Source organism: Amblyomma mixtum, chromosome 7 (genome assembly GCF_055824585.1).
Source record: "Amblyomma mixtum isolate Tamu chromosome 7, ASM5582458v1, whole genome shotgun sequence".
Classification (NCBI taxonomy): domain Eukaryota; kingdom Metazoa; phylum Arthropoda; class Arachnida; order Ixodida; family Ixodidae; genus Amblyomma; species Amblyomma mixtum.
The window spans coordinates 101,231,173-101,303,261 of NC_143018.1; the positions used below are offsets into that span (position 1 = coordinate 101,231,173).

The 72,089-nt window shown below is 47.4% G+C and overlaps 1 protein-coding gene across 1 annotated transcript; it reads left to right on the forward strand.

The window, feature by feature from the left end:
* The first annotated feature begins 7,610 nt into the window (after window positions 1-7,610).
* LOC149337021 (uncharacterized) lies at window positions 7,611-39,921 on the forward strand. Its single transcript, XM_089554304.1, has 8 exons — window positions 7,611-7,688; window positions 11,445-11,570; window positions 12,634-12,782; window positions 12,960-13,206; window positions 20,909-21,152; window positions 30,352-30,400; window positions 33,149-33,205; window positions 39,540-39,921. Exons 1-8 carry the CDS (start codon window positions 7,611-7,613, stop codon window positions 39,919-39,921), a joined length of 1,332 nt encoding a protein of 443 aa, XP_089410430.1.
* Window positions 39,922-72,089: the final 32,168 nt, after the last annotated feature.

Here is a 72,089-nt window from a genome sequence, read left to right on the forward strand (position 1 = left end):
CATTTGGCAGTTCACTCCATTCCTTGGGTATGCTTTCTCAACAAGGGCACTTGTCAGGGGCTTTAACGGCACTTGAATCACTGTTTTTTTTGTTTGAGTTGTTGCTTGGCATGGGTATATAATATCGGTTTGTTCCAATAGAGTTAACCTCCGAGTACGTCTCAAGTATTGTCTTTCGTTGTCCTTGTCAGTCACACTGTTTAAATCTGCAGTATTGCCACATCGCTTATATGAACACAAGCGTCCTCACTCAATCGCGCTAAGTGCATCCTGAGATGTTTGACACTCTCGCACCGCTCGGGAACTAAGGTCATGGTCCGTGCCTGGCCACCGGATTGCGCTACATACAGCAGCTTGCATTGGAGTTCTTCCTACACGGTGTTTGTGCACTCTGGGACAAACGCGAAGCCCTGTCTTGAGCACGAAAGGTGCGAAGCAAGTGATGTTTTTTACAAAGTGCAGATGAGAGCGCTGTAATCGCGGCGCATCCGGGCACACGGAGTGCGCTGTCACGTGGTATTTTTTAAACTCCGCGGGCTTTCGTTTTTCCCGAATAAAAAGGGCCACGCTAAGTCGATCTCGTTGGATGTGCCTGGGTTGGACAATATTTGTGGAGCTCCTCAACTTTCCTATTGACGCCTGAACGTTTAAAGCTATATTTAAAAAGTTAATTTATTTATCTAGACCAATTATTAAAACAGGATGAGCGAAAAAATGGTACTTTAACTTTCTGTAAACCCTAAAAACATCAACGCGATTTCAGTTGTGAGGAACAAATATATATATATATATATATATATATATATATATATATATATATATATATATATATATATATATGCATGCACGAAAACTCTTGAGGAATGAAGGGGGCGGTCTGCCTGTCTTCTATCGCGTTGAAGCTTACATAACCCTCCCACTCAAAAAAATGAGATGAGGGCGGAGAAAAGAGCAGAATGGATAAGCAGGGCTCAGTTATGTGCTGTTTTTGTGCCTATTTGTTGAAACGTCCTACCGAATGTACATGGCACTGATCGCTCTTTAGAGAAGACAATGTTGGTTCTGAGTAGCTATGTTGTTGTTAAGTCGGGATAAAACATGTCATCACAGTTTCTGCCCGAGTAAGGCGATTTCCTTCGCGTGTGAATGGATTCCCCCCGCGCTTGAGCGCCCCAGGTTGCGCCGTGGACTTAGTATGCCATATGGAACGCGAGAATTCTTTTATGCTTTCTACATTTTTCATTTTATTTGACGTTAATAGAAACCATGGCAGTGCCCTTTAAAATTCTAAACAGTGAAGCTTCCAAGGTGCTGCGGTAAAAAAGCCATTTTCGGCGAGATATGCATTCGTTTATTTGTGATTATTCTGTGCAAATACGGCTAAGAAGCTCTATAAAGGTTAAGCTCGGAAACAGCTGTATTGCGAGGTGTACCTCAAGAAAGAGCTTTAACGCTCGCACTTTTTATCTTGGCAAAGACTGCTCGTTAAGAGTCCTTGAAGAGAGATCACAGGCCATTCAGCTAGTAACTTTGTGTGAACATACGCATTTCCTTTACACAAGAGACCCCACAAGACGTTAGCATTCATAACCCACCACAATTATCACGACTGAAAATTATGCCCGATTTGTGGAATTTACTACACCTGTTGCAAAATGTGGATTCGTTATGTTGCCATCTATTTAAGGAGAGACCATGAATGGCCGAAGATAGACGTTGCTAGCTCGCCGATACGCCAGGTTAGTCGCATGCTCTTTCTTGCTGTGGTTTCTGACTTGCATTTTCTGTAGTTACGAGCACTAGGGTTATTTGGCTCCTCCCATTTATCGCGTATGACATATACGTGCGTGTTTGCTGGTGCACATTTGTGAAATATTTTCAAGAATATCCGAATGCCCGTCACTAACACCCGCAAAGCTCTTGTGTCGAGCCGTAGAATGCACCAACTGCCTGTAATTTCCACCTCCGTATCACAGTTTCGTGGTCTAGAAATTTTGCGCGGGCAGAGCTGAATGACCGTCCGTATTCGACTGTATGTGAGAATGCTTTCGCTGCAGTAGTGATGCCGCTGTGGCCATGCAGTTGAGCTATATAAGTAAAGCGAAAGGAAGGGTCGGCTGTGTAGCCAACACCAGGTCTAAATCTTAAAGATATGTTACACCCGCGTTAATAACCTGCTTGACAACATATTAGTTATTAGGCACCAAGTGACCTTACTCGCGCTGGGACGAAAACAAGCATCAAGTACTGTGACAAGAATAAATATTCTTGATACTTACCCGTCGCGCAGCCTGCGTGAACTACTTGATGTCCTGTGTCGATGTCTGCGGAGCGCGTTGCTGAAAGACGGCTTAAGTCCGTGTCTACGATGCCAGGGGACTTGAAATGACCTTTTATGTCTCTTTGTCTGACAATGCTTGAAGAATTCTTGTCGCGTCCTGGAATGACCCCAGTGCGCAAACATTTTATCGGATGTAACCTTTGACAAAATTGAGGGCAATGTCTTGAGGTCGACGGATCAGAGGGCGTGCAAACTCATGTGTACGATTCATAAGGACACTGTCTTGTTCGGAGCATTGAACAAATGGCACTCCTTTAATTGTATTGGCTGTTCTTTTCCCCGGCCAGAGAGATACGAACCACTCCTTTATCGGAACTGTGTCTAGCTTCAAAGAGCGGTTCTTGGTTCTGCGGGCGTTGGCATCCAGTGCTTAAAGACGCAGTAGCGATATCGAATCATTTCATTGCATCAGCAAGCCACCCCGCTGTGCGGGCCAAACAGTTGAAAGCCTGAACGGCATTGCTCCAAGCATATGTGCAATTTGGCTGGCAGGCGACTTAATATGAATACTGACAGTGGTGCAAGCCTAGGGGACAATGGCTACAAGAAGAGGAAATATGAACAGAATACAGGTTTTTCAGTGAACTACAATGGGGGAGAAGAGGGCTTTGAAGCAAATGTTTGTGGTGGGAGGACAGTTTGGCTAAATGGGAGATGCAGCGAGGACTGCAAGGCTTCAGTGGCCGAGAAGAAAGACCGGAAGACGGAAACTGTTGCTAACTCACGAGACTCTCAACGTCTGCTAAATAGGGACGACACGCGTGAATTGAGCATCCGCTCAGCAAATACGCCGAGTGAGCAACACTGCGACTGGCCAGCGCGCAGCTCATCGCCATGTTCACAAGTCCAACAGGTAGTAAAAATTTGCCTTTGAAATTCTTCTTTTGTTACTTCAAGCTGTTTTTTTTTTTGTTACTTCAAGCCGCAGCTACATAATGATATTATTTTGGGATCAAATGTCCAAAAGCGGTCATACATACATCGGTAAAATTTTTGCCAAAGGCTTCTCGAATTCTGAATGATTTCCCGTTTTGCACCACTCATTAACATGCGCAGTTAACAACTGTACAACTGTACGACGTACGCGTTATGAGGCCTTGCTAGTGCTGCCGAGCCCACAGTGTTGTGTCACAATTACCTTTGAATGTCTTGGTGTCATACGTCAACTGCTGACCTTGTCGGGTGACGTTGAAGTTAACCCGGGTCCCAACACCCGCGGCACTGCTCCGCAAGATACCTCTGGCATAATGGAGGCTTTGCAAGAACTGCGATCTGGCCAAGCATCTTTGTTGTCAGAAATGAAAACAATTCGTTTCACGTTAACTGAAAACGACAAAGCGCTGGGTGAAATAAAAACCAGACTAGCGAAGATTGAAGATGATTGCGCAACATTTGCCGCAATAAAAACCAATATCAGCGATGTTCGGGAACTTGCGGAGCACAATGCCGGTGAAATATCAAACATTATGTCTAAGCTGGTGGATTACGAAGACACGGCGCGCCGCTCGAATTTATTATTTTTTGGATTAAAAGACACCAACACTGAAACATGGGCTGAATCTGAAAACTTGACCACGAAGGTATGCAAAGAAAAACTAGATATAACAATCAGCCCCACAGACATTGAAAGAGCTCACAGACTAGGAAAATTTGAGGCCAACAAAAACAGACCAATCATTGTTAACTTTGCACACTACAAAACAAAAGAGAAAATCCTTTCCTCTGCTAGCAAACTAAAGAACAGTTCCTACAGTATTTCAGAAGATTACTCAAAAACTAGCCTCTCTGCCAGGAAACAGCTACTTGCATTTGGTAAATCACAAAGTGAAAAATACAAACTCCGCTACAATAAGTTAATCATCGGCAGCACTACCTACATTTATGACCATATTTCAAATGAAGTTGTTCCCCGCACCCCATAGCTACTACGTAATCCTCCCGAAAAGCCTAAGCTCCGCCCTTTGTGCATTCTTTACACTAATGTTCGCAGCCTTGTACCGAAGTTAGATTCCCTCGAAAGTCTTATACGCACTACGGAGATCAACATAATTGTACTAACCGAAACATGGCTAAATTCAACAGTAGCGGACTCCGAAATAACTTCCATGTTTCCTGATTTCAATATCTTTAGATGCAACAGAATTAATAGGCGAGGAGGAGGTGTACTAATAGGTGTTCATCATTCTTATCCTTGTTCCGAGATTAAACTTGATTCCCCTCTCGAACTCCTTTTCATTAAGTGTCATGCCTCGTTCCCTCCTGTTATCATTGGTGTTTGCTATCGACCCCCTGATCTAACTGGTTCCTTTTTTCTCACTAACACGAAGCACTCCGCGTGATAACTACGTCCTATCAGCACATTCCCATTCTTTTTTATGGTGACTTCAATTTTCCTGACATTACCTGGTCCGATATTCCCACCATTACATCAAAAAATAACATTGTAAGTGACTTTGTTAACACGTGCCTAACCTTTGGCTTGTCTCAAGTCGTATCTGAACCTACTAGGCAAACTGATCATTCCTCCAACATTCTCGATCTCATTCTCACTTCCCACCCTGATAAAGTTTCTACGCCACTTCATTTACCCGGACTTAGTGACCACTCCATTATACTAAGCATATTCTGATTCCAAGTCCCAAGCCTGAAGAAAACCAAGAAAACACTTACATTATACGACAAAGGTAACTACGCTGCCATGAACACAGAACTAGCCGATTTTGGGGCGTGGTTCATCCATGACTTTTCAAGCCGGTCAGTAGAAACTAACTGGTCTCTTTTCATACACAGAATGCATCAACTAATAGATAAGCACATCCCTACTATCACGATCACAGAAAAATCATCGTCACCGCGGTTTAACAACGATCTGAAGCGCCTTAATAACAAGAAGAAAAGGCTTTTCCGTACAGCCAGACGTGTGAACACTGACTGCTCATGGAAAAAGTACCATTGTGCTGAAAAAAACATTTCAATTTCTTGTAAACCGAACTAAACGTTCCTTTTTTTCATCAGTATTACCTTCTATGCTTCGCACTAATCCTATCAAGTTTTGGAAATCCACTAATCCTTCACGCAACACACCTATTACTTTACGTGATGAGGACCATAATCCCATTACGGAACATGATGTCTGTCGCGTTCTAAATTCTTTTTTCTGTTCAGTTTTTACTAACGAACTGGACGGCGAATTACCTCACTTCCCTGCCTTCGATTATCCAGCTATGCCAGACATTTTGTTCGATAGCAATGGTATTAGGAAAATAATTGAATCATTGAAAGAGTCATCGTCATCTGGCATTGACGGCTTGAACTCTAAAGTGCTAAAAAATACTAAAAACGTGGTTAGTGTCATTTTGTGCCATCTTTTTCAACAGTCATTATCATCAGGCGTGCTTCCGCAAGACTGGAAAATCGGTAAGATCGTTCCAGTCCCCAAGAAAGGTTCATCGTTTTTATGTAAAAATTCCCTTACGAGCATCTGTTCAAAACTAATGGAACATGTTATTTATTCTCACATCGTTAAATATTTAGTTTCGGTCAAGTTTTTTCATCCTAACCAACACGGCTTCCTAAAAGGACTTTCCTGTGACACCCAACTAGCCCTTTTTATTAATGATCTTAGTTCTCATCTTGACTTAAACATTCCCGTTGACACGCTCTTCCTTGACTTTGAAAAAGCTTTCGATAAGGTACCCCACAAAAGATTACTACTAAAACTTTCACGTCTTAACCTTAGCCACTTGGTGTTAAAATGGCTACAAAATTTTTTGACCAACAGAGAGCAATTTGTCTACGGTAACAAATCATCGTCACCTCTTTCCCCGTTACTTCAGGTGTACCACAAGGCACAGTGCTTGGACCCTTGCTTTTTCTAATCTACATTAACGATCTTCAATCGAACGTCAACTCCAACATCCGATTATTTGCCGACGATTGTGTAATCTACCCTCCTATTACCAGCAGAACTGACTCTGACACCCTCCAAACTGATCTAACCCAAATCGAAACTTGCTGCAAGCATTGGCTAATGTCCCTTAATATTACTAAAACAAGTATGATTTCTTTTCATCGCAGGCAATCCCATATTCCCTCAAAATATGTTCTTTTCGGTTCTGAAGTATCATCTGTTCTTTCCTGTAAGTATCTTGGCATCACCTTAACTCATACCCTAACATGGTCTTCGCATATCACGAACATCGCTAACGACGCTAACCGCACCCTTGTCTTCCTACGTCCAAATCTTCGTTTTGCTACCCCTTCTATCAAATTATTAGCTTATAAATAAAACATTCGTCCAACCTAAACTAGAATTCGCATCAGCAGTATGGCATCCTCAACAATCTAACCTTTCTATTATCCTTGAAAAAGTTCAAAACCGCGCTATCCGTTTTATTTATTGTGACTACTCCTACTATACTAGCGTGTCCTCTTTAAAATCCAGAGCATCCTTGCCTAACCTTGAAACTAGAAGAAAAATATCTAGACTATGCCTATTCCACAAGTTCTATCATTCACCTTTAGGATCATCTATCATATCAACAGCTCATCGTCCTTCTAGCCGCAACAATCACATCAAGACCGTATACCCACCCGCTGCAAGAACTACATCTCATTTCCGTTCTTTTTATGTCATATCATCTCGGGACTGGAACGATCTGACGCCGGAAGCCGTACTCATCGTCAACTGCATCGACTTCAAGAAAAAGATTGAGGCCATCCTTATGTAATCAGTAATCTTTATGTATCCTGTAATCTTTATGTACTTGTAATCTTTATATAATCTGCATGTAATCCGCCCATCCCTCATGTAATGCCCCCGAACCGCGGCCTTTGAGGTAATAAATAAGTAAATAAATAAATAAATAAACAAATAAATAAATACGACATCGTTGGTTACATGGCTGTTTCCGCTCTGACAAAGATCTCAGAATACCCGGAAATAGGATGGTACTCTGTTTAAAACAATACAAAGATCATTTCGCCTTCATAAAAAACTCACAACTCCACAGATGCACTGCCCGAACTCATGTGCAAGTTGCCAACACCATTTTCAGAGAATCGTGTCGATGCATCGATGACTGCTGTTGCTAGCAGCCATGGCAAACTGGGAAAAACGAGTCGCCACTAATATGAGATAACGCAAGGGAGAACAGGACACACAATGGTCTGTGTTCGGTTCCCCCTTTCATTATGTCGTTTTCGCGTTGTGTCCATGTTACCTTGAACAATTAACTCGCCCGTACTTCCTCTCTCGTTCACCAGTAATATGTCTCGAGGCTTGAAGCAAAAAGATAAGCAGAGAACAGTTTTGGTGCAGCTGCAGCGGAAACCGTCCTTCATCAGGGTGAGATGTCTAAACAGAAGGATCCGCAGATTCTGAGTACGAAATGAAGATGGAGAGGCGGAACTCTCTCTCTCTCGCTCTCCTTGAAAGAAGCAATCACGTGACTGAATGGACATAGAGAGCGAAAGAGAAGAGTGAAGAGTGCAAAGCAAGGTGAAAGAAAAAAAAAGGAGGCGAAGGTAAGGGGATACAGTGGAAGTGGAGAGGGGTGAAGCAACTGACCCCTCTTCCACCAACCAGTTGACTAACTGTGATAGGTTTGAAAGTCACTGACAAGACGTAATTAGCCGGCTAAGTTGTTAATCTTATCAACAATTTCGTGATGTCCACAGACGCTGGTAGTATTCTGCCGCAGAAGCCGTCTTCATACCTAAAATATGTATATTATATAGAATGCAGAGCGTCCCAGCTATCCTTAGCCAGGGTTTAAAAGTACGCAGATGCAGTCTAAGAAGACGCAACCTAATGCGCGTTGCTGGCTATTGTATGGAGCAAGTCGCAGTATATTTTGCATTATGATTTATCGCATAACTAGTCGCGATTGATTGACCAACTTTGCAGCACATGAAGTTTAGGAAAACATTCATATTAGACAGTTGTAGAAAGGTCCGCAGAGCGCGCGAATGAAGTTTCATACTTTACAACCACTACATATTCTTCCCCGCTCACTGCGGATGCCCGGTAAATACAAAAAAAAAATAAAACATGCCATGCCCGCTTGCGTGCCGCGATTCTAATACTCCCAAACATTCTGCGTACAAATGAACATGGCATTTAACCAGGTGCGCTACATATTAAAAGGCGACAAGGCAGGGACGCAGGCGCTGGCTGTGCGATTTAAGCCAGCACAAGTGATAAGCGCTGCGCCTGCTTATCGCTATCATGAACCGCCGCGAGATAAGCATATAGCTGGAGTAAATCGCACAGCCAATGCATGCATTGCTGCTCTGTGGCCTTTTAAGCGGCAGCTCACCGGTGTAAATTATGTTAATTTGTACGCGGAATGTTTGAGAGTATTGCAATCGTGGCGTGCACGTGGGCATGCCATTTATTTTTTTTTTGTATTTCGCGGGCATTCTATGAGCAGAATATTCTAGTACATAATAGACAATTCGAAACTATTCAATCGGGAGTTTTGCGGGTCGTTCTACATCTTTCCAATTGCAGTTTTTGAACAACTTGGTCACTTGCGAACTTGGTTAATTGATCTTGACTAATTATGCAATTAAGCAGAATACAAAAGCGCTGTGACTCGTTCCATACAACAGCCAGCCACATTCATTTGCCCACATCGTCTTAGAATGTCTCGGCATATTTTCAAACTGTGCCTAAAGTTAGATGAGACACCATGTATATTGTCGCGTTGTAGTGACGGCAGTCCAGTGGTCAGGAAGACACCAGCCAGTCTTAGAAACGAAGCTCTTTATTTGGGCTGACTTGCGCCCGCAAAAGAACTGGATCACTCAGCGGCGGCGTAAGCAACAAACGTGCTTGTCGGTCGTCGAACTACGAATGCCCACTGCTCGCGGCATCGTGAAGAAGAACTTTGCAGTGAACAAGACAACCTACCTCCTTGTACCTGCAAGTCTGCGCTAAGAACTTCTTCAGGCTTCACACAACGAGCCGACAGCTGGACATCTAAGGTTTTCTCGCACCCTCCGCCGAATTCAATACAAGTATTACAGGTTTCGACTGTCTGCCGATGTCTCACATTATGTGAAAACCTGCCGAGATTTTCAGCGGCTAAAGCCCCCTCCCATCTGACCAGCAGGATTTCTGAGTCCCATCGAGCCGCCCTCAAGGCCCTTTCAGCAGATCGGCATGGACTTGCTTGGCCCTTTCTTGAAGTCAACGTCTGGAAATAAGCGGATCATCACAACAACCGACTGCATGACCCAGAACGCCGATGCGAAAGCCCTACAAAAGCCCTACAAAATCCCTTTGTGGAGTGCATTCTTCTCCGACACGGCGCCCCCGATGTGCTCATCACAGACAGAGGAACAGCACTCACGACAAATGACGCAAGCCATCCTGCATTACAGCCAAACCAGCCACCGGAGGACAACTGCATACCACCCGCAGACCAATGGACTGACCGAGCGCCTGAACAAAACCATCGCCGATATGCTCGCCATATATGTCGATGCCGAACACAAGACCTGGGACGTCATCCTGCCTTACATCGTCTTCGCCCACAACACCGCAGTGCAGGAGACCACCCAGATGACGCCTTTTAGGCTCGTCCACGGTAGGGAGACCACGACCACGCTATACACCATGCTGCCCAACGTTAGCGAAGAAGATAACGTCGACGTCGCCGCCTACATTCAACGCGCAGAAGCAGCTCGAAGACTTGCCAGCAGACCAGCAGCGGCCAGAAAGACCAGCAGCGGACCGACGCTGGAGGGTACAACCTACGTAGACGCAACCAGGAATACGAGCCAGGAGACCGAGTCTGACTTTGGACGCCCAATCGCCGCTTCGAGATGATTGAAAAACTTTTTCGCCGCTATTGCGGTCCGTACAAAGTTTTTCGCCTGCTAGGTGAATTGGACTATTAAGTCGAACCCTGAAGAAATAGCTGCGTCCCAGCGACACCGCATAGGGCCAGAAGTTGCCCATGTCGTCTGTCTAAATCCCAATTATTCGTGATGAAGTACGCTATGTTTCAACACTCGGTGTTTATTTCTGCACAGTTTGTTTTATTTGTTTGTAGTCGCCTTATGTTTTAAAGCATCGGGTCGATACTTCTTTGAGAGAGGAGTAATGTCGCGAATCTTTGTAGTATTTGGTTATTCTGCAAAGCTGCCCGCACGCCGCTTTATCGCTTTGTTTGTGATGCAAAATGCACCTTGATTTAGTTGGATTGACCGGATCCAGGCGGATCGATCCGATTCTACGATGTTCCAGAATGTTCTAGTAACTTTTCACGCTTTATTTCGAAAGTTCGCTATCAGCTTTAAATTCAGGACAGCCGAGAGCGGTGGGCATTCGATTCGACGAGCACCGAGCACGCTTGTGGCTACGCCGCCGCCGACTCATTCCGTTCTTTGCAAACGAAAGTCAGCCTAAATAAAGAGTTTTGTTTAGAAGCCATTTTCTCCGTCTTTCTGATTTTCTGACTGCAGCCACCACTACGTGACAATACCGTCCGAAGAGTAGAAAGATGCTCTAGGGGCAGTATTCTATAATGTGTCCATTTTAACGGGCTGCTTTCTCAGAAAGCAGCCAAATGCGGGCAACACGCGCTGGCAACCCTTTCGCAGATAGCAAAGCCACACTGATATTTGGAGCCGGCCCTTCACTGATTTTCAGTACAATACAGACGTCTTTAAACGTTGGAGTTGGCACGCTTTCTGTGCAGTGTAACTCAAAGTTACTGCTGATGTTCTTTCCAGTGAAGCAACATGCTCACTTGCCCGATTATTGGTACTCCAGCCTATGAATTGTTGTAGAACCAGGATACATTTTAAGATGCATGTCCTGAATGTAGAATAAAGGTGAGATGCAGCATGAAGACAAGGTTTTAAGTTCGCGCACCGGCTGAGTTTATAATCAGGTCTTTTCTTGTTCGTGTAGTCGGATGCCGCAAGTGCAGCGATGTTCAGCAAACTTCCCGAAGTGTTATTATTGAGCGGTGTTCTCCGCCTTTATTTCGCCAGTTTATGTTGCTACCGTTACAACAAAAGTGGCCTTGACCCCGAGGTTCCATAAAAAGTAAATAGCGTATAGTGTATGTTTTGCATCTCATTCCAGGCTTTGGTTCTCGTTTCTGCTGGGCATGAAGACTTGAGCAATGACAGCTTCATAGACCAGGACGAAAGGTACGATCGAGCATGGGACGCCGACTGCTGCAACAGCGACTTCTTTTCGGAGCGGCACGTAAGCATTAGCAGTCTGCTGTCGCGCAGAACAAACACCGACTGTAATCCCCTGTCTCAAATTTTGCACATTCAGTGGCATTAGTAAAAGCGGGGCGGATGGAAGTCCGCGCAGTATTTTTATTGTCATTTCTCATTGTTCAGTGGCCTGTGAGCTCTTCTTTTGCCTAGCATATAGAAAAAGTCGATGTCAGCCCATTGCGAAATGTTTTATTCAGTTTTTAAGTTTACAAGTATACTCAGAATGACCGGGTGCAAGTGAAGAAGCTGTCCTTTTTTGGACTGCGCTCAAAGGCTCTAGAGGTATAAAATTTCAGTTGCACGCTTTCATCTTTTAACTGCCTAAAATATAAATGAGCAAAATGCCTAAAATGCCTAAAATATAAATGAGCACCAACGGCCATGTGGAATTAGTCTATACCCGGAGGATAATTTGTATTAAATTTCCTCTGCAATGTAGTTCAGGTTTCAGCAGCTGACCTCGACGTTACAGGCAGACTGAGGTCACGTGGTGCGTGCGGATGTTGCAGCATAATAGCTGTTTTTTTTCGCGAGATGGACATATATTGTCATGTGTGTTATTTGTGATTATCCACTTAACGTGATTTTCCCCAAGCGGGGCGCCGATCGACGACAAAGTGAAAGAAGCTCGGAGGGAAACACCACCGTATGGGTATGGGTATGTGCCATCTTTTCAAAGGCTAAAAACAACAACAACCTTGGCCAATACCCCCGAGTGGGTATGTGGCATGTTTACTGTGGAGAGGAAGAAGAAGAATCGCTCGTGATGTGGAGAAGAACAAGAAAACAAAACCAAACAAAGGTAAAAAAAATCTAAAAAACTCTCTATGCACCCCTCTTCTTGGCCGATCCCACTGTGTGGGTATGCGCCATTCTATGAGGCGAACAACAACAACAACAACAGCAACGACTGTCTCAGGCGCCTGCTCTCCTGCGGTCCTTGTCCTCCAGTGTCCCCACGACCCGCTTCGTTTGAGCGACCAGTGACATTCTGGTGGAGGTGCCGTCTTATGCGACGTCATCCCCTACCTCCCGCTTCGCAGAGTGCCAGTCCCAGCCCCGGCCGCCGCTCCCTGCTGAGGAGGCCGAGAGACGTGCCACCGGGCGAATTCAAGGACTCGGCCCCGAAGTCGGCCTCCTGGCGCACCTTACCACAAGGTCCGTACCGGCAGTGCACATGGCTCGATGTACCGTGAGCCAAGGCCAGCAGACAGATTCTCCGCCCGTGCATGCCGTGGTTTACCTCCCTGTAGATCCTCGTTCAGCTGTCCCGTTCCGTGGCGAAGCCTCCGAAGACATCGACGACTCGCTTCAGGACCATGAACGAATGGCCTGTCGCAAAGGCTGCCCTGCGGAACATTGCCTGCAGAATTTCTATTTCTGCTCTTGAGGGCACTGCCCGTCCCTGGTACGAGAACCACGAGCACACCCTTACATCGTGGGATACCTGCAAGACACAGCTGCGAGATATTTTTGCTAACCAGCATCGCCGCCAACGCGTAGAGGACCTCCTGCAAGCCAGGCTCAAGAACCCGGATGAAATCATCACTAGTTTCGTCGAAGACGTGTTGCTGCTTAGTGCCCGAGCCGATCCCCGAGCCACCGAGGACAAGAAGGTGCGCACTCTGATGCGAGGAGTAAAGTTCGACATTTTCGGGGGTCTCATTCGGGATCCTCCCACAACTGTGGCTGGCTTTATATCCGAGGTGATTAACATCGAGCGCGCCCTGGCAGCCAGAGCAGATCTTTATTGTCGGCTTGCTGGAGTTTCAGGTGTTTCGAGTCTTTGCGCTGACCACTCGGCTGCTTACCCGGGTGGCTTACCCGTGGACGCCATGCACCTACGCGAGGTCACCCGCGAAGTTGTTAGGGAGGAACTCCGGAACTGTCTGCCACCCACCGCTTGCTCGTCTTCGTCCCCCTTCACGGAGGTAGTCCGAAAAGAAGTGCAACGTGCACTGTTTCCTCGGTGCACCTTCACCACTCCTCCAGAACAGCCCACCGTGACTTACTCCTCCGTCGTCCGTCGCTCGTCGCCGCCACCGGTCGACCCCCCCCCCCCCCTCCAGCCAATATCGCCTCCTGCGCCTGTCTCCACCCCTCGCCTTCAACAGCGAGGGCCAAACAAGGCCGACGCGTGGAGCACCGCCAATGACCGTACGCTATGTTTGAACAACCCGTGACATTATCTCCTAAGTCACGCTTGCTTAAGAGTTGACACGAATGGCAACCACAGAGTTGTGATTATAAATTGTTTACTAGCAACAGGCGTGTTCCATGCCATGGGCCATGTTTGTTATGAATGTCTCACGCAAGAATAAGAATAAAACTAGCAGAGAAAATTTGGATTTCACACAGCTTTAAATAATTTACGAATAATGGACAAAAGATTGAAAAGGTCCATGGCGCTGTTATAGAATTTTGAGAGGGTATGAATTGACAAGATTAACTGAAATCACAGGTAGATGTCAGGGAAGCATAACGCGTTGAGCACTGATAAACAGGCAGACAGAAGAAAAGGGATGCTACAGTGTTGCACATTATCAAAATGGCTCTGAAAGGGGCTGTCAATAATGTTGCGGTATGCCTAAGAAATTAAAGGACGCTTTTTCTCACATATTATCCAGCCAGAATTTTTTAAACGCGTTTTGTTGAAGCTCAGTTATTTGTAGTTAAAATTTGAAATTTCGCGTCTTCGCACTTTTAATGTGGGCGCTCCCTCGCCGGCCCCACCCACTCAGCCCCTTCGCCGGCTTCCGACAAGCGCGGGTGTTCGCTGGTGCGCGGAGCTTCAGGCCGCGGCCATGGTAGCTGCGTGGCGTCTGGAAGAGTCGGCACAACGAACCATTTATTGCTTTTCGCTGGTGATGTAACGAGCACTGCATGACGCGTTGCGCGCAATTTCTGGAAAAAGCTCGGCACCGTTGGTTGCCCCGAGGCCTAGAAACGCGTATGTTAAAAAAATATATTGTAAATGATTGGCTCGCTGTTGAGGTCTTGCACGTGGAATGAACGCTCAGTGACCTCTTCTGCACATAATGCAAGCGGGCTGTAGCAAACACCAAAAACTCTCTTCGGCGACCCTATGATGATTTTTGGTAAAAACTAGGCCTCCAATGTTTTTTAATAAACGCGAGGCCGTCATCATATCGTGCCTTTGCCGATAATTTTTTAGCCACCCTGCATACGCAATGCCTTGCAACCTTGAGCGTGCCAGTGGTTCGGAAAAACCCTAACATTATTTTAATTCATAAGAAAGGAGACGTCAAGGACTTGAAAAATAACAAACCGATCAGCTTACTGTCAGTTGCCTACAAGGTGTTTACTATGGTAATAGCTGATAGTCAGGACAACCTTACACTTCAGTGAACCAAATGATCAGGCAGGGCTTGGTAAAGCACACTCGACAATATACCATATTCACGCTATCAGTCAGGAGGTAAAAGAGAAATGCGCAGGATATAACCAACCCCTATATAGCCTTCATTGATTACGAGAAAGCATTCGACTCAGTGGAAACTTCAACTGTGATGCAGGCATTGGGGAATCAGGGCGTACAAGAGTGTTATCTGAAAATATCGCAAGATATTTATAATGATTGCACAGATACCATAATCCTCGATCAATAAAGCCAGCAATGAAGTTCGAATAAGGAAAGGTGTCAGGCAGGGAGACACGATCTCGCCAATGCTATTCACCGCATGTTTACAGGAGGTATTCGGGTGCCTAAAATGGGAACAGCAGGGGATAAGAATTAATGGAGGATACCTAAGTAATTTGCGATTCGCTGATGACATTGGCTAGCTAAGTCACTCAGGACATGAACTGCAAAGCATGATCAATGAGTGAGACAGGCAGAGCAGAAAAGTGGGGCTAAAAACTAACATGCAGAAAACCAAAATAATGTTCAACATTATAGCAAGAGAACAGCAGTTCGGAATTGGTAGCGAGGTGCTGGATGTAGTAAGAGAATATGTCTACTTAGGGCAGCTAGTGACCACTGGTTCGGATCATGAGAGGAAAATAACTAGAAAAATAAGAATGGGGTGGAGCGCATACGACAGGTTCTCTCAGATCACGAATGGCAGTTTACCAATATCCCTCAAGAGAAAAGTATACATTTCCATTTTACCGGTACTCACCTTTAGGGCAGAAACGTGGAGGCTAACAAAGAGAATTCAGCTTAAGTTAAGGAGAACGCAGCGAGCTATGGATAGAAAAACGACAGGTGTAACGTTAAGAGATCGGAATCGGACGGAGTGGGTGACGGAACAAACGCGCTTTAATGACATCTTAGTCGAAATCAAGAGGAAGAAGTGGGCTTGGGTAGGGCATGCAATGCGATGGCAAGATAGCCGCTGGCCCTTAAGGGCAACGAAGTGGATTTCAAGTGCAGAAAAATGTAGAAGGGGGCGGCAGAAAGTTAGGTGGGCGATGAGATTAAGAAGTTTGCGGGGATATGGTAGCAGCAACTGGCAAAGGACTGGGTTAAGTGGAGAGACATGGGCGAGACATTTGCCCCATAGTGGGCGTAGTCAGTGTGATGATGGTGATGATGACCTCAAACTAGACATTAGTACTTGACATCCTGGGTTGCTGCACATGCAGCAGTTGAAAGCAATGAGTGGTCCAGCAGTGAGGCGCGAGCGGCAGCATACAAGGTAGCAACCGTGCCGTATGCACTTAAAACTTAAGCTCACACACAACTTCCCGCTGCATCCCCAGCCTTCAAAGAAATCGCAAACAAGCGGCGCGGTAAGGCCCTTCAACACCTCCGCTGTATACGAGAAGAGGAGCGTCGTGTTGCGTCTATGGCAGAGGAGCTATCGAGGAGCACGCAGACTCCAGTGCGCTGCCTAGCAACTTACGCATCTCTACCCCGGCAGTAAAGCAAAATGTTTTCAACACTGACTCCGATGAAGGGATGTGCCGTGACTTCCGAAGCCTGGTGATCGCTGCCTACATCATCTAGAAATTCCACGTATAGTTTGAGCTACGTAGAACAACGCTAGCTCGCAGAACTTCCCATTGGTATCAGAGCGGCCACGCACTGAAATTTCCCAGCAACACACGATAGCACACCCTAAGCTCTACTCTTTGCAAGGCTAGGGGGATTTGTGGCGGAAGGCCGGGCAAAAAGCCTTGGAGCATTCGGCGAGGACAGAATTCGCACCCGCTTAGGACGCCATGACAACGGTGGGGCCACACGACCGCTCTTGTGCCTCGAGCAATGCGCATATGAGGACCTTTAAAGGCCGGAATACATGGAGTGTTTTTACCGCGGCGAGTCGTAGATTTTCGCCCGACGGCGCATATTTGATGCCCGGCGTCGAGAAAAACGCCCGCCGCCGCCGATCAGGACCGGCTAGATTTTGACGCGCGGCGTCCGGTGAGACCAGAAGCGACGGCTGAAGCGAGCCAGTAGCAGCGCAGAAAGCCCGCTCTTCCGGTCCTCTGCCTGCCGCCGCCAACATGGCCGCCATGGCCGTCGAGCTACGCAGTGTTTTATTGCGAAAGCAATACTGCTTGCACTTTTTGTTACGGAATTGTTACTGTCGTGAAAATGAACGCTTAATCAGAAATGTCGCTTCATTGAAATGTCGCTTTTTTTGGAGAACACGGCCGAATCTTGGATCGGAATGCCTGCGCTCCCTCCCTGAAGCGAATGTGTCGAAGACAACCGCAGCCGCTGCTGTCCGCGGCTGAGCGGGCGTCCGAAGGTACGCGATGGCATGGATTCGAGCACGCAAATATTTATAGATATTTATGCACGTGCGCTAAAATTCGTACAGTGGTGTCGAAGTGAACACTTTCCTGATTTTAACAGAATGATCAGCGTCGCTGTTCTCACAGACCTCCTTGCACAGTGGTTTTCGCCACTTGTTGATCACATTTGCTTTCGCGTCGAGGGATACGCGGCGGCGCGCCGCCGCTTCTACGCTCCTTGTATCTCCAGCCGGGCGTAGCGCCGCCGCGACGTTTTCTGCCGCGCGAATGTCGTCGAAAAAAAACGTCGCATGTATCCCGGGCTTAATGAAGGACGCATTTCAATAAATCAATGTTATTGACACGCGTTCACGAATTACGCAAGAATTTTGACCACAGAATTACTATCTACTTTCAAACGATCTTGAAAATAGGTAGTTATGCGTAACGAGAGAAATCAAAACGAACCGGCATTTGTAAGTGAGTTTGAGAGGAAAAAGTTAATAGCTAAAATTACATTGCCAAGAGTGAAGGCGGAGCAAGGCAATATGAGAACAAATGTTTAGTCGGGTAAAAAAAATTGGTTGTACAATAACTTCTGGATCATGGACTGAATACGAGCACGCACACAAGACCTAGCACACAAGGCCACACACAAGACCAAAATAGAATCGGTTATATATTGAATGTCCTATAATAATTGCTTCCTTCTCATGATAATCTTAGTTGTTCCGAAACCTTGATAATGGCAAAATTCCTGAGGATGAAGTTGTTCCTCCTGGCTCCAAAATAAGCAAATGTGAGGGCAGTTCTTGTGGGAGCGGTTTGTGGTTGTAAAGTCACGTGTGTGCCTTGGTTTAGGACGCAAAATCGGGCCATGAGAGCTGGTTTTGTACTTTATATTCGAGGGCACTTTTGCTTTGGTCCATTGTTGGTCCGCTCAAAACGGCCGATGATGCCGATGATGCCGAAAAATCAATAGGGCAACAGTCAATTTCCATTTTCATGTTTTCGATCGGAGGGATTTAGCTGTACATATTGCTACGTGACGGCAAGACGATGACATGACAGGTGGCTATGGCATGGTTTAATGGCGGACGGCCCGGCACGAACGCTCCCGTCCGCACCACTGCCGACTTCGTCGTCTTGTGGTCCGCGACACGACTCTGGGCCAGTGACCGATCGTCCCAATCGCGCGAACTAGAACAACGACAGTGACGATAAAACGCAGGACGTGACGATGGGCGTGGTAGAAAGGATGAACAGAGAAGAGAAGAAGATGAAGGGCTTGCCACTGCGGTGGATCTGAAGATGATCGGATGAGCCGTGGGCCAAGAACATTTCGCGCTACAGGTCACCTGGTACTGAGGGTCGACATGGGCAGGGGCCGTGGGTTCACGTGTCTCGAACTGAAAGGGTCGTAGGGTCTGGTCATGGCGGCATCATCAGTTCGTCGTGTCTTCTGGTCGGGGCAGGGGACGGGGCTGGGGGCTGGTGTGTTCTGGTCAGGCGAAGGGGGGGGGGGAGACCGAGTGGTTCGGACCAGGAACACACGGCCGACAACCACGGCAGACGCAGGACGACGAAGCTCCAGGACCAGGATGGCGATGATTCTCCGCACGTCACACGAAAATGTTACGTGATGGCAAGCTGATGAATTACTACAGTAAGGCCTGACAGATGGCTATCGCATGATATAATGACGGACAGCATGGCACAAGTTCTTCCGCCGGCGCCACTGCCCACTTCGTCGTCTTTTAGTCCGTGATAATATATTGCGAAGCTACTGGTGTGATTTTGGAAAATATACTACTGAGACAACAGTGCTAAGAGTTTAGATTAAATGTTAGACTAATGAACCAGTGAGCGTGCTCATTTATATTTATTTTTACCTTAAAACACAATTTGTCGATTGATTTTGTGTTTTCGACATAGTATTTCTGAACGCCACTCGCTACCAGTTTTTGTCTCTGAATTACTGATGAACGTCCCAGAAGAACCACGCTTGCGTAAATTTTCTAGTCTGAAATTAGTCAGCTATTGTAACGTAGAAGCTCTGTCGATTTTTGCTATTGTAAAGGTGTTCTCATCCTGTAAAATCGATTTAAGAAGAGTATAATGTTTGCTAACACTATTCGTGCTTCCAAGAGAGAAACTGCGTCTATCGAATGGCTAATGAGAGCGCCCTAAAATTGCACTAGGCGTATACCAAAACACTGCATGTGTGTGAGCAGAAAACTTCTTCACGAGATTAAAAACATAAACAAAAAATAAAAATGACATGAGAATATAATGCCAAACTACACGTTGCTCGGTCTTATAAACCGATCCGGCAAATTTGGGCAGCGAGCTCCTAGGGAAAACGAAGGGTTCGTAGTGCAGGTCCTCTCCACCTTTCCCTCATTAAAATTCCTTTCTCTCTCTCTCTCTCGTAGTGCAGGCATGAAGATAGCTGTTTCATTTAGACAATACAGTCAAAATGCATTCACTGAAGAGGCTGTTCTCGTGATGTCAAAATAAATTATAGAATGCGGCAATCCGTTTTTTTAAAAATTAATTTAGACTATGTCTAAGCCAATAGCCTAGACAGTAAACAAAACGAATACCACAGAACTGATGACTTCTCGTGTGCCTTTGTTATGGCGCTATGCTAATGGCTAACTAACTTTTAAGCCAAAGGATTTGTAATTTCTTCACGTTCCAGAGAGCGCGAAACCCCACGAGTGGCAGTCATTCGCAACGAAAGAGATCGGTTAGGGTAGCCACGTTGGTGGCTTGTAAAAATTGTTTAATAATGATCTCTTCGCAATATGGAACGGTAATCTCCCTCTCAAAAGGGCTCTTTGTATGTTGTACGTGATGGCTGGTCACTAAATAGAAATAAATCCACACCATGTTAGTTGCACGCTTTAAAGCTATCTCTTAAAACCATGTAGATGGTCATAAAGGGTGCAGAGACCACAGATTTTAACCAACACAGACGAAATACACTTGTACCTGTGCAGGATTGAAGTCGCTGGAATGCATTAAGCGTGCTCCATATTCTGTTCGCATGCCCAGCGTACGCTAACGAACGTGCGCATTATGAACAATGCATGTAGTCCGTCACCCAAGTGCTACCCACAGTGGACTCTGTACTAGGTCCTTTAGGCTGCTACAGACAGCAGCGACGTGCAATGTTATTTTATTTGCCTATTCCGACGCTGTTGGTGTTTTGGAGAAACTCTAAATTGCCCGAACACTTTATCACTCCGCTGCACTTGCACAGAACATGACTTCGGTCTCATCTAAGGAAGCCATCATGCAGAGAACTACTGCGTTGCAACCCGGGCCGCACTCTTTGCTACCAGCCTTCTTACATATTTACTCTCCTATTGCTTCCCCTACGCAGAGTAGCACGTCAGCGAATATTCACGCAGGCTAAAATCTCCGTTTTTCATTAGAGAGCTCCCTGTCTCTCTTTTGGCGTGGCCAGTGCACCATTTACAATAAAAGAATACAAAAGCAAGCGCCTCGAAAGAGTGGCTTGGGCAGAGTTATGCCGTTTAGGGTGAACGCATGTTTAATTTGTATTGTACTGTCAAGATTGCACTGTGTAATTTTTGTTTGCAGAAATATTTGCAGAAGCATGACGTCCCAGCGTCTTCCCAGTCCAATGATGCCATTGTGGACGAAATTTTGACCGAGATCCGTGCGCTGCTGCCTGATGCCAATGAGAGCCACTTCGTTTGCCTGGAGAGAACACTTCGTGAAATGGGCGTGCGTTCCAGAATAGATATGGAGCAAGTCAAACCTGTGGACCTCGTCAATGCTCTTGGAACTCATAAGGCCAACAGAGTGGCGGCGCACTTCAATCGTAAGGCCAAACTCTTAGTCTAACTTTTACAGTGCGAACTGTTCCAGGCAGCCTTCCGCTGCGGACACACACCTGCCACGCGTGGCACCGTAATGTAGCCGCGCCACTTATGACCAGTAAGGTGCTTTGCGCAAGACGGTTAGCGGCGCGGCTTATGGATGGCGTGGCTGCGCCCGCACCGTAGTCGGATGGAGTAGTGGGAGGCATGTAGCCGATGCGCGTAGTAAGCAACGGCAGTCGCTTCACGGCGGTCAGAGAGAGCAGAGGCACAGGCCCACAGCTCGTGCTCTAATGAGTAGACGTGCGGAAAGCAGAGATGGGCCAGGGACGAAGTGTCGCCAGCGTCGTAATAGATAGCTCCGGCGCTTAGCTATAGGCATCAATCAATCAATCAATCAATCAATCAATCAATCAATCAATCAATCAATCAATCAATCAATCAATCAATCAATCAATCAATCAATCAATCAATCAATCAATCAATCAATCAATCAATCAGTCAATCAATCAATCAATCAATCAATCAATCAATCAATCAATCAATCAATTTTATTTTCACGAAAATAAAATATTTAAGGGGGAAAAGGGGGGTAGGAGAAAAAGCTGCACAATAGCAGCTTGACAAAGCTCCAACCACCCTGGCAACAATGACAGCGCTGGAACAGTTTAATTTCTGTTCATTTCACGAAGAACAGAAACAAATCACAATGAAAAAGAAAGTATCTAAGAATAGTCTCTAGTTACACTAACGGTTGCTAACAAACAACTGCATTGTGTCGTTTTTGTTTGTTAAGTGCCGTAATGTCTATATCTTGCTTCGCGAAGTAATTCAGTGTGTGGGGGAGTGTGTATTCAATCATTATATGGTGAGGTAATACATAGCTGTGACGGCAGAAGTTTTAACAGAGTGCGGAGCAGGCCGGTGAAGAGGACTCTTGGCGATATACAGATAAGTTCGAGAGTCTTCGGTAGATGGCGGAGGGGCTGCGATATAGGCACCAGTGAGTACACATGTGTGTAGAGCGCACAGACTGCTAAAACGTAGTTAGGGCGCCAGTTGTGCGGACAAAAGGGCTTCGTTTTGAGAATTTAATGCGTATGAGGCATTACTGTAAGGCATGTCAGGCGGAGGTTGAAAATGCAAAGCCACCGCGGTGACTCAGTACATCGTTATGATGCTCGGATGCTGACCTAAAAGACTCAGGTTGAATCCCGGTTGCGCCGCTCGCATTTCGATGGAGGTGAAATGCTAGAGGCCCGTGTACTGTGCGACGTGGGTGGACGTTAAAAAAAGTCCAGGTGGGTTAAATTATCCGATGCCTTCCAATACGGCGTCCCAGATAGTCTCAGTCACTTTGGGACGTTAAGCCCCATAAAACCGAACCAAAAAGCACTACATCGCGAAATGCATCACATGCATAACATGCCAGATCGCTTGAGCAAAGTTTCACGACTTATGCAATGCAGCGTAAACATTGATTACTTTTTAGGTAGCAGCTGCACGTGGCGACATTTTCAATTCGTTGTTTGTATATGCCTGTTAGATAGATTTAGTGCCTGTGGAGAACAAATTGTTGCGTATTGGTTGATTGATTTGCTATGACTGCCTGTTATTTGATTCGTATCTTCCTAGTATGGTTAACGAATAATTTGGTTCCTTAGCAATAGAATTCAGTCGTTTTTACGCCCACTTCAGAAGGATTATCCTCAGCGTCATTATCTTAAAAAACAGAATGGTTTGAAACACTTCGAGGTCCATTCGACTTCTGATGGCAGTCGTCCTGCTGAGCAAACTCTTGGCGAAAGAGGTTTCACACTCGATGATTCACTGTTTGATTCCGTACATACCATCACCTCTCCAATGGCCTGGTCACCAAGGAGCTTCTCCAACACAGTCCAATCATCGGCATGAAGCAGTTGGTTCGATTTTCAAGTTTCCCTTTTGGATTTTTTACGGAAGTTAGTTTACTTGCTCTCCCTGCCAGCACTCATCTCGAGTGGGGCTTTGTTCTCGAGACATTATTTACGTGATAGCGTACAGAGCTTGTTCGGTCGAAAAGTCGTGGCCTTGACATATGATTGAGAGAAAGGCCTCAGAACGGTGGCGGAAACATTCCCAGAACTTTCAAACGTAAAAAGAAATTTGCCGGCTTACGGGTTCGAAGCGAGGTCCTCTGCGTGTCAGGAGGGCACACAGCGCATATGCCACAAACGGTCTTTTTTTCCCAACATGGTATTCACTACACGATGTTATATATATGCACAAGGGGTTCTTGGTTCCAGCGTGTTAGAGTGTCACCAAATGAAAGGAAAGTGAGTGAACGAGGAAAAAAGAAGCAAAAAGGCGCTGTCGCGTCTACTCTTGAAGGTCCACTGAAGTCAATTCTGAGGTTGTTTTTAATTATTGTTCTGTGCGGCCGATTTCTCTACTAAATCGAACTAAACGTCCTGGCTCCCGCCCCCTTTTTTTGAACTCACCTCCGAAACTATAGGAGGAGTCAACCAACGCATGGAGTGCCTGTTACTCACTCGCGTGGCTGCTTATAGCTCGGTCATCGGCTGAGTGATACGTAAAGCAAGGAGTATACGTTCATTTTTATTTCTGTAGGCCTAATTTTCGGTTGTGCTGTCTGCGACTGAAAGTATTTACTCACGGGAACTTAAAAACAAAGTAAAAACAAAAGAGAAGCCGCCACACGAATGGCTGAAAGGAACTCCACGCGTTGGCTGACTACCTGCTGAGGTGAGTTCAAGAAAAAAAAAAAACGAACGGTGGGAGCCGGAACGTTTAATTGGATATAGTAGGGAAATCGGCTGCACAGGAAAATAATTCGACGTTTCTAAGAATGCTCACAGCATGTAGATTGAGTTTCCGTGGTAAAAAGACGAGCTTAGAATCCTCTTTCGAGCACCTTTAAGGCGAAGCTTAAGCGTCCTCTTAATTTTTAAGCTAATGGATTGTTTATTTCTTCCCAAGGAGTTTGACTACTTTTATATAAAACAGCCAACGCGCTTTGACCCGCTGGTCGTGGATAAGTCTTCTGAAAGAACTGTATTCGTGAACAGAAAACGTGCCAAAGGACGGAGTCAGCGCAGACGGCTGTTCGTGTACTGACAGGCCAGTATGTGGGCGCACAGTGCGAGGACTGGAACTCTGGGTATTTGAGTTTGTAAGAGAGCGATGGATTCAGTGATTAATATTTCTTTGAAATCACTTGAGAACTCATCCAGGCGACTTTCCTCTTCTCTACTCTGTGTGGTTTAAGCTTAGTTAGTTTAATGGGTTTAACGTCCCAAAAGGGGCTCAGGCTATAAGAGACACCGTAGTGAAGGGCTCCGGGAATTTCGACCAGATGGGGTTCTTTAACGTCCACTGACATCGCACAGCGCACGGGCCTCTAGAATTTCTCGTCAAAAGAAATTCAACCACCGCGGCCGGGATCGAACCCGCGTCTTTCGGGTCAGCAGCCGAACACCATAACCACTAAGCCACCATGGCGGCTGTGGTTTAAGCGGTCGAGGTTTTGTCTCATTGTTCATATTGACACGACGACAGCACAAGGGCTGCAATTGGACCTTTTTATGTTCACGCGGTATGCGAACAGAGATTATTTATGTTAGCGAGAGGTAAATACACAGAAAAAGTTAGAGCCGTTTTTTTTGTAGTTGCGTGTGCGCATCGTTGTCGTCATTAACTGAGCATGAACTATTAAGTTTGAATGTACCAAACGTGATTTAGCCCGCCCCTGTAAGTTCCAGGGACACTCCATCGGTCGAGAGAACTGTACGAACAGGCCTGGGGTGCGGCCTGATCTCGGTGAATAGAGCCGACAACGCACTTTCTCACCAGAGCAGGATTTGGCCACCCTGGTGTAGTACTTAGCCGCAACCTTCTTTGAACAGCCCAGTTAACCCGCGGCTCTCAGTCCCTAGTGGCTGGGGCGCAGCTGACCGGGGTGGCAGTCAAACCTGTGACGCAGCGGAGGGTGCTAAGAATTATTGGCTCCGGATAGGCCGCCATTGGAAACTGAACCTAGCAACGTTTAACGCAAGAATCTTATCCAGTGAGGCTGGTTTAGCAGTGCTGTTGGAGGAATTAGCTGGTATTAATTGGGACGTCATAAGGCTTAGTGAGGCTAGGAGGACAGATGAGGCGTATACAGTACTAAAGTGCGGGCTCGTACTGTGCTATCGTGGATTAGCAAAAAAGACGAGAACTGAGGGGGGTTTTCCTCATTACTCAGGATATAGCTGGCAGCATAGAGGAGTTTTATATTATTAACGAGAGGGTGGCAGCTATCGTAATTAGGCTAAATAAGAAGTATAAGCAGAAGGTGGTGCAGGCCTACGCCCCTACATCAAGCCACGAGGACCAAATCGTTGAAATCTTCTATGAAGACGTGGAATCGGCGATGACCAAAGCAAAATAACTGTACAGTGTACTAATGGGCGACTTCAATGCGAAGGTAGGCCAGAAGCAAGCTGGAGACCAGGCGGTAGGTGACTATGGCATAGGTTCTAGGAATAGAAGGGGAAAGTTATTAGTGGAATTCGCAGATAGAAATAATTTACGGATCATGAATACCTTCTTCTGCAAACGAGCCAGCAGGAAGTGGCCGGGGAAGAGCCCCAATGGTGAAACTAAAAATCAAATAGACTTCATACTGTGCGCTCACCCTGGCGGAGTAGAGGATGTGGAGGTCCTCGGAAAGGTCCGTTGTAGTGACCATAGAATGGTAAGGTCTCGTATTAGCGTAGATTTGAAAAGGGAACGGAGGAAACTAGTGAAGCGGAAGTCTATTAATGAGTTAGCATTAAGAGGGAAAGTAGAGGAATTCAGGATTTTGCTGCAGAACAAAATTTTCGCTTTAACTGAGGATGAAGACCGTAATGCTGAAACAATGAACGATCATCTCACAGATATCATTACGGAGTGCGCTGTAGAAGTAGGCAGTAGGATGGTTCGACAGGATACCGGTAAGCTATCTCAGTAGACTAAAGATCTGATTAAGAAACGGCAGAAGCATGAGGACGTCTAACTCCCTAGATCGAATAGAACTAGTAAAGCTGACGAAGTTAATAAATAAGCGCAATGTAGCCGACATGAGGAAGTTTAACATGGAGAAAATCGAGCATGCTCTAAAGAGCAGAGGTAGCCTGGAAGCAGTTGACAGAGAACTAGGCATAGGTAAAAACCAGATGTATCCGATAAGAGACAAAGAAGCTAATGCCATTAGCAATATGGATAAGATAGTTAAAGTAGCCGAAGGGTTTTACACAAATCTATACAGTAGCGATTGCAATCAGAATGTTACTGAGAGAGGCAGTAGCGCACCGCAATGGACATCCCGCCAGTAACTAAGGAGGAAGTAAAGAAAACCTTAGGAGCAATGCAAAGGGGGAAAGCAGCAGGTGAGTACCAGATAAACGCAGATTTGCTGAAGGATGGAGGAGAGACTGTACTCGAAAGACTAGCCACCCTTTTTACGCAATACCTTGTGACCTCGAGCGTTCCTAGAGCTTGGAAAAACGCTAACATTATTTTAATTCATAACAAAGGAGACGTCAAAGACTTGGAGAATTACAGACCGATCCGCTTATTGTCTGTTGTCTACAAGTAATTTACTAAGGTAATCTCTAATAGGATCAGGACAACCTTAGATTTCAATCAACCAAATGATCAGGCATGCTTTCGTAAAGGATACTCGACAACAGACCATATTCCCGCTATCAACCAGGCGATAGGGAAATGCGCAGAATTTAACCAGCCCCTATATATAGCGTTTGTAAGAAACTTTCTTTCCTTTTTCATTATGCCTGATGGCAAACAGCTCGAATAAAAAAAAAAGAGAGTTGGGGTTTGCTGCCTCAGCGGCTAGCGCTGCCGAAGGAGAGGAAGAAGACAGCAGACGAAGCTAACCAAGCTCCTCTGCGCGGTTGCGAACGCCGGCCTGCTGAGCAGCACCGCTGGGACAAGGACTGTGGCCGTCCACACTAACTGTGCGAGTTTCCACATTACACTTGGTGGAGGTGCTGCTTGTTCTCCCCGTGGATCTACGCCACGATGCCCAGGCTACCAGGCTCTACCACGACGTCCGACATCTCGGTCCAACCTGCCCAGCCTGTCATCTGTTCCGGTGCCGTCCGCCAGCGCGACCCGACGATCTTCAGCGGCACTGACGACCCTGACGTAGAAGATTGGCTGGCCTCCTACGAACGCGTGAGCGCATACAACAAATGGGATGACGTCGTTAAGCTCACGAACGTCATCTTCTACTTGACAGACGTCGCCAACTTGTGGTTCCGCAACCACGAGGCGGATTTTACTACCTGGGCTGCTCTCAAAACCAGCCTGACTGACGTCTACGGCCGCCCCGCTGTCCGAATACTTCGTGCCGAACAACGTTTGCGCAGTCGTGCCCAAGCAGAATGGCGAGAATTTCACCAGCTACATCGAGGAAATCGTTGACTTGTGTAAGCGGCTCAATCCATCTATGAGCGAGGCTGACAAAATCAAACACATTCTGAAAGGGATTGAGGACGACGCATTTCAAATGTTGATGTCTAAAGATCCTCAAACCGTCTAAGACGTCGTCTCTTTGTGTCAGAGCTACGACGAGCTCCGAAAACAGCATCATGCCACCCGGCGTGTCATTTGCCCGGACAACAACCTTTCGAGCTTGGCGGTAGGCGGTCCTGCTAACGATCAGCCGACCCTTCTTCAGCACATCACGCAGTTTGTGCAAGAGGAGGTCGCCTGTCAGTTATCGCTGGTTACCTCCCAACCCGCCCCAACGCCATCGCTATCGCCTTCTATTCAGCGTGGGATCCAGGAGCAGCTAGCTGAGGTCCTGCCGCCCACTAATCCACCTCCTCTGGTCACTGCACCGTTGACATACGCTGAAGCAGTCATCCGGCCACGACCTCAGCCGGTTGTCCCGACTTATGCGCCGCCTGTCAACGTGTACCCTCAGCACCAGCTCGCCCCTGCACTGCCACGCACTCACCATCCTTTGCCTCGCACCAGTCCCCGCCCTATGAATCCGTGGCGCACCCCTGATAACCGCCCCATATGCTATGCCTGCGGTCTCGCTGGTCATGTGGCCCGCTGGTGCCGCACGCGCGGATCCGGTCCTTACGACTACGGGCGCTCGCCAACGTACGACGCTTCATTGCCCTCCGTAATGTGTAATGTGGAAACTCGCACAGTTAGTGTGGACGGCCACAGTCCTTGTCCTAGCGGTGCTGCTCAGCAGGCCGGCGTTCGCAAGCGCGCACCCGAGCTTCGTCAGCTTCGTCTTCTGTCTTCTTCCTCTCCTTCGGCAGCGCTAGCCGCTGAGGCAGAAAACCCCAACTCTCTTTCTTACACGTTCATTGATTACGAGAAGGCATTCGACTCAGTAGAAGGTTCAGCTGCCATGCTGACATTGCGGAATCAGGATGTAGAAGGGTGTTATGTGAAAATATTGGAAGATATTTATAACGATTGCACAGCTACCACGGTTCTCCATAAGGTCAGCAATAAAATTCCAATAAGGAAGGGTGTCCGGCAGGGAGACAAATATCGCCTATGCTATTTACTGCCTATTTAAAGGACATATTACGGGGCATGAAATGGGAACAGTTGGGGATAAAAGTTAATAGAGAATACCTAAGTAATCTGCGATTCGCTGATGACATTGCCTTGCTAAGCCACTCAGGACATGAACTTCAAAGCATCATCAATGAGTTAGACAAGCAGAGGAGAACGGTGGGGCTAAAAATTATCATGCACAAAACTAAAGTAATGTTCAACAGTAAAACACGTTTTTGCGCAAGTTGGTAACATTCTTGAATGATACCGGCAGCGAAGAATAGTTTACCAATATCCTTCTAGAGAAAAGTATAGAACAGCTGTATCTTACCGGTATTCACCTATGGGGCAGAAACGTGGAGGCTAACAAAGAGGGTTCAGCTTAATTTAAGAACAACGTAGCGAGCTATGGAGAGAAAAATGGTAGGTGCAACGTTGAGAGATCGGAAGCGGGCGGAGTGGTGAGGGAACAAACGCGGGCGGAGTGGTGAGGGAACAAACGCGGGTTAGTGACATCCTGGTCGAGGTAAAGAGGAAGAGGTGGGCTTGGGCAGGGCATGTAATGTGAAGGCAACACAACCGCTGGTCCTTAAGGGTAACGGTTTGGTTTATGGTTTATGGGGTTTAACGTCCCAAAGCGACTCAGGCTATGAGAGACGCCGTAGTGAAGGGCTGCGGAAATTTCGACCACCTGGGGTTCTTTAACGTGCACTGACATCGCACAGTACACGGGCCTCTAGAATCTCTCCTCCAAAGAAATTCCAGCCGCCACGGCCGGAATCGAACCCGCGTCTTTTGGGTCAGCAGCCGAGCACCATAACCACTGAGCCACCGCGGCGGCATCCTTAAGGGTAACGGAGTGGATTCCAAGAGAAGGCAAACGTAGCAGGGGATGGATGAAAGTTAGGTGGGCGGATGAGATTAAGAAATTTGCTGGAATACGGTGGCCGCAAGTGGCGAAGGACAGGGTTAATTGGAGAGACATGGGAGAGGCCTTTGTCCTGCAGTGGGCGTAGTCTGGCTGATGATGACGATGATGTTAGTTCCAGGTATTTTCGCGCTTGAAATTCGTCATTTGGGGGGCGTGATTGGTATCAGCGTTCCTGGAATTTAGTTCCACCAAGAAATATACGCTTGCACAAACTGCATTTTGTTCACTCATTCGGTCTGCAAATCTCAGCTCGCCAGGTGAAGGCATCATCAAATACTACTAGTGCATTGCATATAAAGGTGGTATATAAAGGCATTGCAAATAAAGGTCCAGGCAGGGAAAGGGCTCATCGGAGGGAAACTTCTCATTACCTCTACGAAGCAGTTTGCGCCTTACGCCCCAGTTTCGAAGAAGAAACACTGATGTTGCCGAGCGCTGTTTGCTTACTCACTCATTGGCTTACACTTCGCGCACAACCTCAGTACGCTTGGGGTTATTTTAGCATGGCAAAGCAACAAGAAATGTAAAACTGTGAGGTCGGGCCTGCGTTTTACTTGTCTTATCTAGGGAAGACTTAACGACAGTTGCAATTACGCTTTCTGCCGCTGCTTTGCGAGGGAGGATTCAAACCCTTCAGATACGGTGAGGTCCACATGTTGTTTACTGTTCATTATGTGCTTTTGTTTTGTCAACAGCTGACTACACGGACGGTTCAGTCTACCATATTCTTGCTGGTGTTGGCAGGTGAGACAGAAATATCTTTCTTTCAAAGCTAATACTCAATTCTGGTGTCTGTTTATACTGTCAGCAGTAATAGACGAAGCGCATCTTAAACAAAACATTGATTGGTAGTCGACAAAGAGAGTTGTGCCTAAGCATATTTCTCGCATCCTATTTCTGTGTGCTTCTCTACCACGCTTTATTATGTCTACCATTGATACTGCTCTTATGATTTAAATTTTGACTAAAAAAGGTCGCTCAGTAAGTGCGAATGGGAAAGCAACGAGAATTCCGGAGAAATGTAGCTTGATTAGAAGCGAATTTTATTGAGCAGCACCTCTAGTTTGAATACAAAGAGAGAAAAGGTAACGTTAGAATGATCGCCCGATAAATACCCTTTTCTAAATGATGACGTTTCCATTGATGCCGGAATTAAAGGAGTGCTGGCATGGTCTGCTTCTAAAAATGCTACATTGTTCTGAAAATCGCACAAAAAATGTTCAGCGCTTTTAAAAACTATTGATCGGTCGAGGGGCTTTAAGAACGGCTTTAACGTTCTCTGCTGAGAGCTTGGAGGAGACCATCTTTCAAGGACATTGTCAGGTTACATAACGCGGGCTTTTATGTGGCTGAGGCAATATGATCCCAAAAGGAGAAAAAATCTATTTTAAATCGATGCCACTCGTAAACGCTGCCTAAATATCATTTTTTTTGCGCCTGGAGAGGACGTAAGATCGTGAAAAAGATCCTCCCTGTCGAATGTAATCTAACTAGAACATTTCGACGTTAGTGTTTATTGCAATGACTCCTTCTTTAAACAAGAAATGAAGATTTATTTACTGCCAAATATTTGTCGGTAGCGACCTATCGTCGGTAGCGAGTTCATCATCTGAGTACTTGGCTGTTGTTATAAGCATGGGTGGATGCTACCCAAAACTATTTCTTCTTCAGGTTAATGTACAGAGGGCAAAACGCATGTCTAGAACACGTTCTGAGCCTGCTTCGGGCTGATCACGCGATAACTAGAGATAAGATTTGGTTAAAAATGGTCTGTATGTAAACATATGCAGTCAAAATCATAGAATTTAATCCTCAATTTTTGCCCTCTTGGTCGCAGCGGCTTTGGGAGCGGCGGAATACACAGTTTGGTTGTTCTAGGCATGTTTTTTGCTCCTGTACTTGCTTTGTTGAGGAAGTCAGAACTATAATAGCTTCCCATGAACCAGCCATGATCCTTCCATGTTAACGGGTTAGCGGGGAGCTAAATGAACCAGAGATTTCTCCAGGAATCACCCTTGTTAAAACTTGAAAATCGTTTCAAGCTTCAATACTGCAGCGCAAGTTACTGTAAATGATGCCGGTACGACGAAGATATTTTGAACAGAAATACGTGGAATTTTCGCCTTGAAGTACGCTCAAAGAATCCGTCCCGCAACTTAATGAAGTGAAAAGAAACAGACTGTGCAGTCTTGGGCGTTCTTCCGACAACTATACAGCGAGAGTGCATGGTGCTTGTAAAACTAGCGAACAAGTACTGGACATTTATTTTCGAACCAGAGAAATCTGAGAGGGAAGGCGGGTTAGCAGAAAAAATACCGTTGAAAGGAAAGACGGCCATGAGTAACAGCAGAGGCCAGCGGTCCTGACTCGCGACGACTGCCGGCTCGCTTGAAAAGGCGACGAATGCAGAAAGTGCGATAAGGAGAGGTTTCGGCTAACTAATTCGGAGGTATGACTTTTAACTCACCAGAAACGGTTCTGTTCGTTGTTTCTGCCATGTTTGCAATTAATAAGCTCGCCCAACTCCAGACTGCTACCAAATAGGTACCTAGAGGATACTTTCATTTTTGTCGAAGAAAGTAATAAGGCGGCATCAGGATTCTGCACTCTGAAGAGAAAGGGGCAAAAAGAGAATAAGCTGTTCTCTAGCGAATTGTCTTTATGAAAGGCAGTGCATGAGAGGGCAGTTTACTCTCTTTTTAGTCCCATATAGGCCTATGTGTGTTTAGATTGTGAATAGAGATATTCGTTTTAGAGCGTAGTGATCCACTAGGTCCATATGGCTTTAGCATTTAGCCGTCATATAAAGAATGTGGTGTATTTCACTCTTCTAACACGGCGACCGCTCCATTCAGGTGTATAATTTAGGATTTGCGATATTGAATGTTTTTGTTTGCGTTAAGCTACTTGCATTTAAGAAGGTAATAAAAGCTTAACATTTACTCAGCGGCAGCAAATTTTTTAGCTAATGAGAGATATAGATGAAAAACAGCAAGCAGAGATGAAATCTTGTTCGGTGTCGTTCGCTGAATAAAAAATAAAAAAACGCATAAAAACGTTTAAGTTGAGAAAGATATTCGAAAAAATAGGCTGAACGAGATATTAAAATGGATGGGAAACATCCGCTTGCAAAGGCTGTCCCGGTGTCCTCGGTAAGAAGATTTGGTTTGGTGGTATGCACTTGGTATAGTGTAATATTAGACTCCAGCTAAGCATAGCAAAGTCGAGACAGCAGCTTTTAGCCAGGTCTTTGATCATGGCTAGGGCTTAGCCCGGTAGACCAAGGGCTCTCGAACGCACGTTACTTTTAGCATCGTGCCCTCCTCGGACAGAGGAGCCTATAGCAACGAGCGAAGTGAGGTGTTGAACTCTTATACTAAACGTCACAGCAATCAGCCCCAGCTGTAGATGCGAAATTCTTTTGCTCGTCATTGTCACTGCTCTTGACGGCTGCAGCTGTCGCTGGAAATAAATGGTGTTTTACTTTTTCAGATCTTGCAAGAACATGAAATCTGCCCTGCATGCTTACTCGGCTGCTGCCCAGGAAATGTACGTTGCTTACATTTTTACTGTGATGTGGAAATATTAACCCGATAGTGTCAAAGGCCCTATCTACCAGAGGTTCTGGTGTCGGTGTTGTCGGCGTTCTTAGCGACAAATCACAAGCATGGCTCTGGCAGGTGGTCCCCAGGGAGCAAACTTGGAGGCAAGTGGGTAGCCCAGGTCACGTGTCCTTGCGGCATCAGCCCAACTTGTCCACCGGATAGGGAGCGAACTGCCCGTCTTGGGAGCTGGAAGTGAATTATTAATCGCCGGGAAGAGAAACCTAGGCCTCACAAGGCCCACCCCGGGAGCATCTGCCATCATAGAACACAGAACGATCTTCTGCATATATGGGAATTAGCGCATTATGCTATCGCGTCGTTCCCTTGCGCCGGAGCTGAGGAGCCCCTCCATTTTTTTGCTTTTTTTCGAAATCTAACCGGAACCTGTAATTATACGCTTACTGCGCCATCACACAAACAAAATGGCCTTCGTTATGCATGCAGAGTTACCACTGGCCTAGTGTTTGCCGGAAGGTCTTGTGCACATCTTGGTTCTTCGTGTTCTCCTTTGTCATGCTTGGTTATTTTTAAATAATAACTTCTTGCTATTATTTATAGATATGAATGATTGGGGATTACGGATCTGCAGGCTTCAAGGGTATTACGAAATGGTGCCAGAGGCTGTGACTATGCACGGCTCTTTGTTGTCCCTGCTTTTTCGCTTGCGTTGTTCCAGGTCCTCTTCCTTATTCTGCAGCCATGCACTTGCAAGATCTAGCGCAGTTGGTGGCAGGGCGTGTATTCTTGCTATTCCGATGCGGAAAGGCAGATAGCCGGGAAGGATTGCGATTTGGATTCAATAATAACAATCTCCTTTTCATTGCTTTTGCGGTTCAGAGCAGCGTGAAAAAAATTCTAGTTTAAAGGCCCGAGCACTTACCGCTACTGTTTCACCAACCATCTCGGATGTGAAAAGTATATCAACGACGAGTTGAAGGAGAAAACAAAATTTACTGCGAGGTAAATGTTTAGGGGAATCCCCCAATGGGAAGTAGATTTGTAATAAGGGAGTAACCAGTCACTGGTATCCACCCAAGCGCAGCCATGCTGCTAAAAAGGAGGGCTATATAGCTTGCACACAAACTTCGCAGCTAAACAAAAAGTTGTCCTGGTTCGGGGCTCCAACTCAGAATCCCGGTGAATTTTTATTTAGTGGAGGATGAAAAAAAAACGTGTTTATTCGTTGTAAATGTGGCTACACATATTTTTCTTGGTTATTTTAAAAAGCATGTGTGAATTGTGAAAAGAAATATTTGACTTCCAAACGCTGCTTCATGGAACAGCGTTTAAACGGTTAATGGTATTGAAAGTGATTAATTTTAGATACAGATACTCGATACTGCATCTGCCAAAATTCATTTTTCTCCGTGGTTTCTGGAATATTTAGTGTGTAGAATGCATAGAAAATAGGAGACTGTGTTTCAAAAGCTCAAACTAGCCCCGCCGCACAAATTTAATTAGGCCGCAATTTCTTCAAGGTGCACCGTTGGCGCGGCTGATTTGATTAAAACTTAAGCATTGGACAGGCGCCGTATTCAATGAAAACGGCGAGTTGAGTGATTTGGTACATCCTTGAAGAAAACAGCGCAGTAATAGGGACAAGAGAGAAGACAGGACAGACGCTGACTAGCAGCTGAAGGTTTATTGAAAAGGAACACATAAAATATACGAGGTCTGTTAGAAAAGTACCCGACCTTTGGCTGAAGAAAGAAAACTGGCATAACTGGAGCGTTGGAAACCTAACCACCTTCAAAGTAGTCTCCTTGGGACTCCACACACTTCTCCCAGCGGTGCTGCCATTGTTGGAAGTATTCCGAAAAGGCCTCTTTCGGAATGGAGTTTAGCTCAGCTGTCGTTGCAGCCATGAGTCCTCTCTTGTCTGAAATCGCGTTCCTTTCAATGTCCTCTTGACTTTGGGAAACAGCCAGAAATCGCACGGGCCATATCAGGAGACTAAGGAGTCTGTTGATCTACAGGAGTCCGGTTTTTCGCCAAAAAAGTCTGAATCATGTGCGATGAATGTTCAGGCATTGTCGTGATGGATGCTCCAATTTCCTGTTGACCTCAACTCCGGTCTCTTGCGCCGCACAGCACCACGTAGGCGACGGAGGATGCCCCTATAGTACTCTTTGGTCATTGTTTGACTCTGTAGGGTGCGTACTCGTGGTGTTCCACACAGACGGAGTCGAAGAAAGAAGTCAGCATCACTTTGACACTGCTGCGCACTTGGCGGGCCTTCTTTTGTCTCCGTGACATGGAATGCTTCCACTGTGACGACTGGGATTTGGTTTCCGGGTCGTACTCGTACACTCAAGACTCGTCACCAGTGATTATGGTGTTTATGAAGTCGGCGTCACTGTTTGTGGAATCTAGCATGTCCTTCGAGGCTTCAACACGGAGCTGCTTTTGCTCCGCCGTGAGCAGCTTCGGCACGAATTTCGCCGCAACTCTCTCCATTGCCAAATCTTCGGGGATAATGGAATGTGCAGAAAAATTGCTGATGTCCACCTCTTCCACAGTTTCTCGGATAGTCACACGACGGTCCCGCATCACCACAGCGTTCACTTCGGCAATGACCTGGTCATTTCGGCATGTTGATGGCTGACCGGAGCGTGGCTCGCTCTCCGCCGATGTGCGGCCATCTTTAAACCAATTGTACCACTGTTTAATTTGTGTGCTGCTCATAGAATCTTCACCGAAAGCCGCACTGGATATTCCGAACAGTTTCCACTCGGTTGTCATCCGGTTTCTGGCAAAATTTGATGCAGTAGCGCTGCTCCTGTCGCTCCGCCATTTTCCTTGTAATAAAAAACCGACGAGAGCACTGCGCACTGCCTCACTCAAACGCTGCATCTCAGCGACTGACGCTATCGGCAGGCCGGAAAATATTCGTACATGCGCACGAAGGTTCAACGTCGGCTGGTGCAAGCGCGCTTGTTTCATATTCATCAGGTGTTCGTAAAAAAAAAATAAAGTCGGATACTTTTCTAACAGACCTCGTACTCTCTTAGCAACCAGGAGCACGCATGTGCGTTATAAAAACACTGATAAGATGTCAACTTGAGTCATGGTGGTCAAGATACAATAGTTCACAGCCGTGAACGAGGACGGATGGGTGCTTACGTATGTGTCGCGGTTTTGGCGAATATGAAATGCTTCGCTGATTTCTCTACTTAGTTTATCTTTGTTACAAGACCTTAGTATCGTTAAAAAGTGGAGTACTTGGTTTTGAAGTAGGCCTTGAGGTGTTACGACGACATTTTTTGTAGTGCAAAGCTAAGTTTGAGGAAGGGGCCCCTTTCAAATAGATGTTTTGTTCACATAAGCGGGTAATCAGGCAGCTTCCCATCTGTCCTATATAGTTCGTAGCGCACGTGAAGGGAGCACTATACACCAGACCCTTGGTACAAGGGACGAACTTTCAGTGATGACTTACTTCACACGCTTTTTTTGGTTTTCCTCTTTTTTTGTCTTCTTTGTTTCTCTTTTCTGGTTTTCCTATCAACCTTGGCGCAAATTTTGCCCAGCTTATTAGGTGCTGAAAAAAGTATGTCTACCCCATATCTGCGGCCTACCTGCATTAAATGATGGGACTACTGGTGCGCGTAGGGCTAGACAGCAAATTTTTTTTCTGACTTCCACAGGAGTAGATAAGCACGTTGCCATGTTTTACTTGATGACGGCACTTTTTACTAACAAACAAGAATTAAACGTGGTCAGGTGCACTCGAGTATCCTGTAGGTAGCTAAGAAACTCAAGTTTCATCAGCGCCTCTAGAAAGCTGAGGCTTGTTGTTGCGCTGGCTGCTTCAAATGAAAAGAATGCGTCAGCTGATGCTTTTGATCCCGCAGCCGAAGATGAACTCATTGAACAGTGTGTGGAAAAATGCGTGACCTTAGCGAGCGGACAAAGTCAACAAAAGCCTGTTCAGCAAGTTCCTGAGCACGACGGCGAAAGTCTTCCATTTCTGCTGGCAGCCATCGCAACTTGAAGTAGGGATTAAGAGCAGGAGCGACCGTCACAGCCTTTGAACTAGGTTTTAGCTGCGATAGATGGTCGTATCTGCGGGTAAAGCCACCCGAAATCACCTCCGAAAATAGTCTGAAGTCGACGTAGTCTGCTTGAAGTTTTCCGTCAAGCTTTTATTTTACTGTTAGCAGAGTTGACAGCTGTTCCACATAAGAGCGCCAGCTTCAGCGTGGAGTCGATACAATAAACATTTAAAAGCAGTGCATAAATTTCATAGTTTGTCTTTAGCGAGACGAAAGTCAGGTATGCTATCAAATAAGGAATCACAGCGCGTCACAGATGGCCTGTGAAGAGTATTTTCAAAAGTAGTCACAATGGTTTCCGACGACTTCGGTCTTCGAAAGCGGTTCCAAAGAGGTGAACATTTCGACATGCTGGATGTATGAATGCGCTCAAAAAACGCTGTCGACTAAGCTGTCTTAGCAACCGACACTGATGCAAAGATTGAGAGTGCGGCAAGCCCATTGGATGTGACGAGGCAAGCTGAGTTTAGCGCCTTCATGATCATAAGGTACTGCCGCTGACACGAGCGACAAGACGTGTGCGACTTACGTCACGCGGAGAATGGCGCGGGAGAGAAATATGGAGACGACAGTGTTACTGTTTCATCCTCATCTTTTTCTGCTGCGCCTTTATTCGATTAACATATGTCCCCAACTTTACGCGTCTGTAACTTCATCTGAGAGGAAGAGAAAATGTTCGTTTAAGATATTCTCACAACATGCAGAAGTATTTCGCGATTTCAAAATAAATGATAATATAAGCTGTTTGGCAGAACAGGAAACCGTAATTAACAATGCTGAGCTCAATTTCTGATATTTCGGACCGTAAGTAAAAAATAAGAATATATAAAAAAGGTGTAATAATACGACTAAGCAACAAAACATGAGTAAAACGAGTAAACAATATAAAATTGCTCCATACTCATGGCATACGTTCTAGACTGTGCGATGTAAAAATGTAAAAAAAAAGCTTTAAGCTGGGCCGTCTCCCTTCCATGTGTAGAGGCATCCTGCTTGAAGCGGACAAAACAAGGAAGAAAAAAAAAAAGAAGACATTGCCTCCTGGGGCAATACAAGAGGTGACGAGGCATCCCTCTATACGGGAGCCACGGAAGAAGGTTTCAGCGTGCCTTCACGCAGGTTGAGAAAACAGCCTTGTGACAGCCTTATTGTGAACAAGGGCCCAGTATGGGACCCGAAACGTCATTTTTTCATTTTTTCATCTTTTGACTTGGTCAGTGACCCAATTTTCCTTTGTGAATAAATAATGCTTCACCCTGACCAGACGGTGTTCCGTCGAACCTTGGACTATATACTATATAAACATACAAAAATAACTTGCTGTGCCCTGACAGTTTCAGGAAGAACGAGAAAAGCCCCGTTTTCAGGCGTCCACTATTTTTTTTTCATCTCGTTAGTTAGAGTTGTTCAGTTTCTGCAGTAGCGATGTTCCCTTTCTGTTCTCGGTATATTTGAGTATCGTGTATCATTAAAATGCACGATACTCATTGAATGCATTTCCGATACCGATACTCTGAGGCTTTATTTTTGCTGAACGATACCTGACACAGATACACAAAATGTATCGAAAGATAGTATCTAAGGCACATGTATAGAAGTGGCCGAGCAGATAAATCTTGCATTGTTTTGCGCGAATACAGAGAATATTTCACGCCTGTGATATATATTATCAGTTATGGCTCCTGACATTCAGTAAACTGTTCTCGCACTGAAAAGAAAATTTATTCTTTTCAATATTCTTTGGAAATTGTGCAGCTCTAAACGCGAAGAGCTAGAAACGGCATAATTAACACCCTGTCCTCTGTGCTATTCGTCACCATTCGTGTAATGTACCTCCTTCATTATGCGCATGCTCACGGCTGCGCTAGCACTGCTGCTTTTGCGTGAAACATTTGGAAAACGCGTTTTGAATATCGAACGCAACTAGTGGTGTTTTGACGCCGGTTTGGTACTATGTCGGCAACGGCCGCTTTATGCAGCTGCGCAGGATGGCAGAAAATGGTTGAAGCTGGAGTACGTGTCTATAAAGACGAAAAAAAGCCTGACTGTCCTGCCTGCCTGCGACAGCACGCATTGTCGCACTTTCTTTCGTTCCTGCTCTGCTGAAGCATTTTGACAATGCCTTTCTTACATTTAGCTGAACCATTTTATTCGTGGAGCCTGATATAATATGTACTATACGCCTTCCAAAGCGTAACCCATTTTTTCTTATTTTTTTTCATTCAGCGCAAGCACCCTGAGGGAAGAGTGCAAGAAGACACGCGACTTTTTAGAAGAGGCTATGCGCCCAGAGAATGTGAGCCCGTCAGAAATCGACACGGCCTCCGAGTGCACACCAAGTGGAATGGATGAGGAGCTCCCAGGTTCAGAACATGCCCAGGAATGTAGCAAGACGGACAAACAAGAAAGCACGCATTCTGTAAGGAAGCCACGGCATGAAAAAAAGGAAGAAGACGACGGCATCGCGAAAGGATGGCGCAAACTGCGAGAGCAACGTTCTAAATTCGCACAAAAACTTCAAAAGCTTACAAGTTATTTTTCTCCTGCTAACGCAGCGCAAGGCCTTGCAGACGGCACAAGGGGGACATATACGAAGAAAAGTGATTAAGACGATTTACAGCAGCAGGGTGTGGCAGAGAGTTTCGTTTTCCACGGGCGGGGACGTCATAGGTCCGTGCACACATCATGCGAGCTCAGAAAGCAGTTACTATTCAGCTGTTATTATCTCTGCTGCGATTGCAGTTTACCTTGCGGCGAATGTGTTGGTCGAAGCAAATGACTGAGCAGTGAATGTTTCTCTTCTTTAAGCTCACGTCGATGTTCTTTGTAAATCGAAATTTTCCCCTTTCTGACGATTTCTTTTTCGGGCCACTACCTACGTGTAGGCGCTTCCCCAATGTGAAAATGTTTTGTAGTTCATTAGGTTTGAAGGCAGTTTTTGTATGGCTTCTCACAACGGAAGTATTATATTGATGTCCCTGATAAAAATGAGTGACAATTTTTGTGAACGGATCGACTTTTCATGAATTGATTGTTAAAAAAAAACAATAAGAACGTTGCATAGTCGATTTGACGTTATGTCTCTCGCAAAGCAAGGCCTGTTAGGGAATCAGTGAAACCTCCTTCTGGGATCTCACGCTTCCGAATCTATCGTTTGTTTACCTTTTCGCGATGGAAATGACGTAGTCGTTGTTTGTGATGTTTTAAATATCAAGATAGCCATTTTTTGCGTTAACATGTGATACTCTTTACTACTCCATGATAAATTGTCTAGTTCTCATCGAGAAACAAGAAAATATAACACAATAAATTTTCCAACTTGCACGCAATAAGAATCCTAAGAATGCAGAAGAGACAAGGTTTTTAAAGACAATAAAATATTGTTCCTTGGTTCAAAGAGCGAAAGACTGGAATACGCAATACTTATATATTAATATTCTGTATTGAAATACGCTGGCCCAATAATTAGTTTCAAGTGATTGGCCAAGCACCTGACATTGCTTGAGATTTTGTTTGAGCATGGCTGCATTTTGTGTACATGTTTGAGACAATACTGTTGTCATATTGCAATAATTTCACTCCCATCTTTGCCGTGATAGTATGTCAAACAAATAAACAGAACGTGGAATAAGCGACTGCCACGAGCGGCTGTTACGTAACGTATAGGAGACGCTAAACACACAAGTAGGACTCGAATGTGGAACTTGTTATCTCTTAAATAGCATTATTGATGTCCTTACTGCCGCTAAAAATAAAGCAAGCTGTTTTAGGTGCACAAAAATGCTTAAGAAATATTTTTAATCGCGTAAAACTTGCAATTGCTGCTTTTTTTCAGGGATTTTTTGAGCTTTCATAGTGTAAATTTCATTCAGAACGTTGAGAATTGGGCTAGTAGGAATGGATTCATAATACAACAGCGCAAAAGACACCGGACCAGACAAAGGAGAACACAGGACAGCGCTCGTCCTGTGTTCTCTACTCTCTGATCCGTCGTGTTTTGCAGTGTTTTAAAACGAATTTCAGTCGTTCTGAAAAAATTGTGCCAGCCACCACGACATACAGCGAAAGGGGAGATTGAGACCGGAGAGAAAAGAGATGGTCTTTCCCTCCCGCACCACCACTTTATCGCGTGAACCACTGCGACAGGTGCAGAAAGGAACGTAGAGGCATGATGTTATAGGCCAGGTGCGGAACACTTTTGCAGCCCTCTTCACCCACGCCCCGTAGGAGCCAACGCTATTGGTTAAGCCAGCCGCGGTTGACCTACTAGATAGTTTTTTCCATGTCCTTGCGTCGGATCCGGAGTTTGCTCAACCCCCTCCCCTATTGTTCTCGTGGGACGGGTGGCTGACTGATCCAAGTAACGACAGCGCCGGCACAGTGGCCTGAACTCTTTTGACTGCACCGGTGTCTTCGCCTCCTCTCTACCGAATTTGGAAGAGATGTGGTGGCGTCTGTGTAGCTATCACCGCTAGCTTCGGAGATGTGTGGTTATCAAAGCTAGCTTCCCGATTCAAAAGAATCGGGAAGAAAGAAGTTTTGTAACTTGCTTAAGCCTTTGGAAGGACGCTTCATTGTTTGAATACCCTGAAAATGTTGCTACTCGTTGCTATAGCTGCACTTCGCAGCAACAGCCTTACTCCACTATTAATTCAGGCTGTGAGTGGCGCAAGTTGGTAATGATTCATTGTTAAATGGCACTAGAAGACAGGACATACGAAAGAAAGAATACGCAACAGGAGCTCTGTTGGCCAAGTTGGTACTCATCATCATCATCATCAGCCTGACTACGCCCACTGCACGGCAAAGGCCTCTCCCATGTCTCTCCAATTAACCCTCTCCTTCACCAGTTGCGGCTACCGTATCCCCGCAAGCTTCTTAATCTTAACCGCCCACCTAATTTTCTGCTGCCCCCTGCTACGTTTGCTTTCTCTTAGAATCCACTCCGTTACCGTTCAGGACCAGCGGTTATCTTGCGTTTGCATTACATGCCCTGCCCAAGCCCACTTCTTCCTCTTGATTTCAACTAGGATATCATTAACGCGCGTTTGTTCTCTCACCCACTCCGCCCGCTTCCGATCTCTTTACGTTACACCTATCATTTTTCTTTCCATAGCTCGCTGCGTTTTCCTTAACTTAAGCTGAACCCTCTTTGTTAGCCTCCACGTTTCTGCCCCATAGGTGAGAACCGGTAAGATACATCTGAGATAACCTTTCATATGCGCTCTATCCGATTCTTATTCTTCTAGTTATTCCCCTCTCATGATCTGGATCAGCTGTCACTACCTGTTCTAAATAGACATATTCTGTTACTAATTCTAGCACTTGGTTACCAACTGCGAACTGCGGTTCCTTTGCTAGGCTGTTGAACATTACTTTGCTTTTCTGCATGTTAATTTTTAGCCCCACCGTTCTGCTTGCCTGTCTAATTCATTGATCATGTTTTGCAGTTTATGTCCGGAGTGACTTAGCAAGGCAGTGTCATCAGCGAATCGCAGATTACTTAGGTATTCTCCATTAACTCTTATCCCCAACTGTTCCCATTTCAGGCCCCGGAATACCTCCTGTAAACAGGCAGTGAATAGCATAGGCGAGATCGTGTCTCCCTGCCTGACACCTTTCCTTATTGGAATTTTTTTGCTGACTTTATGGAGAACTATGGTAGCTGTGCAATCGTTACAAATATCTTCCAATATTTTCACAGAGCACTCTTCCACACCCTGATTCCGCAATCCCTCCATGACTGCTGAGGTTTCTACTGAGTGGAATGCTTTCTCGTAATCAATGAACGCTATATATAGGGGCTGGTTATATTCTGTGCATTTCTCTATCACCTGATTGATTGCATGAATATGGTCCATTGTCAAGTATCCTTTACGAAAGCCTGCCTGGTCATTTGGTTGATTGAAGTCTAAGGCTGTCCTGACCCTATTAGCGATTACCTTAGTAAATACCTTGTAGGCAACAGAAGTAAGCTGATCGCTCTGTAATTTTTCAAGTCCTTGGCGTCTCCTTTCTTAAGAATTAAGGTAATGTTAGCGTTTTTCCAAGCTCTAGGTACGCTTGAGGTCACAAGGCATTGCGTATACAGGGTGGCTAGTTTTTCGAGACGAAAGACAGAATACGCAACAGAAGCTCTGTTGGAGAAGTTGGCACTGACTCATTATTAAATGGCGTGGGTAGACAGGGTAGGCGAAAGAAAGAATTCGCAACAGAAGCTCTGTTGGGCAAGTTGGCACTGACTCATTGTTAAATGTCGAGGGAAGACAGGGCAGACGAAATAAAGAATACGCAACAGAAGCTCTGCTGGACAAGTTGGCACTGACTCTTAAATCGCGGGCGAAGACAGGGCGGACGAAAGAAAAGTATGCAACAGAAGCACTGTTGGACAAGTTGGCACTGACTCATTGCTAAATGGCGTGTGAAGACAGGGTAGGCGAAAGAAAGAATTCGCAACAGAAGCTCTGTTGGGCAAGTTGGCACTGACTCATTGTTAAATGTCGTGGGAAGACAGGGTAGGCGAAAGAAAGAATTCGCAACAGAAGCTCTGTTGGGCAAGTTGGCACTGACTCATTGTTAAATGTCGTGCGAAGACAGGGTAGGCGAAAGAAAGAATTCGCAACAGAAGCTCTGTTGAGCAAGTTGGCACGGACTCATTGCTAAATGGCGTGGGAAGACAGGGTAGGCGAAAGAAAGAATTCGCAACAGAAGCTCTGTTGGGCAAGTTGGCACTGACTCATTGTTAAATGTCGTGGGAAGACAGGGTAGACGAAAGAAAGAATTCGCAACAGAAGCTCTGTTGGGCAAGTTGGCACTGACTCATTGTTAAATGTCGTGGGAAGACAGGGCAGACGAAAGAAAGAATTCGCAACAGAAGCTCTACTGGACAAGTTGGCACTGACTCTTAAATCGCGGGCGAAGACAGGGCGGACGAAAGAAACAGTACGCAACAGAAGCACTGTTGGACAAGTTGGCACTGACTCATTGTTAAATGGCGTGGGAAGACAGGGTAGGCGAAAGAAAGAATTCGCAAGAGAGGCTCTGTTGGGCAAGTTGGCACTGACTCATTGTTAAATGGCGTGGGAAGACAGGGCAGACGAAAGAAAGAATTCGCAACAGAAGCTCTGCTGGACAAGTTGGCACTGACTCTTAAATCGCGGGCGAAGACAGGGCGGACGAAAGAAACAGTACGCAACAGAAGCACTGTTGGACAAGTTGGCACTGACTCATTGTTAAATCGCGGGCGAAGACAGGGTAGGCGAAAGAAAGAATTCGCAACAGAAGCTCTGTTGGGCAAGTTGGCACTGACTCATTGTTAAATGGCGTTGAAAGACAGGGTAGGCGAAAGAAAGAATTCGCAACAGAAGCTCTGCTGGACAAGTTGGCACTGACTCTTAAATCGCGGGCGAAGACAGGGCGGACGAAAGAAACAGTATGCAACAGAAGCACTGTTGGACAAGTTGGCACTGACTCATTATTAAATCGCGGGCGAAGACAGGGTAGGCGAAAGAAAGAATTCGCAACAGAAGCTCTGTCGGGCAAGTTGGCACTGACTCATTGTTAAATGGCGTGGGAAGACAGGGCAGACGAAAGAAAGAATACGGAACAGAAGCTCGGTTGGAGAAGTTGGCACTGACTCATTCCTAAATGGCGTGGGAAGACAGGGCAGACGAAAGAAGGAATACGCAATAGAAGCACTGTTGGGCAAGTTGGCACTGACTCGTCCTAAATGGCGTGGGAAGACAGGGCAGACGAAAGAAAGAATACGCAATAGAAGCTCTGTTGGACAAGTTGGCACTGACTCATTGTTAAATGGCGGGGGAAGACATGTAGACGAAAGAAAGAATACGCAACAGAAGCTCTGTTGGGAAAGTTGGCATTGACTCATTGTTAAATGGCGTGGGAAGATAGGGCAGACGAAAGAAAGAATACGCAACAGAACTTCTGTTGGACAAGTTGGCAACTGACTCATTGTTAAATGGCGGGGGAAGACAGGGCAGACGAAAGAAAGAATACGCAACAGAAGCTCTGTTGGACAAGTTGGCACTGACTCATTCCTAAATGGCGTGGGAAGACAGGGCAGACGAAAGAAAGAATACGCAATAGAAGCTCTGTTGGACAAGTTGGCATTGACTCATTGTTAAATGGCGTGGGAAGATAGGGCAGACGAAAGAAAGAATACGCAATAGAAGCTCTGTTGGACAAGTTGGCACTGACTCATTGTTAAATGGCGGGGAAGAGAGGGTAGACAAAAGAAAGAATACGCAACTGAAGCTCTGTTGGACAAGTTGGCATTGACTCATTGTTAAATGGCGTGGGAAGATAGGGCAGACGAAAGAAAGAATACGCAACAGAAGCTCTGTTGAACAAGTTGGCACTGACTCATTGTTAAATGGCGGGGGAAAACAGGGTAGACGAAAGAAAGAATACGCAATAGAAGCTCTGTTGGACAAGTTGGCATTGACTCATTGTTAAATGGCGTGGGAAGATAGGGCAGACGAAAGAAAGAATACGCAATAGAAGCTCTGTTGGACAAGTTGGCACTGACTCGTTCTTAAATGGCGTGGGAAGACAGGGCAGACGAAAGAAAAAATACGCAATATAAGCACTGTTGGACAAGGTGGCACTGACTCGTTCTTAAATGGCGTGGGAAGACAGGGCAGACGAAAGAAAGAATACGCAATATAAGCACTGTTGGACAAGTTGGCACTGACTCGTTCTTAAATGGCGTGGGAAGACAGGGCAGACGAAAGAAAGAATACGCAATATAAGCACTGTTGGACAAGTTGGCACTGACTCGTTCTTAAATGGCGTGGGAAGACAGGGCAGACGAAAGAAAGAATACGCAATATAAGCACTGTTGGACAAGTTGGCACTGACTCGTTCTTAAATGGCGTGGGAAGACAGGGCAGACGAAAGAAAGAATACGCAACAGAAGCTCTGTTGGACAAGTTGGCACTGGCTCGTTCTTAAATGGCGTGGGAAGACAGGGCAGACGAAAGAAAGAATACGCAATATAAGCACTGTTGGACAAGTTGGCACTGACTCATGTTAAATGGTGTGGGAAGACAGGGCAGTCGAAAGAAAGAATACGCAATAGAAGCTCTGTTGGACAAGTTGGCACTGACTCATTGTTAAATGGTGGGGGAAGACAGGGCAGACGAAGGAAAGAATACGCAACTGAAGCTCTGTTGGACAAGTTGGCACTGACTCATTCCTAAATGGCGTGGGAAGACAGGGCAGACGAAAGAAAGAATACGCAATAGAAGCTCTGTTGGACAAGTTGGCACTGACTCATTGTTAAATGGCGGGGGAAGACAGGGTAGACGAAAGAAAGAATACGCAACAGAAGCTCTGTTGGACAAGTTGGCACTGACTCGTTCTTAAATGGTGTGGGAAGACAGGGCAGACGAAAGAAAGAATACGCAATATAAGCACTGTTGGACAAGTTGGCACTGACTCATGTTAAATGGTGTGGGAAGACAGGGCAGATGAAAGAAAGAATACGCAATAGAAGCTCTGTTGGACAAGTTGGCACTGACTCATTGTTAAATGGCGGGGGAAGACAGGGTAGACGAAAGAAAGAATACGCAACAGAAGCTCTGTTGGACAAGTTGGCACTGACTCATTCTTAAATGGCGTGGGAAGACAGGGCAGATGAAATAAAGAATACGCAATATAAGCACTGTTGGACAAGTTGGCACTGACTCATGTTAAATGGTGTGGGAAGATAGGGCAGACGAAAGAAAGAATACGCAACAGGAGCTCTGTTGGACAAGTTGGCACTGACTAATTCCTAAATGGCGTGGGAAGACAGGGCAGACGAAAGAAAGAATACACAATAGAAGCTCTGTTGGACAAGTTGGCACTGACTCATGTTAAATGGTGTGAGAAGACAGGGGAGACGAAAGAAAGAATACGCCACAGAAGCTCTGTTTGGCAACGTGCTACTGATTAATTGTTAAATGGCGGGGGAACTCTGGACAGACGAAATGAATGACACGAAAAACAAATGCTGTTGGGCATGTTGTCAAAGGACAGACGAAAGAAACAACACGCAGAGCAAGCGCTGTACTTTCTTCTTTCGTCTGTCTAGTCTTCCCGCGCTGTTTAAGAATGAATCACCACCAACTTGGCCAACAGAGCTTGTTTTGGTTGTTCCTTGTTTCGTCTTTCGTGTCTCCCACAGGGCGTAAAAATTACCAATATTCCCTCGATGCGCACGAATGATCTCGAAGCGGTTAATACCGACCTGCGTCTCTATCGCCTTCGGGCTCCGTTGGTCCCAAAAGCCACTGGAGTCCTGGAATTAAGACACCTTCTGCAAGTGGCGCATTATTTTCTCTGAAGTGCAGTTTATTCTCTCTCGCTCTCCGGATTTTTCGCATCTCGCCCACGAGGGGCGCCAGCGTCCATCGAGAAATAAAAACTCTGGAGGAAGCGTCAGGTGACAAATTTAAAGCTTAATCATGAACAAAAAGAAGACAGTGAACCCTGTGACAGCCTGTGGCGAATTTTATTATCTAAGGCAGCGAGTCACCCATCATGTTAGGCCGCCTTTGGTGCGCCCGTAGGAGGAAAGCGAACGGTTCCATGTACGTTGGCTTCCAGTCGCCAGCCGCATGACGTAACGCTTTCCTTGCAGTTTTCTTTCCTCCATGTTTTTTTAATCTTCTTCTCACTAAAAAAGTCTGTCATCCTCTTCCTTCTTTACGCATGAGGGGAATCACTTTTTTTGCGGCGCGGCTTTCGATCACCATATCGAGCAGAGTCGTCCCCTTTGCGGCGAAGCCGGAGACGAACCATCCTTAGTGGTGTTGGATCCTCGCCACTCCCCGTCCGCGCCAGAACAGAAAGACTGTTGAATCTAGGAGTGCACAACACCCCAGCGAAAATAATACGAGTCAGGACCTCCCCATACCAGAGACAGGCAAGCAGCCCCACTGGCAGGAAAATTTTAGGCTGGCCGTCTCGTATGAAGTACAGCGGGAGGGAAAGTCGATAAGCTGCGAGAAGTGTGGAATAAACTAATGATCCCACCATTGCCAAAAAGCATGCACCCCGTGCATCATAAAGAGCGCAGGGAACAGAGAGCTGAGGGCCTTAGAGAAGCGCCTCCTAAATTTACACGACGTGATCTACGTTGACGCAGCCGGCGGACGCAACGACAGGATGACTCGTTCCGCAGTCAACGCAGTAGCTAAATTAATTGCCATTGTTAGTGTCCCTGCGGACAACACAAAAACGGCAGAAGAAACTGTCGTAGCTTTAGCTATAGCAAGTACAACTGACAGGACCATAGTTAGCGACAGTGACGAGGTTCGCGAGAGGAAGGATGTGTCCTGGAACATGACGAACCCTGCAGACAGTAAAAAAAAAGCAGAAATATTCAGGTTCTCTGGCCCAGCGCACACGCCTCGCTAGCCGGAAACGAAACCGCCCACTAATTAGCTTTAGGACTCACATTCAGAACGGGTGGGCTGGTTGAAGGCTACACGCAGCGGAACTGCCTGCGGTCATACAGAGATTACAGAGATATCCTCAGAGATATATCTACAGAGATATCCTCCAACACTACAGACTGGGGCGAGCAAGGTACCCGCCGGAAGCCAAATCACTCAGTAAAAGTGAGGCCGTCAACTGGCGTCGCCTACAAATAAATATATTCCCCTGGCCGACAATGTTGAGCGTCATACACTAGGAACAATTATCAGAAAAATGCGAAAGATGCGAAGTTAGGGCCACGCTCTACTATATAATATGGCATTGCCGTCAGACTCTCCCTGGGGCACTATCACTAAAGTCTAAGGAGCAGTGGTAGACCTATAAAGATAATTCCTCTGAATTCTTACCCAAAGTGAACTCATTAGCTTTGCAACCAAAGTTAAACCATTAGCTTGGCACCAATTTACCTTCTTTTGGCTCTCTTCACTGAGCTCTGGCCTATCCCCGATCGTCGTGGGTATGTGCCATGCCACCAAGGTAACAACAACAACAACAACGAGCATTTCGGAAAGTCTGAACTGACGCGCATAGTTCCTGTCAGTCGTGTTTTTCACTCGCAAATAAAGTCTGTGTGCTTGTTCTATTCGCTAGCGCGATCTTTACCCGGGGTAAACTGATGGGCTGACGCGGCCAGCGGCCGCCGTATCATATTCCGGAAAACACGCGGAGGTACGGCGCTGATGCGGGCAGCGGCCGGCAGTGCGAAGAGCGTGGGGCTGAGGGGCGCGATGTTTGGAGGGCTTGCCGTGCACCTTTGCTTTCGACAGCGTATCTTATAGCCGTCGGTTGCGGCCGTCAACAATCAGTCCGAAGTCGCTCAAAAATCAGCTCCCACGATAGCAAATTTGACGACCGCCACGACAAGCACCCACCGAAATATTCCGTTGAGACCAAAGTACAACGAGGTTAAAGGGCGCCCACACGACGCTATTGTCGTACTGTTGAAAGCTTGTAGCAGTGATGCACGAGGTTGTTTGCAATCGGCCGGCGACGTCTGTTCTACGCTGAGTTCCGCTTCTATGTAGATCAGGAAACGGATGCCGCGCTAGGTATTGGTCGCGAAAAAAAACCAATGGTCCTGGAATTCTCACCCGCGATACATTAGTGGTGCGGGAGAGTCCCAACCTAGGGTTTCAATCTACTCTGTCCAGGCATCCTCTCTCTTTGTGTATGTTCTTTTAAATCTTTTTTGAGAGGACCAATGAAAGGGTAAAAAGGGGTCTTTACGAATAGGCGGGGGTACTGGTCGGCCTCAATGGTGGCCCGGCCTGTGTACAGACTTTTCTAAAGGCGACAAGCAGCTCTGTGAAGCATTGCCGTACTTTGTGGTGGTACGAGCACGTTCTGCTTTTGCGGTAGTGCGGTACTCTGGCGTGTTTTCTGGCTGTCAGTGGCTTTCACAACCGCGGTGGTCCCGGCAAATAATTAGCGGGAAGTATTTCGGCGTGCTCAGCCGCGACTTACAGCGTGGCGAACGCCATAAGTCTGTCGGCAAGCTCGGCTTTCTTGGTGAGGTCAGTCTCGCCATGCAAGGTGACCCCAATTCACACTCGTGAGGGAAGCGTCTGCTGAAGCAATTCTCGCAGAAGAAGGCTGTCGATACCTGTCGTGGTGCTGGTCAGCTGATGCATGTCAAGCAACGCTGTCGACCAGGTCGCTCCGCGTAGTAGCTGCTGAAGAAGGAACAACTGTGAAAGGGTGACGTGACTAATCAGCGTCTCTTCGTCCTGTAAGTATTTTCCGCTGGTGTGTAAAGGAGCAGGTCTCTCATTTCATTGGCTGTCGCAAAGGCGGCCCACCACGTCGTGATAGTGCTGTCGGTTGTGATGTGGCGTGCGGCTAACTGCGATTCTGCTTGCGGAGACCAACGTTCTTGATCACCAGTGTGGAAAGTAGGTAGCCTAACGCCAAGCACGGCTATTGTAGAGCTGGCGTCGTTGCTTGACTGATTCATGACGTTTCGTTATCACGTCCGGTTCACCATTTGTTGGCGCGCACGAAGCACAGAGATATCGGCACTGACAGGTGTGAGCATCGATAACAATAACTGATACATTGCTTTGTTCACCGACTTCTTCCTCTGGATCTGTTACCTTATCTCTATTCTCTCTCTCATGCACCTTCTCTCTGACGGTGCTGAGGAGAGACAGGGCTAGGTCGGTCGGCACGTTGGCAGAGCCTCAGCGTGTACTCGGTTTACTATGGTGTAGATACCATGAAAAAAATTGTTGCCTGGAAACGTATGATTATGAATGTGCGAAAAGGTCTAAGAAAGTCGAGGACAACACGGAAAAACAAATTAGTCGCAATGTAGATCAGCTGAAGGTGGCCACAAGGCTTAAAGGGGGTTCGGTCAGCTCGCAAGCGGCAACAGAGGCGAAGAGAACGATAAAGACCAGCAGCTGAAGGCGTTATGGTCCCTATAGGAACACACGAGGACCTCCCAAACAAACAGCGACGAAATTATGTTAGCGCCTGAGAAAGTACGAGGCACTCCCGTTCTCGGAGGGAGACAAAAGGCGGCTGGCATAGTCGGTCACATGGTGGTGATGGTATAGCCGCTGAGCAAGGATGGCTACAATACCGTGCATACTTGTGTCGGGACGGAGTTCCGTAGTTGCAGAAGGGCTGGAATGGTCCACGACATGTAGAACGGCGAAGGCAGCAACAAGTGCAAAGAAAACGCGAGATTGGTCAAGGCATAGTTTCTTACTATTACCTAGAGGGAAAGCTGGCGGCGCTGCACTTCAGCCACCATGGACGCTCAAAGCATCATGGGGCGGTGAGCTACTTGTTTCGAGACAGTCTTAGTTTTTCAGGAACACGAAGTGTCATTACTAAGATGTTTCATTCCAAAAACGCTGTTCGTGTGCGCGCAGACGACTTTCGCGGGAACGCAGTGTGCAAAAGCCATAGTAGTGAAAACGCGACGACACACGACGCCAATAAAAGGTTTTACTCTTCCGAAATGCCATTAAAAAACCTCTTAATGTATCTAAGCAACAACATTTTATTTGAAAACATATTTACTTTTAAAAATGCGCATGTTAATTACGCCATATTAGTTTTTTAGTGTTCATCACTTGGCCAATAGGAAAGCTAGTCATCTTTTATTTTGGGCAAACTTTGCACTTAAATGCTTTTCTGCTCGTTTGTTGCAATCATTAGACAAGATATTGAATGTTAGGACATTCGTAGTGATCTAACAGCTTTATTTTTCTATTATTTTTTGGCCAAAAGTTGTAGTTCTGCAGTCGGTAGCTCACCGCCCCATGATGCTTTGAGCGCCCATGGTGGCTGAAGTGGCCTCGAGGGGTCTCCATGCAAACTCCCATAAAACGGAGAGTTGAGCTAGTTGGTACATGTTATGTTGGGACAGCGCCTGTCCTGTTGTACTCTTTTTCGTTGTCCTTTCGTTTAGCGCTGTTTTTTCCAAGATGCAAACTCCCATAGAGGGGTACCAGCTTTCCCTCTAGGTAATAGTAAGAAACTCTATGGGTCGAGGCCTCATGGGAAAGGGTAGTCCTTCAGGAGTATGGTAGCCTTCCCTTTTCCTCGTGACCAATTTAATATTATGAGATTTCCTCTGTGAAAGTCTGCTCAGTGAAACAGATAGCTTATGCTCATGACTTGTGTCCTATTGACGCCACAGAATCAAGAGGAGTCTCCAGGAAATAAACACACGTTAGCAGCATAGATTTCTGACGGCTGAGAATTGGAAACAGTTCCACGAATTTATAGACGCACAGGCAAAAGCAAGAGTGAGGGGTTGCCGAGCAGACTGCGTATATCACTGGAGGAATGCGGTCAGGGAAACTTGCGGACGGCACGAACTTCATCAGCTTCGGGTGCCAGCGACCGAGTGACCGAGGACCTTGATTTGACGCCGTCCGAGGCGTCATTTTTTGGAGCTGACTTGAAGCTTGGCGCGGCGGAAGACAGCAAGAATGGTAGCAAGACAGGAGAGTGGATTTTAGAAACTGGATGAGAAGCAATGACGTCATTTATGCAGAGCCATGTCGTCCATCTGAAGCCACGCTAGAGTGAGTCCATCATACGCGCTCGAAGGTCGCAGGGGCATTGCAGAGGTCGTAAGACATGACTTTCAATTGGTGTAGAGGCCGTCGGTAATGACAAAGGCGGTTTTCTCACGACTATGTTCGTAGGCAGCAATTTACCACTATCCTGAGCGCATCTCGATAGAGGAAAAAAAAGAAAAGCTCGGCAGAGACACTTAAGACTGCTTACGTGTGAGTAGGCGTAAGCCTGCCGTCTCATTTCGGGAACGCAGTCGTCGCGCGCTGCTGCGTGTTGTAACACGATGGCATGCAGCTGGCAATTCTACCTCTGCATGGCTCTACGTATCCGCCGCCGTAGCCCTTCTGATCTGCACGATAACTTCTTGAAAGGCAACGGTTTGGTCCAAGACCCTTTTCCCAAGCATCTCACCCCAGAAGAGCCGAGCAGTAGGCGGGGGGAAATCTTGTACCCATTAACAAACCGGTGAGTACCCGGCGGCACTGGGGACCGAACCCGGCACCTCTACCAAAAGCCCGGAGCCCGTGCTCCGACTTAAGGGTATGACGCGGTAGCTAATGGGTTGATGCCCATATATGCAGAATTGTTCTTTCTCTACTTATCAAATCATAGCTCAATGGGAGTCCTTATACCACTCCTGTGGCAGCAGTGCAGAAGTTAAGCAGTGTGATGCAGGTAACTCTTCCCGAGCAACCTCACGCGACCATATCATTAATTTAACCGCCACCTGCCAGTTTTAATGCGGACGCTATCTTTTATGGGTACCATCGAGTGTCACTACTGCACCCGGATCGCAGGCGCTGCCACCGGTGGAATTTGTGCGATCCATCCTTGCCGTCTATGGCCTGCCACCGCCGGCCATCTTAGTATGTCGCGCGCGTATGCGACCAGGCCTTTTCTTTAAGTTAAGTTTGTGACGCACTGTATGAGGCTACACTGCCACCTGTGACCTGCGGGAACCTGACACAAAAAGCCCTTCTGCATCATCTGCTGGTAGTCTTCAGACCACTGACATTCCTCCGAAGCTTTACATCGCGCTGTTCCCGGCCTACTGACACCTTTTCTGACGTACCACTCAGGTGATGGTTGGCTTGCTGCTGTCGCTGATTATAAAACTAGGAGCTCTATAATGAGTCGATTAGCCGCAACATGCGCTATCAATGTTGCAGCTTTCCTTCTTCCTTCTGAGGTGCTCGAGGAAGAAGAGAAGCTGCAAGCTCTCACGAGCTCGAGGGCTGTCTCGGTTCGGTCGTAAGTTATTGACCTGGCAGGTCAACGACTTGTGAAGATCGAGGCACCTGCCACGCCCGATTTTGCACATGCGGCGCGCTTCCCGTTATAGGTCAAATTTAAGAGCCAGATCACCTTCAGGTTCAGCATGGGAGAAGTTGTGATTTTCGCTCTAAAACGGAAGGCGCAATGCAAGTCCGAAGAAAACCAAAGAAAACGCGCTTGCACCTTAAGAGCGCGTCATATGTAATGAAAGTTGTCAGTTCCTGCTGTCAGGGCTCAGTGCCTGCTCGTGCCCCCCCCCCCCCCCCCCCCCCCCCGCCACCGGATACGGGCCGGTGTAGTTTCGGCTACTAGGCTTTGTTCCGGTGCAACGCCAGCAGTGGGGATGGGACGGCCGGGGCCCATCCTCTGGGGATGCAAAACCCCATCGGAGTGGCAGCGATTCCCAGGCGACACTGAGGGCCAGTCGCGTGCGTGAGGTCCGATGCCTGAGCGGAGGCAGGCCTTGGTTCATACCACGACCGGCTTTATTACTCGCGACCTGCTCACTACGCCGGCTCCTACGGCGGCGCGTATCCGCGTAAATATCACGTGACTCTTCAGTAGGGACGGCGCGCCGCGACAGGTGGCGCCACAAGTTATCCTCATTTCGGCAGCGCACGCCGCACGCTTCTGCTAGCTTCAGTACGCTTGCGCTGGCGTGGTGCTGGTAGGCAGAGTTAAACCGCATCGTTTTTTAAGCACGCACCGCAAAGACGTGTTATTGTTCATCAGATGCAATAATCGTGGACAGCTTTCGCGAGCTGCCAGCTAACACGCCCGAGTCCTTCGCTCATGAGCGCGCGAGAACAGCGCAGAAGCAGGCGTCTCGCGCTCGCGCTCGTAGCGAGTCGCAAAGGGCACGCGACCAGCAGTCGCTTGCGGCCAAGCAGCAGCTGGACAACACCGTTGTTCACACTTGCAAGCGCGACCAGTGGGTCACTTTATCGTTAGATTCTCGTTTGAAGCGAAAACTCTCGGGAATGACGTTGTTCGCGTGCTTTCGACAGTTTCGTATGTTTTGGCCGCGCCTCTTGTACTCGCGCTCGGTCGTCTAAACTGCTGTTCGCAATATACAACTACCCGAGCGAAGATTAGGTTGTCGTGACGGTTTTGATGTGCGCCGCGGTCGTACAAGCGTCATGATGACAGAGGCGCGCTTCTCTGCAGGGCCGGCCTACCAGCCTGCAGTATGCCGGCCGCCGCGGCGTCACAAAAATGCGCAAATATTGCTTGTTCGCTTGCATAACAAGCCCTTGGGTACAGGAATGTAAAAAATGAACCATTTTTGAAGATCGCTGGCCAGTACCGAGTTGCTGGTAGAAGGGATAACAGCGACAAAAGCAAATTTCTTCCCATAGCCGCTTTGCTGCTGCTGCTCCATGCGGCTCGACTGTTGTCTGCTAGCCCCGCTGCTTAAAGGGAAGCTGAAGAGATTTTCGAATTCATTAAGTTGCTCACGTATGGATGTGGGAACCTTAAAAATCATGCGGGTGAAATTTTTTTGCAGATTAATCACTTAGGAGCGCCGTAATCGCCGTTTAAAATTGCGCGGTAGCTCCGCCTCCCGCTGTCCGCCGAGCGCTGCTGACATGGAGGAAGGAAAAAAAGAGGAGAGGCCGTCACGTGACATTTTGTGAAGCCGGAAACAAGCTGGGCGCCATCTTGTCCGGGCTGACGTCACGCCACCGCGCCGATTGCGCGCGCGTTTCAAAGCCAACGAAGGAGCGTGCTACCGCATGGGCACAGGCCTCCGCAGGTTTGCATGTACGGGGTAGAAGTTTTGACAAATGCCATTTGTTTGCAGTTGATGACTTGTTGTAGAGCAGAAGCTTTTGTGTTGTTGTATATGATGCGAAAATATTGTAAATAGCCACGTTTTTCCGTATGAGTTGTTTTTGTGAGAAAATCAATGCTTTTTATGAATGGAGTTCTTCGGATCCTGTGTGCATTCGTATCTTTATGTAGATATTACAGTGAAGAAAACTAACCCTTCGCCTTCATTAAAGAAGAAAAATCTCTATGGTATTGTTTAAGCGCAGGGTATTTTTCTTTTTACCGGCGGCGTATAAAACACCCCGAAAAATATTTCTGCGTACGCCACTGGTAGCGGCTGTATTGTGAAAATAACACAAATTTACTCATCTGCTTTGGCTCACGTGTCTACCTTGAGTTTAGACTAACCTAAGGGCGCGTGTGATCAATGAATACATTAAGTCGGGATCGAGTTAATCGCAGGTATAACGAAGATGCCGGTAGAAACTACAGCGAGTGCATAAAGGTAGACGCAAAAATAGTCGCATATAAAATCAACGGTAACTTTCACATTCGACTGAACGAGCCCTTGCATTCTTTACAGAGTATTTCATGCAATAGTCACCGGTAGCTCAGGTTTTTTGAGTCATTTCTGGAAAAATATTTTATCAAATTTTAAAAGAGCTTTGGGGAACGTTTAAAATTCTAAAATTAAGAGATTTCACATACCGATTGCCTGAAAGCACTTTTTTTCTCTTTTTTTTTAATGCTGTGTGTCTTGGATCTCACAGCGTGTTTCATGAATCTTCCGAACAAACTGTCCTAGCTTAATGCAGTGTAAAGTACTGCCTTTAAACTTAAGCCTCCTGAAATGTTTTAGTATATTGCTACCCTGGAGGCCTTTCATGTCCAGCTTGCTGACACGAGGCTTATATTTGAATGGTACTCTGCAACAGTTTCTATTTGAGAGCATAATGATTTTTGAGTGGACAGCTGTCAAATGTGCTCATGAGGTTGTAAAAAATCCTTCTTTGCTAGAATGAGTTTAGAGGTTCATGCATGAGATCTCTGAGCAAGGTTATTGATATTGGGTTGTTTGCATGCTATGCTCGCTTAAAAGTGTTCCATATACTGGCCACACTTTAATTGCGCTCTCTGGTGGATAGCACAAACCTCTCAGTTTTATGCTGAATGAGTGTGCACTTGTCTGCTTTCGGCTGAGTCGTGAACAATGCTGCCATGCATGGTCACACCCCACCTTAGTGTTCAACCTGCCTTTTAATGCAGCTCTTGTTGCTGAATGTTGCAATCTGCTTCCATTGCATATGTTTGGGAAGCTGGCTGTGTCAACAGTGCCTTGTGCTGCAGAACTAAGGGTAAGAAAAATTCTGCAGTACTTTGTTGTTGGTCTTAAATACTATACTTATCTTCATAGCAAGTTTTCGTGCGGCTGGTGATGCAAGGAATGCTTTCTCGTATACAACAGTGAGGATGGGCAAGTATACTAAAAAGTTTGAGTTCTTGACCCTGAACGCAAAATGTAATATCATAACGTGTTGTAATGGTGGCCGTGCCTGCAATGACTTTTGATTCACAACTCCAAGAGCCACTCACACAGGTGAGAGAAACGGAGAGGGCCAAAGTGCATATAGTAGACGGCAGGGGAGGATTTATCTGAAATTTTACACAGGATAACCATCGTGGACATCCTTTTCTCAATGAAAATAGTCGAAGAAATACATGTTTAAATTGTGACTGCCCCCCTCCATAACTCCACCCTTTGTAGCATGGCAACATAGCATGTTTCACATATCCACAGATCTAGTATTGTGCATAATATATATTACCATAGCTTTTCAGACTTCTAGAAGTTTAGGAGTATCCAGTGGCTGCAGTATAAGTTTCACGGTGTTGTGCATCATTTCAATGCTGTGTTTCATGTTGAATGTGCAGAGCTTCAGCTGTACGCACCACTTTTTGCTACTAGATTAAATACTAGCGTGTAATGTCACTGCATAGTAGCACACTTTACTTGCGACTGACAATACATAAAATGAAAGTCGATCTACTGTGGGTAAGAATGCATCCAATTATTTTTCTTCAACATAACCACAGGCATCAATGAAATTCAGCGCACATGTGGATCCTCATTTCACTAAGTACTTTTTACCCAAAATAACACTATCGCAGGACATGAGCACAATAATCACGTGAGAAAAGGCCTCCTAATTCAGTTAGAGCATCGCCTTTTCCGCACTTCTTGACCATGACATCAGATAGAAAAGCAATTGCAAACCTGCAACAGGAAACCGGTCTAAACATAGCGCGCGACCAGAAACACAGACTTGGCCACGATATGAACGAATACACTTGAGCCCGGCACGTCCCAGAAGCTAGAGCTCGCCAGACGCTTCAAACGTTACACACTTGAAACGGGCGTGTAACAAAGTTGCTGCAGTATACTAAGAGCAAAGCGAGCGCAGCTGCTTCCTTTAAAATATCGCCCTCCGCCCATGTCATGGCCCCCGCGGCTCAAAAAATCGCAATCCCTAAAAATGAAAATGACAGTTAAACTAACACCAGTTACGATCACTGGAGCGTTGCAAGAACAATAGCAACGAGGTTTCACTGCCGATGGAAACGGGAGCGCGAATGGCACACGCACACTGCACGCACAGGACGCGAAACGTCCGCACAATACGCCGACGACCTCTCTAGCGCACGGCGTATCGAATCACTGGTGAACGAACAGCGCGAGTGCTCCTCAGTGTGCAGCGGTGGTCTCCCGACAGCTCCGAGCAATGACGCAGTAGACGAAATGCCCGTGCGATCGTCGCCGAGCACGTTGAAGTCAATGCACGCAACAACGAGAGTTTTGCAGCGAATTCCACCTGAGATATGAGTGAACGGCGCCAACGTCAGCCCGTGAGCACGATCAAAAACAAATTCGAGCAGTTGAGAAAAGTACGCCTACGCCTCACCGCAATTGCTACGCCGCGGCCGTCTGCTACCGCTCGGTTTGCAAGCAGCAACTACGACGCCGTTGCAAAGCTGCCCGGACAAAATGGCCTCCCGATCGTTGAAAAGCCACGTGATTTCCTCCACACTTTTCTCCCAGGGCGTCGTGTGGAAAGGGCCTCTCCTCTTTTTTTCCTTCCTCCATGGCTGCTGATGACCCTGACGATGCGAGCCGAAACCGGAAACCGTGGGGTGGTGACGTAAACGTTGGTGTTCCGTCGCCTCGCAGCCTCCGCGACCGCGCTTGTTTCTGCGTGCGTGCCATCGTAAGTTGCTTCGAGCTGCCGTGTGTTCCTGTATTTGTGCGTTTTTATGTTTGTGGTGACGTACAGAAACGTGTGCAGCATCGAGTGAAGCGGTGGACCATCATGCCGGCGTTCTGCGCAGTCCTCGGCTGCACTAACACCAGCGGCCGCGACGATGTGGTCTTTCATTATTTCCCGCAAAATAAGAAGCTTTCAGCGAGGTGGGTCGCTGCTGTGAAGCGAAGGGATTTCAAGCCCTCAAAGATTACAGTGCTATGCTCTGACCACTTTCGTGATGAAGACTATAACCAGAGCCTGTCGATAATGCGTTCATTGGGCCTGTCAACGAAGTCAGCTCGACTGAAACCCGGCGCAATACAGTCTGTCGTCGCGCACAGGAGCTCGTCACCGCCACCGAGGCCAGCTTTCGCGAATAGGCGGAAGCTCGAGGTAAGAATTTGTGTATTAACTCTATGAGAATTTGACTGCGCGAACCGGTGTTCTGTGTAGTGTATGGCGCGTAATTTCGTGGATGCAAGACTTTCGGAAGTAGCGAGATGAACGGCGCTGGAATGAGAACGTCAGGACGGCAGCGAACTGCAGCTTACAAAATAAGTGCTTAGCTTTTTTGCTTGCAGGATTGCATCATGCATCTCGTACAGGATTACTCATATCAGAGCTCGGCCTTAAATTTTTTGGCTGAATAAAAATCGTTAAACTGCTACTAATACTGCAAGAGCTGGAGCGACGCGAAGTGCGCCTCACAACCGGAGACTGCGCACCGCGCGTGAGCACAGAACTTCGTTCGGTAAGCGAGCACGTGAAAAGACGTTATATGCAGACTCTTTACTCAATTATGTTGGAGCTCAGATATTCTAGGATTCATGCGTAGCCCTCAGTGGCGAGAACATAGGGAGTAGTACGCGGCACATTTTTCTTCGTGCTCGGAGCGCCGAGAAAACTCTTTGCAGATATGCGTTTTCAATTTGGATTCGCCTGGGGCCTGGCTGATAGCCGCCTCGTCAGCGCCCAATGTGCGCAGTCATGGCGCTTGCAGTCCGGCCCCAAAGCGTACACATTTTTTTTTGAGCGATCTACGTCGGACGCGCCCGCTGGCGCTGTGTTAGCGCGTGAAGTTGTCTGTCAGGACGTAAGTTTTTAAAGAGATCTTTTTTGCTTGGCTATAGTATTTGCAGGAGGTGCTCCAAATCTGCAAATACAACATAATATGAAAATAAAAATTTAATTAAGATATGCAGTTTAGTGAGCTAATGTAAGCCTTCTGCCTATTACTGGTGTCTGCCATATCCCCCAGTATAGCCCCGGGGATAAAATTAATTCTCTGTTAGGTACCCATTTTTTAAAATAAATTTTGGACCTTGTAAAGAAACACCTGGTATATAATAAATGATCTCACTTTGCACGGAGCTCGCCAATCAACAAAATGGTTTATGAAATAAACCAGAAGATTTTACTCATACTGAAGCACACTTTTGCTCTGTTTGCAACAATAACTTCATATGGCTTATGCCTTTCAGGTTATTGCCGAACTGCTGCAAGATCAAGACTGCACACCAGACGATAGTGCAAATCAAGAGTGCATGGAAAATGACATCACACCTGGAGGCTACCCACCAGACAGTCAAGAATGCACACCAAACAGCAATACAAATCAGGACGGTGAAACAAGTCGAATGCCACTGGCAGATGCTGCTGAAGACCCTGCATCGAACTTTTCTAAAAGTGATGACAAGGCTGACAAGTCTGTTCAAGTTCTAATGCAGCCAATACGTACCAGTAAAGTGTTCTGCCAGGAATACATTCATAATAACACATGTAGTTGTAAAAAATTGCCGAGTGCAGCATGGCTTCATACATTAATAATAACATTATATAATTGTGCGCCACGTGTGCTACAGCCAGCCTTGCGATTCGGCCTGCTCGGTTGCAGCACGAGGCCATCGAGTTAGTGAAAAAAAATCACTTGTTGCTTGATCTGAGAACAGCACGATAAAGGCGGCCGCAAACGGATGGAGATATTCCTACAAGGGCTTGCAGTATGAAGCAACTCTCCTAAACAAGGATTTCAATTTACTGCCAGATCCCATCTTGGCACGCAGAACGGAAGGCGCACGTTTGTCACCTCGACGAGTTCTGCCGCAAAGCGCCGCGAACTTTTGTTTTACGCGTGTGTTATGTACCGAGCCGGCACGCAGCAACCATGAAGCGATGCCAGCATAAAATTTGCGTGCAAAAAGAGCCTGATAACTTCTTGCGCATGTCAGTGGTCTGTGTGCATTACAAGCAGATTTGCGGCAGCACCGAGAAGCGGCAAGACAACAACGCCGACGATCGCATACCGCTTACATTGCATTAGCAAAATTTCGTGGAGCAGTGCTATACTACATTTGCTCGTTTCAAAATTAATTTATTGTATCTCTGAATGAAGTTTGGCTAGAAAAGTATGCTTACCAAAGGACATCTCCAACACGTGGAGATGCTGACACTTCGCTTTCGTTCAAGCCAAAAGCACCGCTTGCGCCAGCATCGTTGCTTCCTTGGAGCGGTTTGCTCTTTGCGATTGGTTCGTACATGTAGGGGATGACGCCAAGATCCTCCTGGTAATCTTCGATGTGTTCCATCGTGATATAAGCATCAAACCAACAGCCCGAACCACCGCGCGCCGCGCTTCATATACTACATCGGCGGCGAGCGAGCCGGGCTCACCGAGCCAACGCCAGTGTTCACGTCACGAGGCGCCCAACCAATCACAGGCGGCAACGAGGCGCGCGAGCTGGCCCGAGGCTGCTCCTGCACTTTTCGCCAAAATAAAATAGGTTTCCGCTTTCCTTTGCCTAATTTCGATGAGAAATTCGAATTCCGAGGGTGGAAAACTGTAAAGTGCATCTCTTCACTCAATTTTTTTGGGAAACCTTTCAGCATCCCTTTAAGGCGTCGCGGAAATCGAGCATGTCTTGATATTATTATGATACAAGGTTCACAATAAAGCGGTGACAAAAGAAGCATTTTAATTACTACCGCTGGCCAGGATACGATGCGCCCTCAGTTGCGACATCGATATGAAACCGGCTAGGCTTAGCGACGACTACGGCAGCCCGCTGGGAGCAGCGCAGGTCGTCGCCCGGCGCGCCCGCGAGCGGTGTCGATGCCGGAAGCTTGGCTCGCTCGCTGATTGGTTCAGAGGTTTGCGACTCGCAGTCGCGAGGCTGAAAAATCGAGCAGTGAGCGACTGACCCGCGACTGTCGCTTTTCGACCAGGGCGACCGTTTGCGACTGTCGCTTTTCGACCAAAACAGTCGCGCGACCTCTGCGACTCGCAAGTGTGAACGGGCCTTAAAGGGTGATAGCGGTAATATTTCTATTCCTCAGAGCAGCAGTTTTGCAGCTAAAACAAGCTCTAAGAGCGGTTGTACTGGTGGGCGCGGCTCTGGTGCTACTGGAGCGGCGTTTTTTTTTGCGCGCACAGCTGCACAATTTCATCACGGTTGTTTCTGCTCTGTACCTAGCAGCATCCCAGGGCAAAGCCGCGCTACTTTCCGCCAATCTACAATAAAAAGCGCGCTATGCACACTTCTTACTTCTTTTCAGGAGCGTTCACCCGATTGTTAATCATTTCATGATGCACTCAACATGAAAAATGAGATACCCTTCGCTGTGCGCCCGCTCGATTTGCAGAGCGGAACGCAGCAATACACCATCGCGGGCGATGATTTTTACGGCCTACGAAATATAAAGGCTCTCAGCAGTAATTTCGTTCTTGGCACGTATGCGGGCAGCAAGCAGAACAGCCGGCAACACGGAGTTCAGACGCACACAAAAACACAACGAAGCCGCCACTGCTACCGCTAAGCCAGCCCGCACTCCGCGTGGGGGTAAGTTGTGGCGCCACGGAGAGCAGCGGCTGGCGAGCGAACTAAGAATGAACTAAACAAGCAGTAAAAAATCGGGGGCTACGGGGGCGGCGCCGGTGAACAGGTCGCGAAGTAATAAAGCCGGTCGTGGTTCATACTAAGGTTGGACCCACGAAATCCGGCCCGGAAGGCATGTCCACAGATCAAAAGGTTTTCAAATACATGCTACTTCCCTCCGCACGCGGGGGCGTGCAAGTCTGGCTACCGACGCGTCGGTTTCTGGTTACGGAGAAACCAGGTCCGCGCGGGGGTTCACAGTAGCTAGGCTCTGAGGAAACGACGCCTCGGGAAGCGGCCTAACGGCCGGCCGCAGGGTGTAATATGCCCTGCGGGACGCCGGGGGATGGGGGCCTAGTACGGCCTCGGAAGAGTCTGGCAAAAACCGTCGATGTTGTGGAGTACCGGTGGAGTAGGCCCGGGTCATCTCACCCTAAGCCACGTTCTTGGTTCATGTCCCGGTCGCCCGGCCTTGAATACTCCCTCCTCAGTAGGGGAAGAGTAAGCTAGAGGAGAAAATAAGTGCATGGTTGGCTGGATGGAAGCACAGATGGGTCCCGGGACCACATCACACATAGTTCCGGTGTCTGAAAAACCGCGAAAAGCACTCGATGGTAAGTAGCCGGCAGGTTGTGAAAGCCTCCTAGTGTCGTGGAGGGGCCCCAGGTAGCTATGACCCCGTGTTAGATTTTCCTGTCTCCGATGGTCGGAGCCCGCTGCGTATGGTGGGTGGTCGGGCATCCCGTGAGCGGGGCCGCACCATTGGGTAATCTCGATGCTCCCCTGCCCTGGCCAGGCAGGCCAGTAAAGAAGTCGACATCATCGAATGATCTGAACAAAAACCTCGCTGTCCCCATTCCCAACCTTTATCCCAACCCATTCCCTACAACCACTTTTCCCATCTGTCGTGTTCGTCGACCAAGCGACGCCAGGCCGCCCCCACAAAAGCAAGAAGCACGCGCTTCCCAGTGTTAATGGCGGTGTTTGTACGGGGCGTGGGAGCCCTGCGTGCCAGGAACCTCTCAACACAGCTGCTGGGTGCAGACTGGGGTTTATTTCTTTAGAGGGAGAGAGAGAGAGAGGGCAAGTGTACAAGAATGCACTTTCGCTGCTGTGGGAATGAAGACGGTCACGGTAAGGAAATGGGGAATGCGTCAGTCGACGGGGCTGTGGGGATCAGACGTCGTCGGGGGAGACGACGCCTGCTTGCTTTTGTGGGGGCGGCCGGCCCGCGCTTGTTTCTGGGAAGCGGGCGGCGAGTATGCGCGGAGGAGGCAAGGGTTGCTGGAGCGGCCTGGCGTCGCTTGGTCGACGAACACGACATCATCCATTTGCCCTTCCCTTCCGCTACTTCCCAGGGGAGATCAGGGGAGTCTCCCCGGGCCCGCTCCCCTGGCTGTGGGTCGCTATAGTAGCTTTTCTCCCTTTTCATTTACTTTTCCACCTACGGGTGGTGAAATTAAAATTTGCCTACGGGCCTATTCTTTTATTTTCGAATTGGGTTAAGCCTGTTGTAACTATGTGGTGCAGGCAGAGGCATATTATTTTTATTTCCTTTTCGGTTGCCCCAACCTACTCTTTGTCAGGGCTGAGTGGTGCTTGTTGATAAGCCGAGGAAAGGTCTAGCTCGGAGAAACACTGTGAACCAGCAAAGCTATGGAGGAGCTCTTCCGTTTGCGGCAATGGTAATGTTGAGTTGGGTTGAGTTGAGTTGCTGTAACCTACAGGTGGGGTTGGCCTTGCGGTTTCGGCCGGCAACTGCTCAACCCTAGCGGCACCTACAATAACTAAATCACATAATCCGGCACCGAACTTAGAAACACAAATAATAGTCACTCATGCTGTCACCATGTGGAGACTAGGTTCGTGTCGAGTAAGTACTTTAAAAGAAGACGTGAAGCTTCCTTTCTACAGAATGGGTTCCCGCGCGGGAAAACAATGTCCTGAAGGGAGCTCTGAGGGGGTCCTGCCTTATCGAGAGAACCGAATAACACGCACCTTTCCGCGATATAAGAGTACAGCACAATAAGTAATGTACTATATGGACGCACGCACCACACGTTCAACATGATGGAGACGACGCCAGGCCAGTCTTATACATCCACGCAGGAGTAGGAGCAGAGCCCGTGCGTATGTGGTAGAGTAAGTTGCTTGGGATTTTTGGAGACCCTTGGTCCCACATGGCTTGTTCGGTGGGCTCTCAACACTGTCCCTCTGAAGATTCTCTTGTCATCTTCAGGAACTTTTCTAGAAGGGTTCCGAGACAGCGCCCTATGGGCGAAGCTGTCCGCCTTCTCGTTTCATAGGACACCTATATGCGAGGGAACCCATTGGAAGCGTACAGAGAAGCCTCTGCAGCTCAGATTATGCAGCAAGCGTAGAGAGCTAAGACACAAAGCTTCAGTAGGGAACCTATGCTCTAATGTTTGAAGGACCGATTTTGAATCCGAAAGGTTAACGACAGGTTGAGCAGTACAAGAACCTAGCTTCTTGAGAGCCGCCTGAATTGCAACGCTTTCGGCTGTTGTGGAGGACATGACTTCAGTAAAGCGAACAGACCAGGTACACTTCAAAGAAGGAATGTGAAAAGCAGCAGCACTAGCTCCTCCTGCCTTGTCCAGATAGCCATCAGTAAAAATTTGAAGAAGACGATCATATTCGGACTCAATGTGTTCTAATACGAGCGAGCGTGTTGCCGCCAAAGGGGAACTCCGCTTAGCGTGAAGAGGAGGAATCGACAACGAATAGTCGAGGCTCGCAAATAACCAAGGTGGTTCCAACCTCTTTCTCCGACCTCGAACGTCAAGACCCAGCGAACCAAGGGTATTAAGTGACATGAACACTCGATACGCAGATCTCTTTCGAAGGCGCCGTAGAAGGGCTCGCCCGGCTACCGTCTCTCTGAGGCGGCCAAGTTGCACTAATAACCTTTGTGAAGCAATAAGGTTATGAGGTAAGAACGGCATTGTTAGGAGCAGTCTGAGGAACCCCACGTTCAAGCTGTGATACCGGTTGGGAAATTAAAGGGAGCTGATACATTATGTGACTCGTCACCAGTGCTTCGTGAAGCCTGTTCATTGAAGAAGGGTGATTTCCCCATTGCTCACTTGCGATTCTACGAAGTACATCGAGACGCGAAGATAATGATGCCACAATGGAGTCCACAGCCCGTTGCCCTGTATACGGTAGTCAATAATAATGCCCAAAAAGCGCATGTGAGTGTATTGACGAATGCAAGAGTTATCGAGACCTATCTTCAGCCGCGCATAGCGTCTTCCTACACCTGGAAAGAGGACGAAACCAGATTTTTCCACTGAGAGAGACAATACAAACCCTTGAAGGCAATATCGAAGTGAAAGCAGGGCCTCTCAAGCTATCAGAGCTAGGCGCTTGTGTTGGTATCCGGTAAGCTAAAGACAAATGTCGTCTGCATATATCGACATATGGACATGCCTGCAATTTATTTGTAGAGCAGCGGGAAGGCCAGCCATTACAACATTAAAGAGCATTGGGGAAAGAACACTTCCCTGAGGTACACCCCGAGATAGCGCCCTTTCAGTGCTTCTGGTACCTCCTAACCACACTCGAATTTTGCGATCACTGACAAAAAAGTGAATGAATCGCTAAAGATGGCCCTGCACGCCTGAAGTCTGCAAACTAGGCAGTACTGAGCTTTGAAAGACGCTATAGTAAGCCTTTGATACGAATAAAAAAAAAAGCTAGCATTGAAAGGCCAAAAGCTCTTTGATGTTAAACGTGGCTTATTAAGTCCAATACGCTATCTTGCGCTCTTAAACCGGGGCGGAATCCAGTCATACATATCGGCAGAGCCTTTCTGTCCTCTAACCGTCAAGATAAGCGCTTAATTGGCAGCTTCTGCATTAGTTAGGCCGCACACGACGTCAATGATACAGGACGATACGAGGCCAAGTGCGTCACCTTTTGGCCAGGCAGTACCTGGTTGGTGATGCCGTCGGGACCTGGTGCACATCGGCACCGCAGGCCGCTGAGCGCTGTCTGAAGCTCTCGAAGAGTGAACGGGGCATGCATAACAGACGTTGACGTCGCAGGTAGGGTACAGTAGTGAAGTCCTGAACTTGCACGCACAAACGCACCAGAGAATTCTTCTGCCAAGCTGGCGAGAGGTTTGTGCTTGCGCAATGCAAGCGCTTCGAAAGGCTTCGTATGGCGAGAGGCATCAGCAACGCTGCCAATAACTTGTCATATTTTCGTCATCGGTGAAAAAATAATCGAGGTAGCGCAGAAGGATGCCCATTGCTACCTGTAGAGTTTGTTCGTATATCGTGGAATGGCAGAGTTAATCCTATTGAATGCCGTCTTCAAGGCTTTGTCGTCCTTCTTGCATATCAATTGTCCCGCTCGTCGATCTGTGCACTGACAATATTGAAGTAGCGGCTGTGAGGATACGCATCAGCTCCCGAACTCTTTCTTTTGTATCAGTGTATGTGTCTCCGCGTAAGAAGGTATCATTGGATTTGTTTCTACTGCGGCTTTGTGACCGCTGCCCAACGCCCCGAATTATCTGCGATGACATCAACGTCCATCACTCTGTCTTGGGTGATAGGAGCACAGACTCCCGCGGACGCAAACTTGTAGAAGTTATCGACAGTTTGGTCCTGTGCGTGGCCAACGACGGAATTCCTACTTTCTTTCGGCCCTCAGCCTCAGCCACAGATATAGGCCTAATCCTGCATTCACCTGACGTCCGTGTGAAGTGGTCCACGGCACCTGACCGCATGGGAAGTTACCATTAAGCAATCATTGTGTTTACTGCAGACTTTCGAATGCGTGGTTCCAAAATCAGTCATGTTATTAATTGGGACAAATAGAGGGGGCATTTAGTAAGTGCTTTTGGTGATGTTGCAGACAAAATGATTTCTAGTAAGATGGCAGCAACCACGGCGGTCAAGCTGCCTGATCATTTCCCGACTCCGAATTCAAAACTCAGGAACCTTTGCGGCAGTGGTAAACTGTCAACCACAATAGTCTCGTTCGACTCACGCAAACACATGCACATGCCGACGGAACCATCTTTTTCTGAGCTACCGTGACCGGAGAGATCCACCGAAAAGCGTCGACCTGTTCAATGATGTCTTGAGCTTCGAGCTCCTGCAGTTTTACGGAAACTTGCTCGCGAATGACAAACGGTAACGGTCGGAGCTTTCAGGCAACAGAAAGGATGGATTCTCGCACTCTGACTTTGTGCACGAAGCCGCGAGCAACTCCGAGTTCCTTGGTGAAAACATGCTCGAACTCTGCTCGTAACTCAAGAGGCAGCAAAGGTGTATCAGCTGTCTTGGGAAGACAAACCAAGGTTTTCATTTGCAGGGTCGCGATTGCATCCAGACTCAGCAACGCGGTTCGTCCCGAGAAAGCGTACAAGAGGACACAGGGGCTTCGTCCTTGAAAGTTCTCTGCCTCAACAAAACATCCTTTCACCGCGATTCGAGACTTGAGAGTAGCCCAGAAGTTGAGCGGCGGTTGATTTCAATGGGCAGGCTGAAGCGGAGTGCCGTTGGTAAAGCACTTCGGCAAGAATGGACACGGATGAGACGGTGTCAATCAGGAAGAGGATAGGCCTGTTTTCAATCAGGAGAGAGTCAAATATTCCATTTTTCCGCCTTACAACCTGGAGAATAGGCGCGCTGCAGGCGTCATCATGTAACGACGGTGTGTCAGCGTTGTCTATAACTTGCCGAACTTTGACAGGAGGTTCAGACGAGTTGCAAAGATTGTCTAAACGGCTAACTTCGCCACCGACGGCATTTGCGCTTGCACGCTTTGTGGGCAGGGTTTTTCGCTAGGTGTGTAGTAGACCATCCGCGGTAGCACCTACGTTCTGCAGCTGCAGCAGGTTGCGATGTATGGCACTTGTAATGGTCGAAGTGGCACTTGTAATGAAGTGGCACTTGTAATGGTCGAAGAAGAAAGCTGTATAGCTTTCCTTTGTAGCCGTAAGGCTACGCTCGGGTGGATATCAATGAGTAATTACTCCCGTATTACAAATCTACTCCACATTGGGGGTTTCCCCTGAAACATTTGACCAGACCATGTCCTCCCCATCTACACTGTGCTTGGGCCGGGGGGGGGGAGGGGTCTAGTTTATAATGGAAAGCCGCTTCTGCGGGTGCAGGGGTCCTGCAAAGGTCTGCAGCTGGCAGTTACCGGCGGCCTTAAAGGCAGCTGTGGGACATTGGGTGCCTTTCTGACGATAGCCTATGGCGTAAGGGGGCCAAGTGAAAATAGCGGTGGTGCTTCAAAAGACCATGTCTTACTCCGCATCTGCACTGTGCATGGGGGGCTCTCGTTTATAATAGAAAACCACTTCTACGGGTGCAGGGGTCCTGAAAAGGTCTGAAGCTGGCAATGACCTACGGCCTTAAAGGCAACTATGGGACATCGGGTACCTTTCCGACGATAGCCTACGGCGTAAGGGGGGCCCGTGAAGATAGCGGTGGTGCGTCAAAAGACCAAGTCCAACTCCCCATCTGTACTTTGCTTGTGAGGGGGGAGGGGGGGGATCTCGTTTACAACGGAACGCCGCTTCTTCGGTCCCAGGAGGCCCCATGAAGAAAGGTTCGGTGGGTCAAAAGACCATGTCCAACTCCCCATCTGCAATATGCTTGGGGAGGCTCTCGTTTATAATAGAAAGCCGCTTCTGCGGGCGGCTGCAGCGGTCCTGCAAAGGGCTGCAGCTGGCGATGAGCGGCTGCCTTAAAGGCAGCTGTGGGACATCGGGTGGCTTTCCGACGTTAACCTACGGTGTAAGGGGGCCCCGTGAAGATAGCGGTGGATCTGTCAAAATACCATGTCCAGCTCTCCTTCTGCACTGTGCTTGGGGGGCTCTCGCTTATAATGGAAAGCCGCTTCAGAGGGTGCGGGAGTCCTGCAAAGGGTTGTAGCTGGCAATGAGCGGCGGGCTTACAATGCAGCTGTGGGACATCGGGTGCCTTTCCGACTATAGCCTACGGCGTAAGGGGGCCCCGTGAAGTTAGCTTCGGTGCGTCAAAAGACCACGTCCAACTCCCCATCAGCACTGTGTTTGGGAAGCTCTCGTTTATAATGGAAAGCCGCTTCTTCGGTGCAGGGGTCCTGCAAAGGGTTGCAGCTGACAATGAGCGGCGGCCTAAAGGCAGCTGCGGGACATCGGGTGCCTTTCCGATGATAGCCTACGGCGTAAGGGGGCCCCGTGAAGTTAGCTTCGGTGCGTCAAAAGACCATGTCCAGCTCTCCACCTGCACTGTGCTTGGGGGGGGGGGGGGGGGGCTCCCGTTTATAATAGAAAGCTGCTTATGTGGGTGCAGGGGACCTGCAAGGGGTTGTAGCTGGCAATGAGCGGCAGCCTTACAGTACGTACATTCCGTTACTCTTGTTAAGTACAAACTATCAAATGAATATGAGAATAGGGAAAGGGAGGAGGACTTATTGAAACACTTTAAGACCGCTTTACCCTTTTTGATGCGGGCGACCGAATACAAGGTCGGGGGCTTAAAGCACGCTTGAGCGGCGCTGTTTGCTCGATTGCAGGGCTTTTCACTGATAGAACACTCTGCTTACGGACGAGAGGTTGGGCTACGGTAAGGGACGCAAGAGCGCGGGGTTGACAAGACGCCACTGGGGTCGGGAGTGTGCAGTCCATGCGTTTGGTAGGCTGACATGTGCGCGTGTGCGAGGGCTCACCCAGCGTCGGACTTGAATGGAAGCGTGACGACTCTGCAACAGGATAGGTGGAACCGTGGGTGGCCTCGAGGTCTCGCACGTTTCCGTTCAGATTAGCGCTTAGATGAGGGCGAGCTTGTTCGGCTGACAGGGCGCCGTCGGAAGAAAGTGCAGCCGGCAGATATGCGTCGATAATTCACAGTGTTGTGCTGACGGCCGATGTGCTTGTCCTTGTCGTGAAGCATGACAGTTCTGCCGACAGCTGGAGGGCTTTCTTGCGCTGTGTTTCATGGTCGGCCACTCAGGGAAGCCGGCGGCGGCGAGGTTCTGGGCTTGGTGAGGCCGACTTCAGGATGGGCTTGACGAGGGCGTTGGAGAGCGGCAGTTTACAATAATTGAGGACCGCCTCTCTGAGGCGACTGTAAGGGCATTCAATTGTGCCTTCATGCTATAGCATGTCGAGGCAGATGGCGTAATGGTTGGCTCGTGAGGTCACGTCGTGGACCTAAAAAACTAGACGGGACACTTAAGCTTCCTTCAAGGATATGATGTGACAGCGCTATTGGGTTCGCCCAAATATACGTCATTGGTCATTCGGTAATTCACATTCCTAGATCCCTTTGGAGGCTTCGTACCACCCCTGGTGCAATGGAGTAAGGGTTAAAGGGATACTGAAGCAGAAACAAAAACACTGCAAATAGATGCTCGGAATGTGATTACATCGATGTCTAGAGGTCACTTCGCTTGATTTTCAGCGGATGGTTTGTTTTGGAAGTTTTATGAGCGCACGCCAAGCCCTCCTGGCGGCGCAAGGTGAAGAGCGTGACGCCATGACACCCTCGTCCGATAGGCGCGTCACTCTAAGCGCGATGTTGCACTGCAGTTAAGTAGACCAAGCGATAAGGCTCCCAACCTCCGACGCTGCCGACGCAAAACTGGCAAAACCCGCGAGTAGCGATGGCAGTCGTGCTCCTGCGTGAAGTGGGCGCCTGGGTGTTATGACGTCTAGTTGCAGCTTCAACAGGCGGCTGCCATGTATAACGATACGGCAAGAAATCGAGAAAAAAAACGTGCTATCCGCCTTTTTCCCCCCCTAAAATGCTTGTCGCATTTCTAAGTTTTAGCAGTCGAGCTCTTGTTTATATGTAAAAGAGCAGCTCCAAAACTTTTGTTCAGTATCCCTTTAAGCGACACTCCACTGCCCTACGATGTCAGGGGCTACAACCGATGATCTAGTGCGAACCGCGTTCCTCATTCCGGGCAGCCTTTCGCGACCAATCATTAATTTAACTCTCACCTGCCACGGTGGGGATTTTGTTCACAATCCGGCGGGC

What these genes read in the sequence shown, in the direction of transcription:
- LOC149337021 (XM_089554304.1), top strand. Translation starts at nt 7,611, where the DNA reads ATGTCTCGAGGCTTGAAGCAAAAAGATAAGCAGAGAACAGTTTTGGTG. An exon ending in GAGCCACCGAGGACAAGAAG is followed by an intron (nt 13,207 to 20,908) that starts GTGCGCACTCTG and finishes TTTTGTTTGCAG; the next exon opens with AAATATTTGCAGAAGCATGA. An exon ending in TCGGCTGCTGCCCAGGAAAT is followed by an intron (nt 33,206 to 39,539) that starts GTACGTTGCTTA and finishes TTTTTCATTCAG; the next exon opens with CGCAAGCACCCTGAGGGAAG.